Source organism: Lagopus muta, chromosome 18, assembly GCF_023343835.1.
Source record: "Lagopus muta isolate bLagMut1 chromosome 18, bLagMut1 primary, whole genome shotgun sequence".
Classification (NCBI taxonomy): domain Eukaryota; kingdom Metazoa; phylum Chordata; class Aves; order Galliformes; family Phasianidae; genus Lagopus; species Lagopus muta.
In genome coordinates this window covers 2,305,781-2,376,485 of record NC_064450.1, presented here as the reverse complement: position 1 = coordinate 2,376,485, position 70,705 = coordinate 2,305,781, and the positions used below count along the sequence as shown (strand labels likewise).

Sequence of the window (70,705 nt, the reverse complement as noted above, 5' to 3'; positions counted from 1 at the left end):
CCCGTACAGCACACATCCACCATTTCCCATGTCCCACACCACCCTGCCAGCTCAGCTGCTCGTTGCTGCCTGGGATTTCCTTACAGCTCCTGCAGCAGGTATAGCAGCCGGGTCAGTGGTCTGAGTGTTTTGGCTGATGGCAGATTCAGCAGCACAGACATTTTCCTTGCACAGACAGAGAAGAAAACCCAGAAGTGTTGCTCTGCTTGTTTACCAGGGCTGTGGGAGCTGGGGCATCTCCCTGTTCTCTGCTGTTCCACATAACCACCTGCTCTGACAGATGAGCTCCAGCTCGTTCTAATGCCTGCTGATGACCTGAGATGCACTTTTTTCCCATCCCCTAAATGCTCATTCATCAAAAATGGAAATTGTTCTAATTGGTGCCAGTTGCAGCAGGCCAGGCAGCGTTTAAGAAAAGGGCTGCTTTGATATTTTTGAGCTGTGGGATGCTTCACTTAACACAGCTTAAGCTCAGACATTTCAGGTGGTTTTACAGCAAATCACTACGCAAAAATAAAGGTTTAAATAGTTCATTTTGATGAGTTTATAGAGATGAGGTTTTTCTTAGTGTTCAAGGATTTGAATATTAAATGCCCATTTGGAAATGAAGTCCTTTGCAAACCCTTGGAAATTTTTGTAGGGAAAAAAAGCCATCTCCCACTCAACCCTGGTAGCAACAGGCAGGACTTTCAAAATGCCCATTGGAGAAATGGCTGCCCACTGCTCACAGATGGGGAAACTGCACTTTGTTCATCAATATTTGCAAAAAGCTCTGGTATCCCTAGATTCAGGCAGTTCTGGATGGGTCATGGGTAATTATTTGTACAAAAAGAACCACAGGGACAACGTTGTTTAGCCCTGAAGTCACTGAAAGATGTCAGCAAATTTGGCTGCTGTGGCGGTGCAGAATGAGTGTGAAAGCCAATTACACAGCCTGGATTCTCCATGAGCGCTTCCAGCACTCCCATTTAGCTTTCATTTGTTCTGCAGGAAGCCCAGTGGTAAATCAGAAGCAGGCAGCCTTCAAACACACCTTCAGCCAGCCAGCCAACAGAAAGCTCAGAGCTTCATTTGCATGGATGCTAACCACGACGTAATTTCTGATGTGCAATCCTTTTCTCCATGCTGTACCTCTCAAAGGGCCTTGCTTTAGTAGGATTAGTGTACAGGAGAGGTACTTCATAGCAAAAACCCCATCTGCATAAACCGGCATTGCCTCGAACACAAGAAACAACCCCCTGTGCCAGTGCTCTGCCCAGCCCTTATTCCTGCAACCAGCTCTCGGTCCGCAGGGCCCAGAGGGATTCCCATCTGTCCCAGCAGAAACTTGAGAAAAAAAGGAAGAAGCAGGTCAAGGTCTGGCCATCCTTCAGCTGCACGGCCCATTCATCATCGCTCCCTGCCTGGCTCAGCGTTCCTGCGCTCTATCTGATCGTCTTTCATGCTGCAGGAAATAAAGCAGCTTCCAGAACAAGAAAACGGTGATGGGAGCGGTTATCTGGATGGTGAACGCTGCATCCATCCATCACAAAGATGGGAACAGCTCTGACACCGTGTCACGGGGCTGCTGGCTTCTGGAAGCTGCTCAGCACAGCTGTGGCACCGAGCGCTGTGCGCTCTCAGGGTTTGCATGTGCTTTCTGTGCTCTGTCTGATCACTGATTTCTCTGTAATGCAGGAACACAGTCCTCAAACTTGCATCCTCTATTTTGCTGAGGGATTTTGAAAGCGTTTGCAAGTGCTACAAACTGTCGTGACCTTCTGTGGAGCCAATACAGATTACAAGACAGGTTTCCAAAGCACTCACTGCATGCAACCTGTGTGATCCCTCTCCAACCTGCATTTCTTCCAATTGATAGCAAAGTTCTTACCCCGATGCCCAGCACTGCCCCTGAAATGCACAGTTTGCTCAGTGTCAATGAAACAGCTCCCATGGAGTGGCAGATTGACTGGAAAATGGTCCAGGTTCAGAGAAACAACAGCCCTGAGCACTGCTGCAACAGAATAATTCATCTCAGAGACATTTTTCCTTGTCAGAGTAAATGTAATTATGTATGTGACATGAAGGGATAGCTCACTGTGTGGAGAAGCCGATCACAGCAGACCTGTGCCACCAAGGATGAGTTTTCCTGTGAAATTTCTGGTGTCTAACGAATCACTGAGTCATTAAGGTTGAAAAAGATTCAAAGATCATCAAGTCCAACCATCTGCGTACCTGCCAGTAGCCACATCCCTAACTACCACACCTACCTGTTCCTTTAACACCTCTGGGGACAGTGACCCCACCATCCTGGGCAGCCTCTACCAATGCATTTCCACTCTTTCCAAGAAGTTCTTCCTAACATCCAGCCTGAAAGCAGAGCTTCTGCTGGTTTTCTCCTAGTAAAGCCATTGCTAGTTTCTCATTCCCCTGCTTGTCTTCGTGTAACAGGAAAATCTTTCCATCTCCAGACATCCAGCTCCCTGACATACATTACAAGGGAGAATACTATTGTCAGTGGTTTCCAAAACTCTTAACAAAAGAAGAGTGCTTTCCATTTGAAAGCCTTTAGTGCTGCCATGCTCCTTGCAGCTGCTCATCACTCAAAGAGGTGGGGAGAAAAAAACCAACACAGCAACAAACAGGTGATGGTAGCAGATCAATCTGCCTGCGTTGAAGACATGGGATACAGAACTTTTGTATTTTGCTGTCTTTTTCAATCTAAGACCCAAGATTTGGCTAAGACACAAAAAAGCTGGGTGGGAAACCAAACAAAAAGGGCTTGTGTCCAACAGGGCAGTTGAGGGCTGCCCAATACTTCGGGCAAGGATCCAGATAGATTTCCAGCAAAGAAGCAAAAATCAGTCAACACAACACAAATTTTGCAGCACCAAATTCCCCAATTGGCAGCAATTCCCACGCTCACACAACGTTCCTTCTCATTGCTTTTCCCATTCTTTCTTCTACTCCCATCTCCGCAGAGGAAGAAGAGTGCCCAGGGAACTCTCACTTGAAGCTGAGAGTTCAGGAGAGAAAATTAGAATCATAGAATGATAGAATAATGGATCATAAAGGATGGAAAAGACCGCTAAGATCCCTGAGTCCAACCTCAGCCCTCCTCCACCGTGCCCACTGCCCACATCCCTCAGTGCCACATCTCCATGGTTTTGAACACCTCCAGGGACAGTGACCCCACACCTCCCTGGGCAGGCTTTGCAGAAGAGGCATTCTGCATGTCCTGATGGGCACAGGGGCGGCTCAGCCCTGCGCAAACACCGTAGGAGCTGATGTACCAGTGTCCTACCCCAATAGAGGTAAAAATAGTGAATGCAGACAGCCTCTAATGGATATTTCCTGAAATTGCTGGAACTCACAGAAAGCTGGTGAGCATTTAGACAATGGGAATTCCTCGGAAATTGACTCTTCATTCTTACACATCATTAGCTTCTGCAGATTTCGGTGGGGTGGGAATATGGAGTAAAGGATGGGGATGTGGGGTATGGGGTGGGGGTCCGAGGGGGATATAGGGTGTGGGGGGGATGTATAAGGTGGGAATATGGGGTCTGGGGGGATGTGGGGGAGGGGTGTGGGGTTTGGGGGGGGTTATGGGGTATGGGGGGGTGTAGGGTGGGAGTGTGGTGTATGGGGGAATATGAGGGGGAAAGGAAGGGGGGGTATGGGGTGGGGATGAGATTCTTCAGCCCCAGCCATTCCTAGGTCACTGCTGGAGCTGGTGTGGCAGTGCCAGCACGGCGCTCAGCTCTCTGTGCAGCAGGTACCCGTGGGGCATGTGTGCAGCTGCCTGGAGGATCAAAGCCCAAGTGAGGAGCTCTGTGTTGCTGAGGCAGCCCTGCCAGCCAATGCTCACCACATGTGTGAACCAAAATGCTTATGACAATAACCTATTGACTGTAACTTGCTTCTCCAAACTTTGAATGCTTCTCTGTTGATTCATTCTGTTCTTGTAGCCTGCCCTCACAGCCTGAGCTCAAAGCCTCTCCTCGGGCTGCATTTTCTTTCAACAAAATCCCACCTACCTCGTTTCATTGTGTTCCTCCCTCCTGCTTTCTCCTGCTTTACAAGTGTCCATTCTTTTTGGGATTAAGGGATTCAGTGGGACATGCTTGCTCAAGATGCAAACCAGGAATCATGAGAATTGCAGCTCTTCTCCTCTGTAACATTAAATTTCATCCTAAAACTTGGACGTGCTGCCTATAACTTTTTTTTTTTTTTGCAGGCAGAAATGCTCTCCTGAGGCTCCACCCAGTTTTCTGTGGTTCATGTCTAAGAAAAAACTCACCTGTTGGCCAACAGCTTCAAGAGAGACAAATTACTTCCCTGCACAATGCCACTTCCAGATGGAAGACTGGAAGTACCAACGCTGTGTGCACATTACCAAGCTACAGAAGGGCTGAGCATGTCTGCCCAACTTGACTGGTTTCTGCTTTTAGCACTAAGAGGCCACTCAGAAGGGAATAATCAGTGACACTGATGCCAACAGAAGGCATGAAGAGGTAGCACTGCCCTTCCAAAATATGTGACTTTGTGAGGGTTGTGCCTGGTGTTACAGACTCCTGGGACTGAGTTGTCCAACACCTGCAGTGACATTAAGGCTTGATGGGTTGTCTCTAAGCTTCTCCTCCACTGAGCATCACCACCTTTCAGTGGCACTTTAAGGCCTAAACACAGCCCTGCTCTTGTCAGCCACGACATCTCATCCCACCACTGAGATGCTGGAGAAGTTCAGAGCCCATGGATTTGTATCTCTTTTCACTGTTGGGTATCTACAACAGTCAAGTATCAACAAGTAATTAAAAAAAATAAATCTGGGCCCAACATTCAGTAAATTAGTACAAATGGAGCAACATCACACACATTTTATCACCTGGGGATCTTTGCAGATAACTTTAATTAGGAGGGTGGGATTTCATTAGCAGAAGTGAAAGGAATTTACCTTTAAGACTTTCTAGCTTCCAAATCCGTCAATATCCTCATGCATACATTGATTTTTAGATATAAATAAAGAGGTCCAAACTTCTCCAATCGGACATCTGATAGATGTTATTTTTCTATTAAATAATGATATCCTTTAGGGAAGGACCCACAGTACAACATTGCCATGTCCAGATCCTTTGGGCTGCAGGGGCAGAGTGAAGATTCAATTAGGGCACCCCTGCAGGTCTGGGAATACTTAACTGCTGATCTGCCACAGACCCCACTAATTGTCTTGTTTGTGCTGAAAAATGCATCTCTTCTGCTCATTAACACAACAACTGCATCTTTCAGATCCCTAAGGGAAAATGTGCAAGGAGCAAGAGCATCCAAACCAATTGCATTCACCCTGGAGCATCCGAGTTGGGCAGCTTCTCCAAGCGCCTGGTCAAAGCCCACTGAAGGAAATGAGGGCCTTCCTGGAGTCTTCAAGAGTTTCCAGAGTCCCACATTAGCCTGGTTTGGCATGAAAGGACCAAACAGAGCCCAGGATGCCTACATACACCTGAGGACCTGCAATGCAGCCTGTGTGCTTCGGAAGCACAAAGCAACAAAGCTAAACCAACATTACTCCTGCTGAGCAGCAGCCAACAGAGTGATCTGCTAAGAAAGGCAAAGTGAGCAACAATCCTTCAGGAGTGAAAGCTCTGACCTATTGCAGAGGGCAGCTAAAAAAACCCCACAAGACTATGTATATATGAACATACAGGCTCACATTTAGGGCCGAAAAAACTAGGTCTGATACATTTCGGGAGCAAGCATATTGTGTTTATTATCTCTTCTGCTCCCAGTCTTTTACGTGAGGAGGAAAAAGAAAACAAAAAAAATACTAAAACACATTCCATTCCATTAAGAACCTTTGTTTCTTAAGCACACTTTTCCATCAAAAGACTTCCAGGCACTTTACCAGTGTGTGAATCAGACAGACAACTCTCAGATCACTGCAGTAGCTTCCCCAGCACATCCAATCAGTGATGCTTCCACTTCCAAACCCCACACCTGACTCTGACATTGACAGCTGTCTTCCATGGGGAGGACTGGAAGGCAAACTCATTCCTTCATTAAAATTCAGGGATTGATCCCCTTTGGGGGAAGGTGGTGGGAGTTGTTCACATCACCATCTCCACTGCCCAGATACCCTCCTTAGCAAAAGGGTGCACGGGATGGGTTTAAAATATATTGCTTTTCCACCCTCTCACAATGCATGGAAAACCAGCGTGCACGTGGAACCTTTCTCTTTATGGCTCTAAACCTCAGGGATCTGCACTTTCTGCTTTGGTGAGCTTGCTGAAAACCCAAAGTCCACCTTCAGCCAAAATCTTGAAAGCCCCCAAGCGCATTGATTTGCATTACTGGCCTTCCAGATTTGCATAAAAACCACTTTACAAGACAGCTCAGAAAGCACCAAACACAAGAAGAGGGCCTTCCTCTCTCCTCTCTTTGCAGCCCAGCCCTGCAAGCCCCAGTTTGTCCTCCTGCCTGGCAATGGGACTCAGCAGCCGTCACATCCCATTTCTGAAAGCATCGCTTATTGCTGCCACCGTGGATTGAAACACGGAGGGAGAAGGAGGAAATTCAAGAGAGGCCAGAAAGTAGAGAATAATTCAGAACATTACGGAGATGAAAAAAATATAATCCAATTGGTTTAAACCCAGATGAACTGCAAAAGGGAAACATGAAGCGACGAAGCAGCGAGGAAGAGGGAGATGGGAGGAGGGGAAGGTGGGATGTGCTCAGTGTTGGAGGGGCTTTAATGGGGTGAGAAGGCAGGAGAAACACATCCCTGCACCGGGCCCTTTAAGAACTGGTGCAGTCGAAATGGAAGAATTAAGAGCGCAGCAGCTGAGGGCTGGAATAAGATTGATTTAAGACTAGATACAATTTAAAGGCAAGGCAGAGGTGGAAGCAGGGGCTGGAATGAAATCAATTTGCACCAAGATGCGATTTAAACTGATGAACTCGGGATGTGAGAACTGAAGCTGGGGGAGGGAAAGGAGGGTGGGGAGGCAGTGGGGGGGCCTGGGGGCTGGTCCTGGAAACTGAAAACACAGATCAGTGCAGCCTGGAAGGGCTGCCTGCCTCCATGGCCTGAATGACCGTTAGTCGAACCTTGTCCTTCTGTATCTAAGTCCCCAGGGCCCAGTGATACTGGTGATGTTTATTCTGTGCCAAAGTTTCCCCACGCCAAGGGAAGTGCCAAAAAGGACCAAACTCAACCCAAATTTAGTGGCTTTCCAGGCACACTGTATAAAACCCAGCAGTTCAACAGAAGGGTCAGTGATGCTTCACAGGTTGTTGAGGTGCATGTCCTGTGGGTACGGGGCTGCACTCCTTCTTCAAGGCTGACAGATGCTTTGGAGGAGATGTGGGGCACCCAGACCTGCCTGCACCAGCAAGTCCATCCCCAGAGGTGAGGTCTCTGAACTCCCTGGAGGGCAGATGGGCACAAAGCCTTCACACAAGGGGCAGTTATCTCAGCAAGCCTCAAGGAGAAAGGGCAACATCCAGGATCCCTAAGGGTCTTTGCACTATTTGAATTGAAACATGTTCAGAAATGGCAGCGGATTTGTGAGGGAACACGGGTTTCAGCAGGATTAAGGTCATGGTTACTCTGTGTTAAATGGCACGGCTTGAAAATTTGATTTGGCCTCAAACACCAAGTCAAGAAAGTGCATTGAAATCTGTGCTGGTGCAGAGGTGTGGAAGGAGTCTGACTGGACACAGGCACCAGGTGCAGGGCAGCAGAAGGTGCCCTGGAATGGGGTGGCTGTGTATCCAGCAAATGTGGCAAGGAGAGACCCCGAGGACCTCATTCTGCGCTTCCCCTCAGTGGAAACAAGAGCAAAAAGAACTGATCCTTGTCCTGCTTGCACAGGTGAGCATCAGGAGCAGCCTCACCTTCAGGTCAATGAAGAACAAGACTTAGAAAATAGGCTGTGCCACTGCCTTTACCAGGGTCTGTGCCAATTGGTTCTTTCTCCTCCTGCTCTCATTTAGGAGAGGTAAGGAGGGACACGTGCTTCCATCCTCATCCCCCCACCAGCGTTTTTCACTTTCATTTATTTATTTAAAAAGCACTGAAAACATTTCCTTTCTAATCACCCTTTTATTGGTGGTTTTCTTTGCTTTTCTTTTTTTTTTTTTTTCTTTGGCTCCAGGGTGGCAAAAGGGGAGCCGTGCATGACAGAATGATTGCGGCACCTTAGAAGGTCCCTTCAGTAGTGCAGGAAGCAGCGTGGGTGTGCAATGTAGAGGAGATGCCCTATAAATAAAGCCGGGGATCGCCTGGAGGAAGAACAGGGAACAACAAAGGCTGCCCAGAACAAAGCGGCTGCGGAACACAACGTGCTAAACCTGAAAATCAGCAGAGAATGGACTGGATGTGAAAAGAAAATACAGACGAGGAAAGCCTAATACCCTAGGGAGGGGAGATGTTTACACGGCAAAGTCTTTTATGGAAACAGAAAAAAATATTTTAAATGAAGGCAGGAGTAATTAGTGGTCCAACAAAATGCTCGCTGGGCAGTCTGGATTTAGTTCAGGAAGAACAGAGGATGTTGGATGTTATTCTTGTCAAGATAGAAATTTATTTCCTTTATGTGCATTTCAACAAGGAATGCTGAGTCTAAATGGATGGGCTGGTGGCAGTGAGGGGGACACAACGGCCAGGGCATGCACACTCACACAAGCACTGGATGTTATAAACATCATCCCCCAGCTTACTGGAAGTTTGTAGACCTTTGTAATAATTGTAGAGTCATAAAGGCTGGAAAAGACCTCCAAAATTAACCCATCAACCCACAGACACCATGCCACTGACCACGTCCCTCAGTGCCAGCTCTCCACAGCTCCTGAACTCCAGTGAGGTGACACCCCCCCTCCCTGGGCAGCTGTGCCAGCACATCACCACTCCTCCTGAGAAGAAATTCTTCCCAATATCCAACCTGGAAGAGACATTATTTCTTACCTCTATGTTATTCCTTGTGATTTGGGTCTGGTGAACAGCTGGACAGTTTTGGGGTGGTGGGGAGGAACTGTCTCACTGCTGATACGTCCATGGGTTGGAGACACAGCAAGGCAGCCAGGATGCTCAGGGTGAAGCTCCACCTGGACTTGGGAGCTAGCACATGAGGAAGAGATAGGCCTATCTCATCTCATACAGGAAAACCCAGGTAACAATGGGCCAGGCCAACTGCAAGGTCCCAGATGGTAAGCTAAGTAAGAAAATTCAAGGAGGAGAAGATCTGAGTGACACAGAAGAGCTACAAGCATAACATCAGATTTCCCACATCACAGTGAGATTTAAGGGATTCCTTGAGATGCCTCAATACCTAATACTGATACCTAAGGTTGTTTTCTGAGTCAACCGAAAGTCAGCTATTACCACTTCCCCTGCTGATGAACAAGAACAAAGTGGGTACATCCTGTTTGTTTGTGAGAATCAAATTGGTTCTAGTGGAGATTTGGATAGAAGTGAGACAGCATGAATGCCATTTCATAGAATCATAGAATTATTAAGGTTGGAAAAGACCACTAAGATCATCTAGTCCAACCATCAGCACATCCCCACTATTATTTCCCTGGCTTTGCAGTGCCTTGGCTGAGAAAAAGAGCCCCTCACTACCCACACCTCACCTCTCAGGTGTTTAAGGAGGAGGAAAGGTTCCTTAGGGAAGACAAGAAGACAGGCATTTTGGTGGGCTGCTGACGCTGGCCTCTCTTACCCCACTGCTGCACAGCACTGGGTGAAGGATCCCTGTAACGCTTCTCCTGGGCTCACTTCCCATCAGCTGCCAGAGGAAAGAGCATAAACTTATTTTAAGAAGATTCAGTGCCCCAGCCTCCTACAGGAAGGCATTTCAGGTCCCAGCAAGCAAAGGGGCAATGAAAGGATGACAGCATCCTCCAGAGAACTCAGCAACCATGCCTGAAACACGCTCACAGGAGCGTGGGTGTGTGGGCACATGTGCACAAATACCCCGTTTGCCATATCCCAGCTCCAGTAAATCTATCACCAACCCACGAAGTCACCGCGCCACTGAGTCTCAGAGTCTAGACTAAACAAAAAACCATGGAGGAGCTCAGCCCCACACAGTTCCCAGAGGATTAGCTGGCTCTGCAGCAGGCAGGCTGGAGCTAAGGCAGATCTACGGAGCGCAGTGCAAACAGCTGGGGTCAGCCAGCACCATGCAGTGTGCCACACAGCTCCCAGCCCACGTGGTCAGAGCACATTCCTTGGGTCAAGGCTTGCTTTGCAGGTGGTGCCATCAACACCCATCCCTACATGGGACTGTGGATTCTCATCCTGTTGCCCATGCTGGGAAGGGAAGGGAAGGGAAGGGAAGGGAAGGGAAGGGAAGGGAAGGGAAGGGAAGGGAAGGGAAGGGAAGGGAAGGGAAGGGAAGGGAAGGGAAGGGAAGGGAAGGGAAGGGAAGGGAAGGGAAGGGAAGGGAAGGGAAGGGAAGGGAAGGGAAGGGAAGGGAAGGGAAGGGAAGGGAAGGGAAGGGAAGGGAAGGGAAGGGAAGGGAAGGGAAGGGATCACCCTACTGGGTAGGAAATGAGGTTCAGCTCTCTAGCAAGAGAGACTAACAAGCTGGTACCCCTGGGGCTAAGCAACCCTAGTACCATTGGAAAGGGAGCGAGTTCCAGTGCTGGGTTGCCCCTGGCCATTTCTGGGTCTCAGGGGAGCACCTGGTGGATTTGGGTCCTTGCCATTAATCATGAGTTTAAACAGGAGTTGCTGTATTTCCTCTTTTCAGGACTTCCCTCAAACATCAACTCAGCTCTCCGTGCCTTTTAAACTCACCCTAAAATCATCACTCGTTGGGAGATCAATGACAAATCATAGGTCTGTGTCTAAAGAAACCACTTCTGCCTTCCCAGAAATCCAACACAGCTGCTTACAAATTCCCATCCCTGTGTGAGCATCAGCACTGAGCAGAGGAGTCTCTCTCCCCGGTGTCCCTTTGCTGAGCTTGTGAATGCAATGCAGTTTTCTTGTCCTTTGCCATTAGCTTGATTTTGAACAGGCTGAGAATGAAAGAAAACCAGACGTTTCCAGTACTTTTAAGCCCCATTTAAGTCTGATTAAAGAAGTCTTAAAAAAAAAAAAAAAAAGAGAGAGAGAGAGAGAGAAAAAGGAGGGGGAAAGCAATAACTTTTTAAAACTTGTCCTGAATGCAAAGGAAAATGGAGTCCACTGTATGAGTAATTCAGGATTAATTGTAGACTTACGTTAATCACGCACTGCTGGTTGGGGGAAAGAACAAGCACTCTTGAAAGAAAACCCCAGTAAAATATTACTTAGCTGATGTGTGTAGTCTCACTGGCCCTTAAGGGAATGCGTGTGGCAGAAATGGCCAATTTATAGCTCATAGTTTGTCCATAAATACGTAGTCCAGAGCTACCTCCCTCTGTAGATACGAGGAAAGGGGGATGTTTGTCTGTAGGATATTATGGCTAACCTCAGACTGTGCTTCAGCAAAGCACAGCGTGTAATTAATGCAAAGTCACTGAGATTGAGATGAGGCTTCAGATCACGTGCAGTTTCCCTGTCGCCCTGCAAATGCTTGTTTGCCTCTGTGATATGTGAATTCAAGCTTAATATTTTTTTTTAAAGGAAAATGATTTCAAGATGTCTGAAAGTCCCGTTTCCACCAGCGCGATGATGGGGCAGCTGCACCCCCACCCTGCAGGTCCCAGCTCTGAGGGAATGCACCGAGTTTTGGCCTCCCTTGTCAGCCCTCTCACAGTTGCCCTGGGCAGAAAGGTGAAGTCTGGGAGGATGAAGGGCAGCAGCCAAGCACAGCAAAACCCAAGTGTATTCCCAACTGCTGTCAATGGGTCTGCAGTCCCGGACTGAGGACTTTTGCTCCTGGAAAGCACCATGCATCCATCCTGGCATGGCTCACTGCCTCTTGTCCACAATTCTTCCCTCCTAACACTGGGATGACATCTAAAGCACTGATCCCAAAGCAATCCCATGTCAGCAGCAGTGCATTTTAGTGGAGCAGTGTGACAGCCAGAGCAGCCTGGGGACAGCCAGCAGGCACAGGACACACATGGTGGGCAGAGGATCCCATCAGACTGCAAATGAAAATCCCAGTGCAACTGACCCGTTTCTTTTCAGCCCCGACGTATCTTGACAAATTTGAGCATACTGAAAATACCTCACAGCATGGCATGGATTTCAAACGCACCCATTGGCTCCCTTGGGAATGATTTAAATACCTGCTAGAGTGCTGCCATGTGGCATGGCGGGGTGTAACTGTGTGTAATGAGATGAAATTGGGCAAAGGAAAATTAAAGCCAAGTAACAGGAGCAAATTCCTTGGGAATGAGGTCTCCCATCCCCACTGCAGAGCCAGGCAGGGGTGGCTGAGCTGCAGTGGGTGGTGTTGGGGTGCTGCTTTGTGCCCACACGCAATGGTTCCCACCTCTAAGCCAGAGATCTGGAGGGCACAGCTACTTGTCTTGAAGCAGAGCATCCCACAGAGCATCCCACGGCTAACAGGGAGGGCTGGGGGTACTGGGCAGAAGCAGCGGTCTGTCTGAATGGAGGAAGATGGAGAGAAAACAAAAGGATAAAGAGAAAACCCCAAATGATAGCAAACAAGTGACAGGCCTTCGTCCTTCTCTGCTGGTATTTTAGGAGCATCTGACCGAGGAGACACCCACACCACGCAGACCAGGTCTCCATCCACACGCATACCCTTGAGTCCAAACCTTCAGCAACTAACAGCATGGTTCAGATCCCAGATCAAAAGTTGTAAAAGCAACGTGCTGCACTCAGCCATGCATGTACACACACCATATGTGGGACACTTTAGGCTCTGTCATATAAGCCACAGGCTTCTCCTGCATCCACCCCAGCCATGGCTCCACAGCTCCTTTGCTGTTCACTTTAATCCCAAACGAAGAAAAATTTCCTCCTGGTGAGTCAGGGAATCTGATGCAGCAGTTTTGTCCTTCCCAGCTTTTCCTGCCAAAGCTTCTTTGTGCTCCATGAGGTGTACTGATTTTCATTGGAAGTTGACTCCTGGAATCCATTTCAACAAATATGGACAGTTTTAGAGGGGGTTTACGTCCTGCCAAGGTGACTGGGGGGTGTCCATGGTTGCATCTCGTCCAGCACTGCTGAGGAAACACACACAACCTGTGCAGGGATGTTTTGCAGCAGAGACCTTGCCTCCATGCCTGGATGGTGCTGGGTGCTTTCAGCACCCGTTCAGCCCCTCTCAAAGCCCAGCCATGTATTTCAGTGCACGTTCCAGTTGTGCTACAGAAAACCTTTGTAAGGCACTGGCCAGCTGCCTAGAAAATGACTGCATGAGAACACTCTGTTTTCTGGCCATGGAATAATCGGTTACCTGGCTATCTTCGGCTGCTCCACTGCATGTCATTGAAGAACAATTCCTTCATTCATTCACAGCAAACTCCATTAACCACGTATGTGAGCCAAAAGGGTTCTGTGTCTTCAAGATGCCCCATGAGTCTCTCCCTGACACTAGCTAATTATCTCCTCATTAACAACAACATTAGCATTCCATTTGATATATACAAGTTAATTTGTTAATTGCACTTTAATTACAAAGTTATTAAGAGCTCAGAGGCATTCAACAGAAGATTGCAATTAACACAAGCTGCAAAATTGCTCCCAGCAATTTGGAGATGTTATCGGAAACTGATTCTCTGCGTTCAAGTGAAGATGGAAAAGATGGAAGATTTATGGGCTGACATCACAAATTCCCTTTGCTCCCTCTGAAGATGTTCTTGTTTGCACTCTGGGGAGCAGCAGGAGCTGCCAAGTTCAGACACTGCTCATGGGACTGATGGCTCTGGCTTCTGGTGCCAAAAACTCCATCCCTTGCCACGCAGCCAGCAGAGGATGGAGGGAGGAAGTGACAAAAGAGGCATGCATGGAACTCAAGAAGTTTCATGAAACATTTGGCATCTTGCAGGTCAGGTCTGCGCATAGACACAAACCTGCAGGTGCCTTCTGCTGCTGTGGAGAGGTCATACCCCTCTCCAGTGTTGAGTTGTGCCTGCACACTGCATTATCACTGTGCTGCTGAGGGTGCTGAGCACCTCCCAGCCATCAGCTCAGCACAGCAGCTCACGTTGCCCCTGCAGTGCTGGGCAAGCCTTAGTTTTGGTTCGGATGTTTATGTCCCTGGGTGGACATCCCAGTGACGAGGCTGCACTTGGCTGTGCTCCTGCCCATCCCCATTCACACCGGCATCTCCCAGCTTCCCTCCAATTCAAAAAGTTTTAATTGACTGAGGCAGAAATGTCAGACTTTTGGAACCCTAACGATTTAAAATAAAATATACACCAGGGTGTAACCAGAGATTGTGCACTGGATTACAGCTGAGGCTCTGTTCCTTTCTAGCATGCTGGGTTTCACAACCAACACCCCAATCTGCTCCACGCCTCCTGGAGAAAACCAGGCAGCAGAGACTCTCCTGGGCTCAGCCAGATTTCCTGTTCCCTTTTTCTTTCTTTCCACTTATCTGAAGCCCCTTACTGCAGCTTCATTCCCCAGACTATAGCTGTCCGATCTGCTGGCAAAAAAGCACTGCTGAATATGGCCTTCATCCACCCAGCCAGGTGGAGCAGAGCCCTGCCACTTCTGCATAGATGGGGATGGAAAAAGGCAGGACACTGACCAGAGTGTGTTCCAAAGACAGAATTGAATGGCAAACGCAGAGGATTTACAGATGGATTTAAGATAAAATTCCACTCTTCCACTCGCCTTACTAATGGTGATTTTCTTAAATGCTTTCAGCCCGTACCTTATGAAAGGCTGTGAGTTATGAAATGCCAGTGGCACTTTATTAAAATGGCCCTGAAGAAGTTTTCTAACGTCTTTGAAAAAAAGAACTTATAGGGAATAATCACCAGCCAAAGGATTAGGGCATCCCAAAGAATGGGGAAAAGAAGAGAATTACATCCCTCCTTGAGAATTCCATAAAATAGTTCAGAAACCATGCAGATACAGAAAGGAATTTATTCCCTATAAATTATATATACGTGGGCTCATTTCTATCGGTCTGCACTGTGCACATTTCAGCTGGCCTCTGTTCCTTTCATCCCAATGTGTTTTTATTGCACTGTTACCTATGGGAATCCATCCCACTTCTGAAATATGACACACATCTCTGGAAGTACTGAGTTTTCCCTATTACCCTGGACCTGAGCTTTGCCCAAGGAGGCTGTGGATGCCCCATCCCTGCAGGCATTCAAGGCCAGGCTGGATGTGGCTCTGGGCAGCCTGGTCTGCTGGTTGGCGACCTGCACATAGCAGGGGGTTGAAAACACATGATCGTTGTGGTCCTTTTCAACCCAGGCCATTCTATGTTTCTATGATTCTATGACTCTGTGACTCCCTGTTGCCTTCAGTGCTCCTCACCCAGGCTCCCTCTGCTTCACCAGCTCGTGGGGCCAGGTTAAACCCCCCAAAATTAGCCCTGCAGCACTGAAAAAAACCTTTCTTCCAGCTTGCCACTCAGCAAGAACAGGAATATAACAAGATATAAGACAATAGACAACTCATGGTGAAACCCTGAACACGAGAAGGTCATCGTGTTACTCATAAAGCTGCACTTCTTCCAGCTTTCTGATGCTGAGGAGCTGGTGGGCAAAGAGGAGGGAAAGTGGTTCCCAGAGGGGAGGGCATGCTTGCATTTGTTTTGCATTTTGCTGCGCTAAAGGAATTTCATTCCAGCTAGTTTGTAGCTATCAAAGGTAGAAATAATAATAATTACAATTTCTCCTACATTATCACTTTGAAAAAGAGCTAATTCCAGCAGAAAAATGTCTTTGATATGCTAAGAAGTATTCTCGCACTCATCACTTATTTCAGTCCATAGCAGGGGGAATATATTCACAAAACCAAGCTGTTTCAAAGGATCATCCAGATCTCCTTGGACAAACACTCAATGATACTGATAAAAAAAATGGGGGAAAATGCAAGCAAATACAGGTCTGCATAATACCTGAACCTCTGCTTGGTGAAGATTCATGATCCTCGGGGTCCCTTCCAACCCACTCTATGACTCTATGATTGATTCTATAATTCTATGACTGGGGATACTCTGCATCCTTAAGAAAGAAAAGTCAAAAATGTGGGGGAGAAGGGGCACCTTGGGTTGAGAGGTCACCAAATTGTTGGGAGTGGGCTCCTAGGGAGGGGGAATTTGTATCTACAGGGCTGGGGCTCCTCAGCCTGCTCCACACCTGGATGTCTGCAGGGACCCAAAGGTGTTGCTCCCACATCTTCCCTGGAATTCAGCAGTGGGCAAACAGAGCTGTCAGACACCAGGACTGTCTGCACTGTGCAGCTGGAAGCAATGGCTAGCATTAAATGGGACGAAGGCTCTGAAGTTAAAACACAAATCAGCACCCAACTTGAAGCTGGCTGAATTCACCTGTTTTCAGGAGAGATTGAACCACTTGAAACACAAGCTTGGCTGCTTGAGCTTAAGTGTCATCTTCAGGGCAAAGGCATGGGATTGAGTAAGCCTGAGAGAGGTCAGCATTTCCAGTAACCACAACGTCAAAATCTGTGCCTGCTCCGCCAGCTGCAGCAAGCCAGAATCTTCAGGTCAAGGCATTCCTCCAGCAGACTCCTTTGACCCGATGGAAATACTCATCCCAGTCACATCCTATCAAAGCCCAAAGGCTTTCAGGACTTCGACAACTGAAAAATGAAATGTGTTGACCAACCAAAGGAAAAATGTCAGTGAGACCTATTTATTTTGATGAAGTGGCTAATTGTCTTCTATTTGAATTGCCAAAGAACTGCCTGAAATGCATTCTGTTGGTTGGTAAAACCGAGGAATATTCAGCCTTCGGTGTTCAGTCAAAAGCCAAATAATTTTAGGTACAATTGATCAGTATTCTTCTCCCCAGAAATTGTCTACATCCCATCTACTTTCCATCTGCTTTCATATTATTTGCAAAGCACAGGAGCCCGTGTGGTGCAGACCCTTCCTGCACACTCTGGGGCACTCCAGTAGACAAGTTATGTACAGCAAGGCTCTGTTTGTAACAGCAGGCAAGAAAAAATGGACTATTTTCAGATGAGCAGTACTGACATGCCACTGGACGTGGATTCCTGCTTTTGCTGGATGCTAAAATCTCCCTCTGCTGCTGCCTGGCTCCATTAAAATCCAATGACCAAGCAGCACATGAAACACCATCAGAATGCAAGAAATAGGGGCTAACTCTGCAAGCACACAGCTGCAGAGCTGACTGAGTGTTGGGAGACCCAAATGGAGCCCCCAGTTGCAAGCAGAGCAATGGGAGCAGACCCCGATGGGAATAACTGGGAGCTCAGCCCTGCTCCAGCACAGAGCTGTGCAGGAATGCGGTGGGGAGCCAAGGAATTGTCAGACTCGCTCCCACTGCAGGTCTGCCAGGAGGTCCATAAAAATGTCATTGTCTCTCAGCTGCTGGTGATTATATTCCCCTTTACTATGACTGCTGGTAATATGTATGTGTGTGTATATAAGGGGGAATATCATTCCTGCACAGCGCTGGCCTCCCCCTGGCCTTTTTCAAACAATAATAGACTAAATATAAAGAGACAGAAGCAGTTACTGGGCTCTTTAAGCAGTGCCAAGGAAAATGAATAATTAAGAGCATATTACTTGCAATGAATTTATATTGATGCTTTTAAGTTAGGACCCACTCAGATCCTTTATAAAATACATCATTCCCCCTTCATCTTTCATACAGAGTTCATATTCCAACCTAATACTTTATAGCAGCTACTGTTCAGAACTGAGTTAAAAGAAAGGCAGGCTCTGGGTTTCCATTACACGCCAGAAAGGAGCTCGGTGTAAAGGAATGAGGCAGTTAATCTGTTTTGTCTGTATTATACTTGCCTGCAACTTTGCATCTCATCAGGCAGAAAAGATTACTTTGGCATCCGAAAGCTGCTGCAAGCTGCTGGCAGCACGGTGCTGAAGAGAGAAAGGATGGAAGCACCCATCAGCATTACACAGTGTGGGTGCTGGTGGCAAATGTGATGGTGCTGAGGAGCAGCTGGTCCCAGAGGAGGCTATGGGCTCATTTCACATCCCCATTTATTTATTTTTTTAAATTATTCTCTACTTTTTGAAATACTTTGCTATGAATTCTGCAGGTGCAAAATGTAGTGGCTTGTTTATTTATTTAAGGAGAACATCGCTCTCTTTTTCTGGTGCCCACTCACATTATTACTGACAGTCACCCTCCCAGGGACCCACCATAAGACCAAGGTTGCACAGGATGCTGATCCAGCAGGCTGGAAAATGCATTGATGGCCAGGGAACCCCGGGATATGCTGCCTAATGCAGCCTGCTGCCTTTGGGGTCTAACTGCACTAAGTGTTTGGCCAGGTGGGGATTCAGCAGTCAGCTGCCCAGTGTGGGAAGCTCTGTGCTGTGAAACCATGACAGCAAAAGGCTCAGGATGCTCTGTTTGCTGGGCTTATTGAGGAAAAGGCTGAGAGATGACCTCCTGAGACAGCTATGACATGAACAGACAACATGACAGCAAGCTTTGGTGGCTGCTAACCAAAGTTAAACAAAACTGTCTGGGAACAAGTGCAAACTCAGCTGTCTCTGTACATGTGTTCAGTCCTGCACCAGCAGGTTCACTCAAACACTCTGTGGGATCACGGGCCTGAATCATGCAACAGGTCGGAGTGGAGCAGCATCAGGTTCTATTGTGGCCATTGGCTTTGCTAAGATAGTTCTTGCAGAGGACATCAGACAAGTCTTATTCCCAGCTTTAGAACCCAGCAGTAATGTCCTCCATTGGTGACCAAGAGTGCAAGACCAATGTTCAGGAGCCAGTGGCAACATAAAAGCACAGCATGCAGCTCTGCCCACTGGGCTCAGGTTGACCAGAGGTGTTTGCTCTGCACCTTTGGCTGCTCAGAAAGAACCTATCTCCCAGCTGGCTGCTTGCCTTCCTAAATATCTGCTGACCCAGGCCCCTGCAGTGTGAAGGAGACTGCAGCAAGCGCAAAACAGACCGAAAAGTCCTTTTCATGCAGTCAGCTGAGCAGCAGGTCCTTGCAATTGGTGCACTTCATACTCATTACAGACATCTAAGAGCCATTAATTACACATCGTTTGTGGTGTTTCTCTGGATAACTCCCCTGTGATGCTCTGAGATGTATCATCACAAGAGGAAGCCAGGAGAAGCGTTCAGTACAAACCCACTGCCTTTACCAAATCCAAGACAGCACCTTTCCACTGGATCCAAAGCCCTCCTAGAGCTTTCCTTCAGAAGCCAGAGCTAGCAGAGGGACCCTGCCCCCGGGACATGCACTTCTGAATGTGCGCTGCTTGAGCTGCTAGAACCAACAAAGGAAACCAATTACATCATCATTTCAGAAGAGCAATAAAACTCTTCCAAATTGCATTGCTCTTCATTCAAAGGAACATTTGCGGAGCATCATCTGCGGCCACCAGGAATCTCCCACTCACAGCTGCTTTCTGGCGGTGCTGCTGCAGCAGCCAGCAAAGCTTTGTGCTCAATGGGTCTGCACGTCCATCAAGTCTCATGAATCAAAAGTTTCTCATGAATCAGAGCTGAGCTAGGAAATGCACTGAGCCCCTAAATGTTTTGCCTAAAACACCTCCCTTTTGGAAGAGCTGTAGCTGAGGTTTCTTGCTTTCTGCTCTGTCCTTCCTTTCTGTTCAGCTTTGAGAAGTGGCTGAACCACAGCGACGCTCTGCAGGCTCACCCAGCTCAGCACTGTGTGCCATCACCCCAAGGAGGGGAACAGACAGGGATGCCCTGCTCATGTGGGAGAGCAGGACCTCAACTGGGTTCCATAGCACACCTTAGCTCCCCCCTGTGAGAGCTGCCAATAGAAAAAGCTTCAGCCAAGTCCTCCTGCAGCCCAACCTGCACGAATGCTCTTTGTTCTTCAGGTTCCACAAACATCTGAGGCACCTCCTGTGCCCAGCAAGGTAGTGCAGGCTGCCTCAACCTCCTAGGAAAACAGTGCTTGGTGTGGAGAATTAACACCAACAGCACCAAGATGGGGAGCTCCCAGATCCCCCCAGCACCAACAGCACAACAGGAACCACGGGGAAATTAAAGCCATTGCTGCTGATGGAGTCCCACATCCATCACAAGAAAAGCATGAGTGCAAACATCACGCTGCCCTACTCCAACAGTTGCCCTTTTTTTTTCCACTCCCCTCCAAAACAAGCTTGTAATAAATAAGGTCTTAAGCTGCAATCACTCTTTGGAGAAAGGAATTTCCACCGGGTGAGTCTGACACACAGGAGCAGTCTTTGCAGCACTTGATGGCTCTGATCCCAGAGGCGTTAACCACACCATCAGTACCCAGGCAATTTTACATTGCTGTTTGAATATTCCTACAAGTGCCACTCCTGAGTTGATTTAGCACTGCGGCTGTGGCGTCTAATAGCTCTCCAGTGATTAATAACAGTCATTTGTTCAAAGCTAACAGCCCCAGTGTGACAGTAACAGATAAATTAGCAACATTAAAAATATGCTAAAGAAAACATTTATGTACTGGATCAGTGCAGTGTGTGATAGTAATACACATCAGTTGTGCCAATAACTAGCTATTAATGATGAGTGCTATATGGTTAAGCAATTTTTGGCCTGTTCTCTTGTAATTGTTCTGACATGGCTCATATTTAATTTGATGAGATGGGCCAGTTCTTATGGACATTAATGCTGGCTTTTACGTGCTCAGACAAATATTCAGACAGATGGTGGGAGGACCAAGAAGAAGGTATGGCATTGTGTCCCCATCAGTTCCATTTGTCACAGGGGAGCCAACCTGCCAAGTAATATTTGGGCATCAATTACAAGGCTGTTTACCAAATTACATCCCTAGCATTAAACACCATGAAGAACATTTTAATAATGCAAATTAAAATGCTTCCGCTCAGCACAGCCCAAGATGCTGTGCTTGCTTATCAGAACTCATTGCACTGTGCTTGCATCACCAGGGACAGACCAGCAGCCAGGACCATGCCCAGGGCCCCAGTCCAGCCCAGAGAAAAGTTATTTTGTCTGTGTTTCAATGGAAGCCTGGTCACATCCTCAGGGCAGCAGAAGAGCAATGTGCATCTTCTGGAGCTTGGGGGATGCATTGCCACAGCCACCTGCAAAGAAACAGTCAACCCAGCTGGGTGAATCCTTGCTTTGTGCTCTCATCATCTGCTCATGGAGCACAGCAGATGCTAGAGGAAGACATTGGACTACCACGGTTTGTTCAGCTCTTTAGGCAAGAAGCTGTTCTCCTACCAAAGTTACTCACTGCAGCATTATGCCTCTGCAGCACTCTGCACATTTATGGGCATGGATTGGCTTTCATGAGTTTCCACCACTGACATCCAGATGTGTGCCGTGGGGCAGCACAATCTGCAGTTCTCCCTGTGCATGTAATTCACAGCGTGCAGTAGATGCTGCCACTTGCTTGGTTTTGATGCAAACAGGGTTATGATAAGAAACAATATTCCTGAGCAAACCCTACAAGGCAGGCATTAAACCCGAAACTTGGGACTTAGCAGCAGAAAACCTCACCAACAGGCCAAACCCATCCCCAGAGGTGCACATGCAACCATCAGCCATATGAATAACAACTGCAATCTGTAGTTTTGTGCTCTTCATCCTCCAAAGGTCCATTGCGACTGAGACGGTCGGGTAATATTTCTCTCTTCTGTCACAACACTGTGGGCCACTACGATCAGGCATGTCTAATTTCCTCCAAACAGCTTCAAAATTCTGTTTGTTTCAACCCTCCCATTTCCCTCCATGGGCCTCTGGTGGCTTTTGCATGGCAGGGGACTCAGGCTGGTGCACAGCCCCATCCATGTCACTGCTGGCTGAGCAGAGCTGCCTGCTTCCCACCACCAGAGAGATGAGGGACAGCCACCTTCTTCCCAGCAGGATCTCCAGGCCTGACAGTTCCTTGGCTCCAGTACATGGGAAAACAAGCATTTCCTCTTGCTCCACAGTTTCAAAGTCACGGCTCCCAGTCTCCTCCACCTCCAAAGGAAGTGAAGGGTATCAAGACAATTGAATGAACTGATGAACAGAAAGACAAAGTCCTTCACCTATCGCTTGCTGTTATTGATAGCAAAGCACTTCCTAACCCAAACCCCATTACTCCCACCTGCAGCCCTCTTCCTCCCGCCTGCTATCAATAACAGCTCCTCTTTTCAGCTTTGCCCTGCATAACATCTCAGTGCTGTTATCTACAGATGGGACAGCTTGTCAGTGCCCATTCCAAGGCTACCTGTGCACGGACAGGAAGACATCTCCCAAAACTCACTCCTGAGTTACACAGTAGAAAATGCATGCCATGAACCCCAGCTTACGGCCCTGGAACAGCAGAGGAATATCAATGAGTCACCTCAGGGGGAATGATTGCATCTGGTTTATAACCTCTCTCCATACGAGCAGGAGAATCAAATTTGCAAAGATCTGAGGCAAAAAAAAAAAGAAAAAAAAAAAAGCAAGGAAGTGCATTTACCTAAGGAGAGAGCATGTGAATAATGGACCAGGCAATGACAGAGTAAATGAACACTTACAAATTACTGAGCTATACAGTATTGGTCTTGAAAATATCGTTGGACCTTTGAATCTAGTGGTTCTGCAGCTTTGTTTCCCAGCGAGAGTTTCTGCCTAGACACAATCCAGCATGTCGAGACTTTCCAGCGTGCCAAAAACAAATGCCATCTGCCCAGCACAGCCTCTGCAGCTCCTCTCTGCTCCTCAGCACTGTCCTGTGATTCAGCATCTCTGTTGGCTGTCACGCCAAGCTGCCTTTTGCTCCCACATCTCACCCCACCCCAGACTGTTTGCACAGGGAGAAATGTGTCGAGCTGCTTGCTGGGAAGATACATCCTTGGCAGGGCATCCCTGCAAGTCCTGAGCTGCAGGGCACTTGCACAAAGCATCCCACAAAGCGCCTCTGATGGATTAGCATGGTGCACACGCTCTGTAGTGGCTGAGGACTGTCAGCTGTGGCAGATTCGTGGGAAGGACAGCTGTGATCCAAAGGCTTTGGAGGGGGGGGGGATAGCAGAGCCACAGAACCTTCTCCAGATTTAATGGCCGTGAGGCTCTGCACCGAAACTTGGCAGCTTGGCTTTGCTTTGAAGGCATGAGTTATGGTTTGTTCCCAAACAAGCAGGAGCAGACGTATCTCAAGATAGGGACTGTGCCAGAACTCAGCCCTAAACAGCTCCTGGCTGTTGGTGAGCACTGCTTCAGCTGACCGATGCTGTGCAAGCAAGGCAGGTACAGGCTCCAATGGCAAATGTCTCACAGCCTGGGTCCTGCTAAGCATGTATTTCATCTCTGCTATCGACCCAGCCAGAAGCTGTGGTTGGCTGTGCTGCTGTTAGGAAGAGACTTCCACATTTCATTCATTCAAGCCAAATTTCAACCTGGCTAAGAAAACACAGAGCAATCCAGATCGGGTTTATCAATCACTTGGGTTGGCTTTTACATTTCTTGCAGGCAGCGAAATCCTTAATAAATATCAACTGCTGGAGATTTCTGACATTGCTGGAGAAGTTTCCCAGCTCTCTGGTGGAGCAGAAGTTAACCAGAACGCAGTGCACATCCTGGAGCCCCAAGGCTGAGAAATGGAGAGGACCACAGGGAACTGAGCAGCAGCCAAGTGTGCACAAACCACCCAGAGACTCGTGGTGTGAGGAACAGAGGGGAACAGGAGCAGCTATAAAGGCAGGAAAAGCAGTGCAGGGAACTGTGTGGCAGCATCGGAGGACAATAAAACCCAAAATGTGCCATTCAGATTCAGGTTAACTCTTCATTGCAAAGGAAGTAAAACTTCTGCCTTCAAGAAAAGTCTGTTCTTTAACCCTGAGATCCTACACAGTGAATTTAAGTCCCTGGGAACAGCTAATGTTGATCACCCAAGCAGCAGCTCCCTGGACCCTAGCACCTATTCAAAGCACAGATCTCTGCACCTGGCCAGAGATGTTTTTATGCCAAGATAAACCAAGCTGGAGCATGCAAGCTAAAAAACAAGGGAGCTCCAGGGCACACCTGTAGCATTGCCAAAGCCCAGACATACACGTGGGCAGGAGCTGTGCCCGGAATACCAGGGCTGGAGGAGGGGCAGCCCCTTGCAACCCCGCACCCAGGCTCTCTCCTCCTCATTCACACACAGGCGTTGCAACACAGCTGATCAGCAAGTGCCCAAATATTTCCTGCAGCAGCAATAGGCAGGAAGTCTGCCTACATTAGTGGTGCAAGCTCACATTGCAGACCTTTGCCCCTTTGGTGTGAACATTGCACGTTCCATGTGAGGTGGTGCAAGACGCTTACTCTTTTCTGGCTTGTTTCAGACCAAGACTCATTTGCAAGGGCCCAACTGTCATCACATTTATTTTTCTTCCTTGTGCTTTTCTTGGCCTGGTCTGCTGGGCAGTGATGGAATGCGGGCTCGAGGGAGCCCAGATGTGCTATGAAATGACGCAGAAGCACCAATATTTTCACATTGAACGGATGGGTTTTTCTGCAGATCACCAACTCGGTGCGGTCAAGGTTGTTTAAGGGCTCAGGCGAGAAGGAAAGCACTGCTGGAAACAAAGGAGGAAAGAAATGCATGAATGCAACGGTCTGGGGGAGATTACTTGGCTTTAACAGGGCTGATTACGATACACAAGCAGAAATGGAGCTGCTGAAAACCGGCTCCCCCAACCTGAATGCTGCTAAATCTCTGCTCTGAGTGCCTCAGGCAGCACCCGGGGAGAGGAACGCAGCTTGTAGCTCCATTTTAAAGGCATTGCTTCCACAAAAGCCCTCTGAAGGCACTGCGAGGGCAGGGCCTGATCCTGCCACAACAGATTTCTGATCATGGGAATACTCCCACGGAGAGAAGGGATGGGTGCTGCCTGGTATGGAGCCAGAAACAGTATGCTAAGGCACAAAGCAGGCAGCAAGGCTCCGGGGCAGGTCTGGGGCTCAAGTACCCAATGGTGCGCAGATCATCGGCAGCAGCTTCTCAAACTTTTTAAAGGAGATAAAAATCATTCCCTCTCACAGCAGCGGTGGATTGACAGGAATGAGAGCAGGGTGAACAAGTCCCCAAAAACCCTCAGGGAAACGCCTGGTTCTGGATGGGAGCAGCCTGGCTCAGCTCAGGTGTGGGGCAGCACAGAGATGCACCCTGCTTTAGCTGGGCTGTGCCACCAGGCAGAGACAAGGTGGGAACAGGGTGCACTTACCCAAGTCATTCCCATGCCTCAGATTCTCATTTAAAAAATTAGGACAGCAACACCAATCCGTTTTAAGAGTAACTGAAAAGCACTGAATCATGTTTTTGCTGTTATTGTTAGTGCAATACTGGCATATGCTGGTTCAAACTGTAGAATGGCTGAGCTGTAATTAAGCAAAGCAAAACCTAGTGACCAAGTGCAGCTTAATCTGCAGCCTGTGTTACATGACGTTCCATTCTGGAAGAGGACCAGGTGCTCACGTTATAGCATCCTGCTATCTGCCAGGAGATCCCAGCTGTTTTTTGGGACCATAGAGCCATCCATTCCTATCTTCAGCACCCCCAGATTTTAAGCCAAGCACCCTCGATGTGATTGCTTTGGACCTGCTTATTACACAAGACATCTGTATACAAGATCATCTGGTTTTGGTAGTTCTGTGACACTGGGGAACAGAAACTGGGGCCTCCTTCTAGTGCAGTTCCAGAACACATTAACACCAAGATTGGGAAAGCATTCCTAAGTAATAACAATCATTAAATAAAAGAGAGAGAAATGCAAGCCAAAAACTGACAAAACAGAAGTTGATAAAAAAAATATAATGAATAAAGGAGAACAAACACACTGAACAGACTCAAGACACTGCAGGGCATTTTGCCTGCTTGCAGTAAGTGGGGGGTTCACAAAGTCCTACCTGCCACCAAGGAGAGGTGTGAAACCATCACAGGACACTGAAGGAAGAATTATGCCCTGAGCCAGGTGCTTACAGCAAACCCCCATACTTTCTCATTCATGATGAAACTTTACCAATCCTCCCTGCGCTGAACTTCTATAAGAACAGACCCAACTTCACAGATGATCTCTGAAAGAATCTCCCCCTTTCAGATCTTTTTGTTGGTGTTTAAGACTCAGATAAGAAATAAATTCAATGTTTTTGCTAAGAACAAAAAGGTGTTCTGGCATTCTGCGTTCCCAGCCGTACAGAGGAGATAGGCAGCCCCATGAACAGCAGAGTGATGTACTCTATTGTCCTGTGGATACGTGCCTCTCCTTTGATTTACTTTATAACTGAATCAGGGCTGAGACGGCTGTCATCTCTATCTGTGCCCATAACATTCCTCTCTCGGTCCTCCCTCACGTCCCCTCGCAGGAGATGCTGGCTGCAGCATGTCAGCCCCCGGGCTCGGCTGGGGAGTCAGCCCAAAGCAATTACAGCAGACGTGAGATGGCCAAAACCTCAGCCAACTTCCCATGCAGGTACACACATTTGTTATTTCGATATTTACCTTCCTGTCAAATTCACTTGAAATCAGCCAGTGCATTCATGCATGAGAAGGGGAATGAGGACAGGTGTGTCTTTCTGCCAGCTGGCTGCCTGGAGTCTCTTTCCTTTGTACAGGGAGAAAAATTTCAGCGAGGTAGATGCTCACACGAATAAAACACTGACAGTCATAAGGATCCCTGCTGGAATTGCAAACGGTGCTCCCCAGTGCCTTGATGTCATCAGTGTCTTCAAACTTTGGGTAAAATACAATTTATTCCTCTTTACCTGAAAACAGCATTTTGTGATGGGACCGTGTACAAGTTCCCTCATTTCCCTTACTTGAGTAAGAAGCAGCAGTTGGATTCTGCCCTCCCCTGCACGCCATCCTTGCATTACCAACCTTGCAGCTCTCCTGCTGTTGGATGTCTTTTTTTTCCCACTAAAACTCCTCCATTTGAATGCATCTGAACAGCCTCACTCCTTGCAGCCCACACCTCCGTGTCTCCTTGCTTTCTAGAGGAGGAGCTAAATTGGGTTTCTGATGGAAATGGCAGTGTGTCTCTCTGCTTATTTCTTTTGCTCTACAGAAGACCTGTTGCTTTTGGACAATTCCTATTAAATTTCCCATTTTCTAAAACAAAACACCAAAAACCAAAAAACAAACAACTGGTGGAAAGGAAGACCTGGGGAACCACAGACCAGGGAGCCTCAACTCTGTGTTTGGGAAGCTCATGGAGCAGATCCTCCTGGAAGAGATGCTGAGGGACATGAGAGATGAGGAGGTGATCTGAGACAGCCATCATGGTTTCACCAAGGGTAGATCATGCCTCACCAATCTGGTGGCCTCCTACAATGGAGTGAGGCATTGGTGGACAAAGGAAGAGCAATCGGTGCTGTCTGCCTGGACTTGTGCAAAATGCTTGATATGGTCTCACTCCACGTTCTTATCTCTAAATTGCAGAGAGATTGATTTGAAGAGTTGACTGCTCAGTGGATAAGGAATTTGTCACAGCCAAAGAGTCGCAGTCAATGGCTCTACATCCAGGTGGAGGCTGGCAATGATTGGTGTCCCTCAGGGGTTCATCTTGAGACTTCTGCTCTTTGACATCTTTATCAGTGACATAGACAGTGGTATCGAGTGGCACCTTCAGCAAGTCTGCAGATGACACCAAGCTGAGAGGTGCAGATGATACAGTAGATGGAAGGGATGCCATCCAGAGGAGCCAGAACAGGATTGATAAGTGGTCTAGCGGGTGGCAACCCTGCCCACCCTGCCCACAGCACAGAATTAGAACTAGATGACTGTCCATGTTCCTTCCAACCCAAGCCATTTTATGGTGATTCAATGATTCCCAGAGCAGAGACAGTTCCGAAGATCACCTTTTTTCTTAAACACTGAGAAGAGAGTGTGAAGGGCAGACAATAGAGATTCCCCCTCTGCATCCCTGTGTTCATCAGCACCCAGTCCCTACCGTTAGGGAAGCCAGGCAAGTACACAACCCTACCTTGATCCCTATGTAGGAAGAACCCTAGAAACTGGGTTGCTCTCCATGCTACTGAAAGAGGCAAACAGCTCCTATTTCACTCGCCAGTCAGATCAGGAAGTTGGGGGTGAGGATGGGAAGGACCTTTCCCAAAGGCAGGTTTGATGTCCAGTTATGGCAGCATCCAGACAGCACTGCCAGCTGCACTGCTCTCCCACAGTTACTCACAGTACAAGATTTTCATTACCAACAGCTTCTTTTTTCCTTCTTTCTCTGCAACATCACTTAACTCTGACTTAATGTTCTAAACCAAAGAAATATCCGTGGGGCTAGCAAAGCTTTCCCTTTGGACTGGTGGCTCGTGGCCGGTTTACCAAAAGGTTATTGAAATCTTGTAATATTCCTCATAAAACTGCAGGGAAGGAAGTGGGAAGGAACTCAAGGAACTCAGGGATACCATTCCTCAAGCATTTTGAGCCAAAATCTTCCCTAAGAATAAAAGAAACTATTGACCATTTGATGGTTCCCTTTCGTAATCAATTCAGAATGAGGCTTTGAATATTCATGTTGTTATTTCTGCTCCCCACATTTCACTTGCTTGAATGGAAATGTATAGAGAGCACTTCTGTATTTATTTGCAGTCCCTTCACAAAGTACCCTCTGAAACCCTACCATTGGGAGGTACCCCAGGACCACCAAGCTGAAATACCAGGACCAGGCTGGTCCCCCTTGTCCCAACCCGGGACTGACTTACTGTAACCCATTCCTGGCAAGAAAAACAAGGCACCCAAGGCTGGTTGTTCCCCTGCTGCTCATCCCAACAGTCCTTTCCATAGTCTCATGCTGAAACACATCCTGAGCAGCCAGTTTCCTTTTAGCATGGCAAGAAGAAACATCATTTTTTAAACCACGCAAACGAGGAACAAGATCTGTGTATAAAATAAACAGACAAGCCATTTTTCACCTATAATTGTTTCTTTGCCACATTAATAAAAACATGGTGTGTGTTATGGTTAATGAATATGTAAATGAGAGATGATTAATAACTCATTTGGAGAGAAATGAGAAGATTCATTTACCTTCTGCAATTCCTCTGTGCTTCCCATCCCGTTCGATGTCCCTTCTCTCAATGTTTAAATCAGGTCTCTGTACACAGTGAAATAGTAGAACGAATACTGCCAATATTCCACTTGAGACCATGCCCAAAGTGTTTGTTTTTCCTTCCTCTTGAGGGCATATATTCCCTGCACGGAGTAAATTTCCAGTCACCCAAAAATACTTGGGCTAAACATCCTGCTCTGGACATAAAGGCTTGGGATCCGTGTCCCAGCTGGATAAATAAAACCCCTTGCCAAGGTGTGCTCCCGTGGGGTGTAAGCGTGGGCTGGTTGGAGTCTTTTCTCTGAAAAGCTCCTTTGAGAGGTGCTTTTTTCCAGCCTTTATGAGATCCATGCCTATGGGCAATACTTTTTTTTTTTTTTTTTTTTTTAACAGTATTATGGGATTTTGCTTTTAAGCTGGAAGTTTTCTTTACAAAGCGGAGGGTGAAACATTTCCCTCTCTCTCCCTCCCCATTTTTGCACAAAGCACCTCCTGTCTGTGCTGCCTTTACTGCTCAGCCCCCTCCCAACCTTGCTCCATGCTCTGTGGCACTGCCACAGCCACATGCATCCCACCAAAACCCTGAGCCTTCGCTCTGAGAACAGGAATCTCCTGAGAGATGGAGTGACCCCCCCAAGCACTGTGTTGCATTCATGGGGGCAGCTGCAGCCTCCAAAGCACATCTGCCTCCCTTCCCTGTTCATCATCATTTCATGTAGGAGCTACCTTGGGCTGGAGCCATTCCTGGAGAGTCTCCCACATCCTCCCAGCATCACTTCTTCATCTTCTCTTTCTTAGACAAGAGACCCAGATCCACTGGCCAAAAAAAAATGAATATTTTCACCCAAACCAGTGTCTCCACCAGTGACACAGAGTGTTTCCACTCTCCTTCATTCTCTCTGCATTTCAGGAGCACAGTTGCCCTTCTCCAGCTCTTTCCCAAAGACAGGCTGCCCATCTTTGTTATGATCCAGCTGCAGACGAAGGCTAAGCATATGGGTATACTGACCCATGCTGCTGTGGGGCTCAGGAAGGTGCTGGGAGTGAGGAAAGGGTCCTGAGCTAGACTGTTCTGCTATATGCCCCTGCATGATGCTGAAGCTCTGCAGTGCCAAAGCCAAACTTGTTCCAGGAGCATGGGAAGGGAAGGCAGGACAGAGCTCTCCTCTCCTCCTCTGTTGGGGAGCTGAGGGGTTCAGAGATCTGAGCCAGACCTCAGCTGGGGGACCTCAGCTCTGCAGTGTGACCAAGCAAAGCACACAGCGCAGCCTCCAGCCCTGCGGCAATCTGCCTCTTGCAGGCGAAGTCTCTCCATTAAGTTCTCTTCCCAAATCTTTGTCCCTTGAGTTATTAAGGTTTCACTTCAACTGCTCCCTAGGTTTTCCCAGCCTGCAAAACACATAGTCAGCATGCACTGGGACCAGTGCAGTGCAGTGCACTCAGGGTTTGCATGCAACCTGGGGTAACCAGAGGAAGCAGGGATTGCTTACAACTGAGTATTTGCATCATTTAGCAGTGGATGTTATTGATACTTTTTTTTTTTTATTAAATATAATACCCCTAGTGATACTGATGCTCTCCTACAACAAATACACCAGTGCTGCTTCTGGAGTCAAAAGAATTTCCTGTTTGTTTCACTACTGTTAAACAGGTGAAACAGAACCAAAGCCAACCTTCGGCAGTGACTTTTTGCACATTATCTGACTTACTCTGCAGAGTGCTGAGAGTTGGCTGTGCTGCTCAGAGTCTTTAATTTCCCTCTATTTCCTCAGGACAAACAGAGCCTGGCTGCACAGTGTTTCTTAGTACCTTCCACTAATTCCTTTGCACTGCTTTTATGCTGGGAGCTCAACTATAAGGACAAAAGCACCCTCTCGTGGCTGCAGCTTTGCATTCAAGAAGTGACGGCTCTGCTCTTGCGGAGTGTTTGGATGGGCTGCTGAACTGGGTGGATGTTTCCTAAGGGCCAGGGATGCTTTATTGAGGTAGAATTCAGGGTTTGATTCTGAACTGGTTTAAAAATGAATCCTGCCAGTCTGTATTCATGTCTCCCCCTCTCAGTCCCAGGGCTCTGCCATACAGTGCTCTCCCATTTCTCCCATTTTACAGCGCTTGTGGTTTCATCACACCAATGCGAACCAGTGTGCTCTTCACCTTCCTTAAATGTGTTACTCCTTGAGAACCTCCGCTTTCCAGAAACACACACAACTCATTTTTAGCTCTCCTAGAAACTGGAAAACAACAACCCAAAGGACACAGCTCCACTCACACGTGAGGCTCCAAAAGACCACAAGGAACCCAGGAAGGGTCAGCTGCTGCACAGTCCTCCCCCTGTGCTCCCTGCTTCCCTGGGTCAGTGCTGAGCCCAGCAACCTGCAGCATCCCAGAGCAAACCCAGGCACTGCCCAAACTCTGGGTGAGCCCAAGCAGAGACACCCAGCAGCACCGCGTGCATCCCATCAACATTGGAATTTGGCTGGAGGCACGTCACTGGAAATGCATTTCTTTTTTTTTCCAGGGAAAAAATAAAGTCATAATTAATCATTTGTTCCAATTTTTTCACTAGAAGAAAGAATTTTCTTTAAAGTACATGTTGGTTACAGAAAAGCAGCTGCTTGTTTTGTTTTCTGTAATGAAAACCAGAAGATTTTTCCTGAAAAAAAGGTTTGAAAACCAGCTGCTCCGGTCAGTAAAGCAAAAACAAAAGGAAACTGTTGCAACTACTAAAGTAAATGTTGTTTTGTTGTTTTGCTGTGAACTTCCAAGAAAATAAAGAGGGGCCCTGATGTGATTGATTGCCACCAGGACTGAGCAGACACAACGGATTTGCTGCAGCACAAACCTCCCCAGACCTCTTGCACTCCAGGTGAGCCCAGTTTCAGCAGGAGCAATGCAGCAGGGTGGGCTAACAGCTCAGGACAACAGCTCTGGACTAGCAGAGAAATTCCTGTGCTTGGGTTCTTGTGAACCACTATTGTACTGTGCAGATGTTGGATCTGAAACCCTGCCGAGCAGCCACCCAGTGCTGAGTGCATGGGAAGTGCCTGCATTGCTGCTGGGTACAGGTGGGATCTCTGGAACCCCCAGCCCAGCTGCACTGGGGGAGATGCAATAGGAAAACACAATCTCCTTGTATTTTCTCCGTTACCCAGACCAGTTTCCATCTCGCCTCCCTTGTAAAAGGTTTTCCAAGCCTGATGAAGCTGAATGGATCGCTTCTATGAACGCACCTCTGCCTTACATGAAGAATTTCAGCCTCTAGGAAAAATAAAATCAAATAAAATGCAATAAATAAATAAATATAAGACGTCTTGCTGGATCTTAGGTTAGATATATTGATTTTTGTGTTTGACAATCAAAGCACTGTCCTCAAGCCAAACACTTCCTCATTAATGTACCTTCAGTGAATTCCCTTCTCTATCAATCAATCAAGACGTAAATAATTAAAACAACATTTCAGAATAAAATGTTCCGTTTGTAGGAAGGCCTGGGATGTGCGAATTACAAAGCAGGAATTCATGACTAGTTCTATTAATGGCCCTCGACCTTCGGCCCCACATCTAGTGGCAATGAAGTGCTCATTAATTCACCGTATTTCATGCACTGTCAACTCATCCCATTTGCATGGAGCTCAGCCCCCCCAAAAGGTCGCCCTGCAGGGACAGCAGACGCAGGTGGTGATGGCTTGACCACAGCTCTCAGCAGGGCTCAGGGTTGGCTCAGCCCTGAGGTTCCACTGGCACCAGGCAGAGCTCAGGACCTTCCCCCCTGCACAGCCCAGGGCTTTATTTAACACAAAAACAGCAAAATGGGCTTGGGATCTTCTTGCAGGTTAAGCTGCCATCATCCATCCTATTGCTTAGGCAGGGAAGTTCTGTCTGTACGTGGCATCAGAGTGGCCACCACAGGAGATCCAGAGCTTAGACTTCCAGTTCCCACACAGAAACCAGGACAGATTTTTGATAGACACTGATAGAAACAGGAGATGATGTTCCTAGACAGAAACCACAATGGAATTTCAGAGGTCACAGACGGAAATGGGCAGATGAAGCTTCAGCCCCCCGTGGCCTCTCTGCTCCCTCCGTCACGTTCTCTAAGCAGAGACCTGACGTCCCACTACTTCCTCAGTTCCTTGGCACGGTCACAGAGGAGCAGAGGCCACCCTGAGGCCAGCACAGCCCCCCAGCAGCAGGTCTCACAGCCTCCAGCCAGCACGCGGGGGTCTCACGCAGGGCCACGGCCCTCATCCAAGGGATTCTTCAAAGGAAAGGATGCAAATTCTATTATCCATCCCTCAAGGTTTCCTCTGTTAAAATCAAATCTGGACCCGGAACATGTCTGTGCTCCTGTGCTCTGAGATGAGCTTTAATTAAGAGGTAAAATTATTAAAGCTGCAAGTTATTATAGCCTCAGGACCCCGGCCCGGTGATATGAAGCAGATGGTCCAGGGGCAAGCAAGAGCCCTTTAATAAAGAAGCGTTTGCAATTCATGAGCATTAATTATGTCCACTTCTCTCATTTTAAAATGTTATGCTTGTCATCCCTGGTATTGTGTGGAAAGCAAGCATGATGAATTAGGCAAACCCCTTCTGGTTCAGGACATATTCTTTGTGTGCCGAAAATTAAAAGTATTATCTCCCAGAAGATAGAGCAGTCAGAATATTTAAGGCTCGCTCCCTCCCTCCCTCCGGGTTTCTCCACATCACCTCACAGCCCTGCCCAGGTTTTGGTGCTGTTGGGACCTGGGCACCTCCAGCAGGGCAGCAGGGAGAGGGACAGCCAGCCCCAGGATGGGGACTGAGAGCATGGGGTGCTTCAAACAGCTGCTTACTGGGAAATCACTGCCAGCTTGGGCCAGCTGCTTACCCTCTCACCTCACTGCCTGCCTGCCCCATCTATTGTTTACAAGCCCATAAAGCAAAGAATGAGGGAGAGGATGGATCCTGGCTGAACAGTCCACTCTGCCACCGTCACCAACGTGCTTCCACTTCAGATTTCCATAGGTGTGAAAAATCTCTAGGGACTCATTGCCAGGGCTGGGCACACCAAGGGGACACCGCGAGGGAGAACAGAACAGAGGTGAAGACACCAGCCTGAAACTCAGAAATCACAGCTTCAGGACCCAGCTGAGTGAGAAAACAGCCGCAGGGCTAAAGGGACTGCTGAGGGCTTTTAGTAGAAGGAAGCACCCAGGATACAAACCTAGGCACAACCCTGAGGAAAACCAAGTCTGAAGCAAATGCTTTTTCCAATGAGCACCACGTATTAAGCTTTTGTCAGTCTTTCAAATGGAGAAAATACCAGATCCAAGCTCCTCTTCCACTGCCATGAACGTGTGAATGCTGGTAAATGCAAACATGAGAACGCCCACCCCTCCACCACTCCCCTCTGGGATGCAATGGGTAGGAGAATCTTGTTAACTTGATGGGATGAGGCTGAATCGGTGCCAGGTGGGATCTGCTCATCACAGGGATGGATGGGCTGGAGGAGCTAGTTGTTTTTGATGGTAAGAGGTAGGCTTGAGAGCAGGCTGGTCTGGAAGAGATGGCCCAAGCAGGTGTGGGAAGCACAAGGAGGGTTTGGCAAAAGCAGTCGGGATGCTCAGCCAGTCTACCTTCACATGAAGCTCCAAAACATGCTACAAATAAGTGATCAACCTGATGCCTCAGTAATCCCTGAAAAGCCAAGTGACAGCATCACTTTCTTATTCTCATCCTCTTCTTTCTGTCCTCACCTCTTTTGCCCAGTCACTTGTAGCTCTCAGTAACCACTTAAGACTTAACAGAGACAACAAATCATGCCTCCTACCACACCCAGCAAATAGAATTTCCTTTCCATTATTCCAATTCACAGCTACAAATCTTCTCCTTTTATTTTCCTAGGTACAAACTCAGGATTTCCATGCAGAGGAAGTCTGGTACCATGCCTGATGTTACAAGGCTGGTGGGAAAGGGCTATTAACCTGCTGAGACAGACTGCTTGCAGCCCCACAAGGCATCAGATAACCCAGTCTGACCTTACAGCGTGAAGCTGCCCGCCCCCCTGGTAATAGCTTCACCCACTACACAGCCTTGGTTAAAGATGACACTGTTTACATTCATTGAGATTTATTGGCTCTTCCTTTTGTCTGGAATTAAGGCCCCAGTGAGGGACAATTTGGTTTTACAGGCAGAGGAGCCCAGGACTGGAGGAGGCAGGAGACATCGTGTGTGCAGTTCCCCCAGGGACAGCACCAGGTTTGGGGAGGATGCCAAACCCCACTGGAAAGGGACCTATTCCACATCCCAAAAACATTCCCACACACTGAGCTTATTGTGAAGCATCAATCCGAACGGGCTAGCATTGAATATCAGCCAAAAAGTTGATGTTTTGAAATAAAATTCGTCCTGCCTGAGCATCCTTACACATAATGAGCAAGATGTAAATAATTGGGTTCAGCTTCATTCAGCCAGCCCAGTGCAGGTGTTAACAAAAGCCTTTTGGAAAGCACTCCGAGATCACTCAAGGTGCAGGAAGCAGGTTGCACAGGATCCAGACAAACAGGAAAAAAAAAGGTGATGTTAAAACTGAAACAGGCTTGTGGCACCATGACACCAGCAAAAGCAGGGCAGGTGTCTGCATGACCCAGTGCCAAAATGTCACATTGGCCACCAGGCCCCTGCAGCCTGGCTCAAATGCCAGAAGAACCTGCTGCCCTCTGCATGCTTCCAAGGATCAGAGATTTTGTTTGTTTGCCTGTCAGCTTCGTGGCGTTTTGTTTTTTTGCTTCATGAATTAATTTGGCCATGATTTATTTACAGTCACACAAACTACGCAGTCCCTTCTGAAGTCTATGTCCACGTGAACACTTTCAAGGACCAAAATAATTGCCACAAATGCTACCGGGCAAACATAGCCCTGGAAGAAATGCTCCCAGGGCTGTGAATCATCCTCCCCATGGCTGGGAAATTCAGCCAGGCAGCACCCAACACGGCTCTTCGGTAATAACATCAAATTTCACACTTGTTTCCATTCTTGCTTTCATTAGCCACATCCTGACACTTCCGCTTGTGCTCTGTCAGAAAAAAGCTCTGCTGGTGCCAACATCAGAGCTCTTCAGAGGCCACTGACACAGCAGAAGTCATCTCAGCACAATGACACTCACCTCAATGGTGTCCCCAAGCGTTGCTCCAATCCTCTTATGGAAAAGGGATAACTGGTCCTGCTGCAGACATTTGTACATGAGTAAAGGCCAGAGGTTGGCATTCCAGGAAGCACCTAAGGCAGCCTGAACCCTGGCACTAATCTTGCCCGAAGAACCACGAGCTGGAACCTGGCAAAACTCAGGCCAGTCTTCACACCCCGCTCTGTTCTGCCAGGGACTCATCTCACACCCAGCCTTCACAGGGCACTGGAAGCACTAGGACAACCAGTATGGCCAGCAGAAACAGAGGGCTCATTTTGCTGCCCATTCAGCAACTCAGAGCCCATCTGGGTCCCAGGACACTCAGTCAGGCTAGGGAATGGCTCAGGACCCCCAGGTGAGATGTAAATTTTAGGAGAAGAACCTGAAGGCAGCCCCAGCACCAGGGCAGCGAGGCGTGCAGTGCTCCAGCTGCCCCCCAGTTACCAGGTACACAGCTACCTCCTGGCACTGGCAGGTCATTTACATATGCAACACTTTCCTTGCACATGTATGCATATAATTGCTCACACAGTTATCTCCTGTCGCCAGTATCTTCCAAGAGCTTGCATGCATATTGCAACCCTGCCCAGCCTGCTGCTTGCATGGCCTCCTGCTGCTTTCTACATACAACACTGGGCCAAAGGAGGGTTAAATCTTCCCAGCTTTCATTCTCCCCCCCACTAAAATAACACGCTTTTTGATTAGGCTAAACGCCAGCATAGCTCATCCCAGTCTGTGGGCAAGTTTGGTCTGTTCCTGGAATCCTGGGTGACCCCCAAAAAGGGGATTAATTGGAAAGCACAACCTGCAGAGCTCTGACACCTTTAGGGTTAGGAAAGTTCCTCTGCTGCTCCTGAGCTGTAAAGAGGTCGACTGGCAGCTCCATCTTCACTATCACAATGAAGTGCATTGGGTGCTGGGTTGCCCCAGGCTCAGAAAGCCTCTTACTATGAGGAAAGAAAAAAGAAGAGCAAGATGAGATGCTAAACACCAAGAAAATGAGAAGGAAAAATGATTTATCATCTCAGTTTCTTCCCAGGGCTATTAAATACTCTCCATCCCCTTGGCTGGGTGGTAGGAAGCACTGTCCTGTGAGGGCAGATGGCATTGCCTCCAGATTACCCCCAGGTGCTTCACGGTCAATTAGAGGCGAGCTGGGAGTAAGGGAGCAGGGTTAAAGATTACGCAAAGGGCCAGGCTGGTGGCACAGCAGGGAGCTGCTCTGCTCATCTGTATTATAGACACTAATTTGGTTTAATTTACTTCAAAGGCTTTCTTGTAGGATGTGGCGTGTGCAGGGTTGGGAGCTATTTTTCTCCAAAGAGGTTTGAAAGGGGCTGGGGCCTTTCTCTTGAAAGCATCCCAAGGAGAGTGCTTTGGGTTTGGGATTTTTTTTTATTTTATTTTTTATTTTTTACAAGGGCTGTCTCCAAAGGCAGATAAGAGGGAGCCCTGGGAAATGAAAGCCCCCTCAAAAAGTATATATGAAAGGAAACACGATCAACAAAGGCTGAAATGAAGCAGCTAAAGCACTTTAAAATAAAGCCTGTCTCCCCCCTGTGCCATAAAACCATCCTGCAAAGAGCTGGCCAAAGATTCCCCAGGAAAAGTCCTTTGGTGAAAGGGAAATATGTTGAATTATCCCTCAGGAAGTGAATAACCCAGGCACAACTCGGGCACTTTCATCCTTTCATCAGCCCAGGGAGAAGTGGCTTTTAATGCTGGGAGGCTTAGTGGGAATGTAAATCCAAGGAAATAGGGGCTGCAAAGGCTTTGGGCAGCCCCTGCAGGGAGCAACACTGAGGGCTGCAAAAACCTCACCAGGAGCAGCCCACAGAGCATCCCACAAGCCATATAATTTCAGCTTGGATCCTACTTGGCTGAAATCAGGATTAGGTCTGCTAACGCTTCTGGGTGCTCCCATGGCACCTCAGGCACCTCCTGGTTTCATTGCGTGGGGTTTCAGTGTCTGCATGCACAGCATCAGGGCTCAGCACCCCAAACTGTGGTGGAGGAAGTGCTCCATGTCACTGCACAAAGAAGCTGAGCTCAGGACGGCATCGATGATGACATTAAATAATTGCAGGAGGAAAAGTTGACTGAGTGAAAATAGGAAGGCTGCAGGGTCAGCACCAGAGGGCAGAGAGGGGAGGAGAGACTGGAGGGCAGCCTGGAGGGATGGCAGGTCTCTGGGGATGGGTAATGGGATGCAAGAAGTCGTGCTATGCTCTGAAAGCAAGCAGTGACTTCTCCAGCCAAGTTCTGAACGGATCCAAAGCTGCAGCCCTAACCACATCACTGCTTGAGCACCTTGGGCAAAAATCCATCCCTGTGCTGGGGGAGGGTTTGGCTGGGGAAGGCTGCGGTGGCAGCTTTTATTTGAGGCTGAACTGTCTTTGGAAGTATTGCTGCTGTTGTTGCTAAAGCATTCATTTTAATTGATCTGGTTACAAAGGAGCTACAAAATTTGCTCAAGCTGCTTGTGATCAGTCTCTTCTTGTACAGGTCCTCAGCAGGGCTGAAGGGGGCAGCTTCCGAGCCCTCCCATCCAGAACAGGCTATCAGACATCACTTGTGGCACATACAACCAGTGCAAGAAAGTAATGCCACCCTGAATGGCAGTGAGAGAATTGAAAAGGACGTGGTTCACCTCACTGTCGTGGTTTTATGTTTTTTGCTTTCAGTTTGGTTTTATACGAAATGTCTACAAGACAATTATTACCATCATTTAAAAAACCCAGCATTGCAGAGAGCCATACTAATTGTGACATTTTATCAGTATTCATTTAACCTCTAGGTTTTTAATGAAGGCAGCAAAACCAACTATTTTCTGATGATACAGAATGTCTTGTTTCTTGAAGCCTTTCTGTGGTTGACCACTTCTTCATTAGTTACCTGCAGCACAGCACCTTCCATTTTAACTACCAACACCAGTGGTGGATTGGTTCTGGTTAACTGCCAACACCAGGGATGGATTGGTTCTGTCCCTTCATGACTCAGAGTGCACTGAGCTCCGGTATCCACCAGTGCCTTATATTGCTGTGGTTCTGATGTGGAACACTGAAAACCAAAAAACATAAAACCATGACACTTGGTTAATTAGCCACTTTAGCCAAGGTAAAAAAAAATAATAATAATAATTAAAAGATGATTTGTATCAGTGCTGATCTGCAGTGCCAGGTTCACTTGCCCACACCGTTTCCTCAATGCAGATTGTGCAGGATAACTAATTGCATGTTGCTAACTAACTTGGCCACTTTACCAATTGCCTTGGGTTTGTTCTGAAGCACGTTTCTGCAAGATTCTGGCCACTTGTGGTGCCTGGCTTCTTCACTGGGAGACCACAGCCAAGAGGGTCACCAAGGACCAGAGCATCTTCAGCGGTGTTCCTCAGGGGTCTGTGCTGGGTCCGGTCTTGTTCAACATCTTCATCAATGACCTTGATGAGGGGATAATGGCCACCCTCAGCAAGTTTGCCGATGATACGAAGTTGGGAGGATTGGCTGACAGCCTGAAGGCTGTGCTGCCATTCAGCAAGACCTGGACAGGCTGGAGAGCTGGGCAGAAAAAAACCGGATGAGGTTTAACAAAAGCAAGTGTAGAGTCTTGCATCTGGGGAGGAATAATTGCATGCAGTGGTACAGGTTGGGGGATGAGCTGCTGGAGGGGAGCTCTGCAGAGAGGGACCTGGGTGTCCTGGTGGACAACAGGTCGACCATGAGCCAGCAGTGTGCCCTTGTGGCCAAGAGGGCCAATGGCATCCTGGGGTGCATTAAAAAGAGCGTGGCCAGCAGGTCAAAGGAGGTGATCCTCCCCCTCTACTCTGCCCTGGTAAGGCCTCATCTGGAGCACTGCGTCCAGTTCTGGGCTCCCCAGTACAAAAAAGACAGGGATCTCTTGGAAAGAGTCCAGTGGAGGGCCACAAAGATGGTGAAGGGCCTGGAGCATCTCTCCTATGAGGAAAGGCTGAGTGAACTGGGTCTGTTCAGCCTTGAGAAAAGGAGACTGAGAGGGGACCTGATCCAGGTCTATAAATATCTAAGGTGTGGGGGGCAGAATGGCGAGGCCGGACTCTTTTCAGTGGTGAGTGGAGACAGGACAAGGGGAAACGGCTGGAAACTGCAGCATAGGAAGTTCCACACAAACATGCGCAAGAACTTCTGTACAGTGAGGTGACGGAGCACTGGAACAGGCTGCCCAGGGAGGTGGTGGAGTCTCCTTCTGTGGAGATGTTCAAGACCTGCCTGGATGCCGACCTGTGCGACCTACTGTAGGGAACCTGCTTTGGCAGGGGGGTTGGACTCGATGATCTCTGGAGGTCCCTTCCAACCCCTACAGTTCTGTGATTCTGTGATTCTGTGATCTTCAGCCGGCTTTGAGCCCTCCCTGCTCAGGGAACCATGGCTCCGCGGTGCCACCGTCCGGCTTCATCCCTGCATTGCAAAGCAGACGGCTGCTCTTAGGCAGCGTGTATTTTTTTATTATTATTATTCCTACCATAATTTTTTCAATTTACAAGGCAGTCAATGAAAGAGGAAGATGAGATTTGCTCAGCACGTTTTTCAGAAGTATTTACTGCTGAGGGTACTAGAACAGCTATTTAAACAATTGCTTTTATGATACAACACACAATAAAGAAACTTCCCCTGTATTTTTTTCACTCCTCTTTGCCACTTCTCCCATATTGCTGCTGTTCTGTTCAGCTAGCTGTTTTATGGGCTACCTTGATTTTAATTGGGCTGTAGCCCCAGAGTGCACTGCAATTTTGGGTTCTCATTTAGCTCAAAGTGTGCACACAGCTGATGGAACAGAAATGCTGGGTCGTGCCTTAATGTCTTTCATGATCTGGGAGGGCCTCGTGGGGTGTGTGGAGAGCGTTCAGAGAAGAGATAAGAAGCTGTGAAACTGGATCACAGGTCTTACGGGGGATGGCAGAGGGAATTGGGATTGTTCAGTCTGGAGAAGAGGAGGCTCCCAGCAGAGCTCATCACCCTCTACAGCTCCCTGACAGGAGGTTGTGGTGAGGTGAGGGTGGGCCTCTGCTCCCAGGTAGCAGCGATAGGATCAGAAGGGATGAGTCAGGTTGGATCCTAAGAAAAAAAGTACTTCTCCAAAAGAGTGGTGATGCAGTGGCACAGCTGCCCAGAGAAGTGATGGAGTCTCTGTCCCTGGAGGTGTTCCAGAACCATGGAGATGCGGCACTGACATGGGCAGTGGCATGTTGGGTATGGGCTGGGGTTGGGCTTGATGATCTTAGAGCTCTTCTCCACCCTTAATGATTCTATGATTCTGACACAGGCTGGTCTGTTTATCAATAGGGATTAGTACATTAGTTTAGGAAACAATACATTAGTTTGGCGAAAGGAATCTGTGAGTGACAGTTCTAAAACGTCCCATTTCAAATTTAGTGGTTGAGTAGTCTTGTTTTCCTTAATAATCCTGCCCTGGGGACGTAATAGAATACTTTTATCTTTTGTCTCAATGATCTTGCCTCACAAGAAGCACTGCAGTCATAATAGAGCACTTTTATCTTTTGCTTCAAAAGGTGCAAGGATATTTGCCTTGGCTACATGTGGTTTTAAGAAGTTTCTCACTATGGCCTAATGAGCAGTGGAAATTTTCCACAGTGGATGAAACTGAGCCAAAGGCCTCAATGATGAAGCTGATGTTGAAAAATGGGTAAGAAGTAGATGGGCTCTCGACCACCCTAGATAATACTGAGCATGCCCAAAGGGATATTAGCATATATTTATGAGTCTTGAAAAGGAATGAATATATATTGATATACTGCATATGTACATCTTAACTGATCAGATGTAGAATGTGAACTCTGACAGGGTGTGCTTGCTTGTCAAGTCACCTGGCATCATGAGGAGTAAAGGACTGCTGTTTTCTAACACCACATTGGAGTTTTCTTCCTGGATTTCTGATGACAGTTCTATGAATGGATCATCTGAGGTGAAGGAGGTACCTCCATGTCAGGTACTGGTAGTTCCATGTCCACCATGGGGACAGACACCTGTGCTGGGGATCAGAGAGTGCTCACCAAAGCCAGGGGTGGAACAAGAAGCAGGATGTTGGGATGCTCAGGCTGGCATTCAGGCTTCTCCAGTAAGGGGGGAATATCAATACACGCTTGCATTTCTAAGTTCCAAGGCTCAGCCTGAAACACAGCCCAGCACAGTTCAGTGTGGGAGAGAGCTCTGCGGCTCCAGACAGGCAGCAGTGGCAGACCCAGACCCTGACCCAGACCCGGACCCGGACCCAGATCCAGACCCGGACCCAGACCCGGACCCAGACCCTGACCCAGACCCGGACCCTGACCCGGACCCGGACCCAGACCCGGACCCTGACCCGGACACGGACCCAGACCCTGACCCAGACCCTGACCCAGACCCGGACCCAGACCCGGACCCAGACCCTGACCCGGACCCGGACCCTGACCCGGACCCGGAACCAGACCCGGACCCTGACCCGGACCCAGACCCAGACCCAGACCCAGACCCGGACCCAGACCCAGACCCGGACCCAGACCCGGACCCTGACCCAGACCCAGACCCAGACCCGGACCTGGACCCAGACCCGGACCCAGACTCTGACCCAGACCCTGACCCAGACCCTGACCCAGACCCGGACCCAGACCCTGACCCAGACCCGGACCCTGACCCAGACCCGGACCCAGACCCTGACCCAGACCCTGACCCAGACCCAGACCCAGACCCGGACCCGGATCCGGACCTGGACCCAGATCCAGACCCTGACCCAGACCCGGACCCGGACCCGGACCTGGACCCAGATCCAGACCCTGACCCAGACCCAGACCCTGACCCGGACCCTGACCCAGACCCAGACCCGGACCCGGACCCGGACCCGGACCCAGACCCGGACCCAGATCCAGACCCGGACCCAGACCCAGACCCGGACCCAGACCCAGACCCAGACCCGGACCCAGACCCTGACCCAGACCCAGACCCAGACCCGGACCCAGACCCAGACCCAGACCCAGACCCAGACTCTGACCCACCCAGACCCAGACCCGGACCCAGACCCAGACCCGGACCCTGACCCGGACCCTGACCCAGACCCTGACCCAGACCCAGACCCAGACCCGGACCCACCCAGACCCAGACCCAGACCCGGGCCCGGACCCAGACCCAGACCCAGACCCTCGGCAGTGCCGCCTGCAGCCGCCGGGTGGCGGCCCCATCCCGCACTGTGTGCCCGCACGGAACCGACTCCATCTCTCCCCCATTCCACGCGCCCCGAAGCTCCGAGGAGGCCCGACTTGGCTGAATTAAGGCCAAAAATTTCAAAAGATCCCGCTCGAGACCAGCATTGAGTTCTGCCGCTTTCCTCCCCAACCTGAGGGGCTTTGGTGGGGGTCTTTCTGCCCTTGAACCCTCCCCGCATGAACACCACTCTGCAGCTGTCCTTTCCATAGGAGATCCAACCCGTGCACTGTTTTCCCTTCCAAAAATCATCAGCCGTGTTCCTGACTGCTCCACAGATGAGTTGGGAATGGATGTCTGTGTCCTTGCTGGAAGCACGGTGCCAGGCACGGTGTGACCTGGGACTTCCACCTGCCCAGGGCTGCATCTCAAGGGGGCCCTATGGGCAATCAAGATCTCCTGAGCATCACCAGAGCACCCCAAAATGATCACCCAGGGGAATGGCCTGTGTTGGAAGCCATGGCCAGGGGTCCCTGAGGCCAAGCTGGGCACAGGACTGCCAGGCGAAGCTGAGCAGTGAAGCTGCAGGGCACCTCTTGCTGCTCCCTGGGGACGTGGCTGGGTTTTGAGCCTCAGGACCTTGATGTCAGCAATCAGCCTCAGCACACAGCACTGCAGGAGCCATTGTGCCTGTGCCAGCACCGCTTGCTACATCAGCTCGGATATTTAATAGCCAAATGAATGAGCAAGCAGAAGCACCAATGTTCCTGCGCCAGCCAGGAAGGTTGCACACGTTGCCTACAATGTGCTGTTTCTCTAGCTCTCATCGCATCTCCAGGCTCTGGGGGTTTCAGTGCACAGGAGTGAAAGGCTTCTGCTGTTTGTGCAGGCTGGTAGAGCCGGCTAGGCCCTTCAGCAGCTGGTGCTGACCTGAGACTCCCTGCTCAGGTTCATTCTGCTGGCTTTGGTGGCCGTATCACAGGGACATCTTAGTGCAGAACCAGAAGGATGGTAGGAATCAGCACAGTGCTGGGCTCAGGCCATGGTCTCACCACCCATGCCAACGAATCGTCACTCCCCCAGCACAGCACGTCTGCCTGCCAGGCAGCCCAGCGAGCTCACAGCCCATCTCAGCAGGAGGATTGAGCCCAAAATCTGCTGCATGGCATCACAGAGCCCATTGGTGGGACAGCTGTAGAAGCAGAGCACAGCTTGACTGTAACCTGCAAAAATGTCAAAAACAGAAGCAACGGAGTTATTCTGACTTTTATTTCATTGCTTCTTAGTCCACACACAGTCGGTATAAAATCAGAAAAGCAAAGCAAAAAAAAAAAAAAAAAAGAAAGAAAGAAAGAAAAGAAAAACCCAAATGAAACAAAAACGACGACAGCAACGCAGTGTCTGGAGTCCTCAGGAGGCAGCCTGGGGTCTGCACAGGTGCCCGTTCATTGCCAGACACGTCTGACACACAGACAGAGGACAGACATCGCGCTCTGGCATTGGGCCAGCGGGGCTCCAGCCAGAGCTGCTTCTGTTCCTCTTGATCATGGGGGGAAAAGGAACCTTGGTTATAAATGCTTTATTAAAAACAATAGTAAGTCATCTAAGTACAAAAGCAGTTGTAAGCTCATTTATATTACACAGAATTATTTCTCACTTCTAGCTTTGTTGTTTACCTCAAGATTGTTAGCTGAATTTCCAGTGAATAAGGTTAAATTGCTAGCAATATAAGGAATGGTAAATAGATAGCACCATTTCATATATCTGGCATTTGATTTCATAGATATACTGGGTCTGCTTCCTGCTCATCAGTGCTCTACCTCCACACAAAGATCATGTGCATTTCATGATGGGAGTACCCAAGCTTGGGCTGCACCCAGCACACACGGGGAGGGAGCACAGCCCCTGCTTGATTGCATTCAACCTAAGTGATTTAAAAGCCCAAAATCTCAGTGGGTGTGGTGGCAAGGCAGTGGGACTTGGGCAGTAAGTCATTTAGGCACTTTTGGCAATCCCTTGCTTCAAAACCCTTCGAACCTTTTGGAAGTGCCTCCGCCAACCCTGGCACCCCAGCTGCCAAATCACAGCAGGCAGGAGGAGCAGGGACCAAACCTCCAGCTGACAGCAGCAGGCGAAACTCCAGTGGAGAAGCACTGCTTTGTGCCAGTGTAAGAGCAGCCAGAGCTGCGGGTCCCAGGGCTCGACTGAGGCTGGGATGGAGAAGGACAGATCAGATCAAAGAGGGTTCTGCATGAGAGAGAAATCACCGCGCTCTTGTTACACTGTTAGGAGTAATAATTCCTTAGGCACTTTCTTTAGGCTTTAAAACATAGCGTATGGTCAACAAAAGCGAACAATACTATGTACATATATGTAAAAAGTGTTATAAATAGGTTTTTTAAACCATAGATACTATATACATCTTCAATTAACAAGTAACCCTTTGAGTGTTTCCTTTTGGGGTCGGTTGGGTTTGGTTTGGTTTTTGGTGGGAGGGTTTAATTCCTTTTTTTTTGTTTTTTTTGTTTTTTGGGTTTTTTTTGTTTTTTTTTTTGGTTAATTTTCTTTTCCGTTTTCTCGTCTATTTTCCCCCGCCTCCATCTCCTCCATGCATGTCAGCAGTGCCCTGGCTGCACTTCCTGCAGCATCACTCCCGTTTCCGTAGGATGACATAAATGATGCCACTGGCGAGGGCCAGGGGGAAGGCCAGCCATGCCAGGATATAGGCGAAGCCATAGGAGATGTTTTCCGAGGCTTCGTGCCAGTCCGTGTGCCTCACTGTGAAGATGGCTGCACCACTCATCACGCAGAGCCCTGCGAGGAAGCACACAGGGAATGGGGTGAGTAGCAGCTCCCAGATGGGAACCCACAGCTGGACACGCTGGAGAGGATGACACCAAACACCAGCATGGAAAACGGCTTTTTGTGCTGCGTGCTTGCAAACTGGGATGTGGAAGGTGGTAAGGCTGTGGTCCCTGGCTGCAGGTGAGTGGGGATATCATTGCCAGGCTCTGAGCAGCAAGGCAGCAGCCCCTGGAGCAAGCAAGGTATGAGTATCCCCAGGGTTAACCCACCCCTTGGGCTGCTGCTCCAGACCAACCTGGACACCCTGAGTGTCCCATTGAAAACCCTAACTGTAGCCTAAGCCATCCAACCAGAGCTGCTGCAGACACAAGCCATGTTATCATTTTGGGTTAACATGCTATGCAAGTGCAAGTCCCTGCCATGGCTCTGCACAAGCAGAACATGCTCCTCTCCTCCCCCCCCTGCAGACCCTACTCTGCAACACAGAATTTGCCCCTGCCTCCCATACCCTCAGCTGGCCACAGGCCATCAGCCTCAGTGGGCAGTGTTTTAGCTTTGTTGCAAAAACAACTCATCAGCACTGAGGACTGCCCAGTGCCGACACAAAGCCACCACTATTTCTCCCCAAAAACAAGCTCTTTCAGTCCATCCCAGCAGTTCTATTATACAGTCACTGGGCTGTTGTCAGCACCACATCCCCTGCACAGATCTCAGGACCACCTACATCGAACCACAGTGATATTTGAGCAGTAATTCCACTTGACACTGCTCCTTTGTTCTGGGAAAGTGCAGAAGTGGGAATACGTTTCATTAACGCGCCACTGGGGCACTTTCCATTCTCTGAGCACGAGAGCAAACTCCCACTGCCCAGCCCATGCAAAGAGAACATAACAATTGTCTGCAAATGCTGGTGGGACTGAGAGCAGGCATGCAGCCACGCCGGTCACCTACAGACTGCAGAACATACAGTGGCAATTGTCTGCTGGAGGAATTCAGCAAAATTGGAGGTGATGGCTGCATTTGCATATCTGCAGCATCTGCATTGAGTTTGGCCTGGCGCATATGCTGAGGAAGTGAAGGCCAGCTGCAGTCAGCTGTTGCATTGATGGATGGCAAATGCAGCACCACTTTGGAGCCTGACTTTAAGAATACGCTCCAGTCTTGCCTTGACACACCAGGAGGGCAAACAATCTCTGAAACTTGTTCTGCAGGGCAGTGCTGGCTGCCCAAGTGATGCTGGGGCTGGGGAGAGGGATGGAGAAGCTGGGCCAAGCCCTGGATTTCCACTGTTGTAAGTTGCTGTAGAGGAGTACACCATGATGGATCCACTAGACAGAAGCAGCAAGAGTGGGAGAGCTGTCCAGGTGCCTCTTATGGCTGAAATCCCAGCAGGGAAAGCCCAGCCAGAGTTCTCATGGACCTAAGCAGTGTGAACAAAGTGCTGGGGATGCATCCTGCTCTGCCCAACACACACAGCTGACCTTGTGCATCTTTTCTTGCCCCTATCTACCCAGCTCTGCTCAGTTGGAGCAGCCACCAATCCTTGCCCTCTGCTCCTGCTCTTAGGGCACTGCTGGCTTGGCTTTGCCACCTGAGAGCACCCAGCAGTCCCACCCTCATCACCCACTGGTTGAAACCAAGCAGTGCTGCTAGCCAGATGCTTGGCTTTGCCAAGCTGCAATCCCCAGGAAGGAGGCTGCAGCCTCCTGGAAGGCTCCAGAAGCGGCTTTCTCATCCCTTCCCAGGCATAGGAAGTCCTCTGTGTTTTTCCAGCAAACTGTGAGAAGACCACACCAAGCTCAGCTCCTTGACCAGCTCTGTCTGCTCCACCTCCTGCAAGGTGAGCACAGCCTACAGACCTCAAATTCAGCATCACAGCAAGAATGGACACCAGTTCCCACCTCCGTGTGGTTCATCTAACCCTCTGCTTACTGCTCTCCAGTCCATGGGAAATCTGTGTGGAGATCAACTCTAACTTTTCCTGACCTGTGCACTGGACTGGAGAAAGATTTGACCCAAGGAAGGAGGCAGCAGATCTGCATCCTGATGCTGCTTCCCTTAGGACACCAAGCAGAGCACAGACAGGAGGGTAAGCTCCCAATTTCGCCTCTGCCAATGAGGATGCATCAGCAGTCACTTAGGAGAGAGCAGACTTCTGCTCCCAGTTCGGCTAGACAAGTTCCCAGGCAGATAATTGCTTTATTAATGCCCATTTCCTCTCCTCGTCTCCATGGCTGTAATGTATTTCATCACGTCTATCTTCCCAGAGATGAACTGATATGAACTCATTTTTTGCTTTATGGCCAAGCAGAAATTCTTATAATAGAATTCATGTTGTGTTTGCTAAAAGAGGCTAACTCTAAGCTGTTCCTGAATTGCAGTGGCCAGTCCCTTGGAGGATGCTCCATCTGAAGTTCAGTGGGTGAGTTTTTCCCCGATTCAGTAGCAGAACACACATACAGTGGTTTCCAGATGCACCTCTAAAGCTCTCCTAGACAGCGAGTCTCCTCACCAGACAGCTGGGTGTTAGGCTCATACCTTAGCCAGAACCTCCTTGAGCAATTTACTTTTTCTAGCCTGAACACTTGAAAATCCTCTTCACTGGTTTCATACGTGGAAACACAAACAGAGCCGGTGCTTTTGCAGCATCTATATTTGGAGAATTGCAACGTAGTACACGAAGTGTGGCTCCTTTCCAGCACTGACTTCTGAAGAGTTAAAAATAGCAGCTGACAGTTCAAAGGCAGCTGGCTCACCCTGCGTGCTCGAGCAGCTCCTCGCCGAGGGGGAAATCACCAGCCCCTTATGGCAAGTTTATAAATAAGCCTTGGGTCCTCTTTGGCCAAAACAGGATCGTCACTACATCCCCAAACACCAACAGCTGCAGTAAATTTGCAATTTGCCCAGCCCAGCGAAGGTGGAAGCCAACACTGGCACTGGCAGTGCTCATCCCAAGCCATGGAACCCCGAGTGCACATCTCTTGCCCCCCCAGCATCTCCCCAGCTGGAGCAGCAGCCATCCAGGAAGCACAGCCAGAAATTTGGGTGCACAATGTGCCCTGGCAGCTGGACACCAGTGTAGAGGTAGAAGAGCTCTATGGATCCACATTATGCATAGCCTCTTCCCATCAAGGAGCCAGCTTGACTGCCCACCTGCTTCTGTACTCAAGAAAGTGCTCGCTTTCCCTCTCCTCTGCTTGAAATCCCATCCCCAGTGCATCTCCACACCCAGACCCATTGATCAGCTCCCACTTACCAGCGAGGATTTGGAAGATCCCAGTAAGGTAAAACCGTCCACCTTTAGTGAGTGTGAAGAGCTGACAGAAGAACAGGAAGAGGGACAAGACGCTGAAGATGACGGAGAGGATCATCATTGCTTGGACAGACTGCAACCATTCTGGGGGAAAAACAGAGACATCAGTGTCAGCAAGTCCCAAGCACAGCATCATTCCTGTGTCACGGTCCTGCCACCCCACGTGGCTCCTTGGTTCCAGTGATGCTTCAGCATGGCCACACTCAGTGTGAAGTTGCCTGGGGATTTTGGACAACATCTGCTTGGATCAGCATGCTGGAAAAAGAAATGATGGGGCCACACTCTTGCTGAAATGCACTTATGATAGAAGTGTGTTTCAGCTGTACTAGGAACACCAAAGCCACGTGCAGCAATGTGGGAGACAGCGAGCCAGCCACGCTCAGAAGCAGAGTAAACAGAGCGAGTGCAAACCTCCCTGCCCTTGTGTGGCAAACCTGCTGGAAGGAGCCAGCAGCAGCTGCCAAGTGCAGCTCTGTCCCAGAGCCGACCAGTTGAACCAGCCCCTGTGTGAGTCACTGCCCAGCTATTTCCAGGCCTCGTGGGTGTGTAACTCCAGTGTAAAATATATATATATATAAATAAACAAGCAAAATGCTTCTCTACCCCATGAACTGCCACAGTCAGACAGAAAGAGGCGGTGCTGTTCACTGCCCAGATGCTGACATATATCACTGCCTTTCTTTACAAACGTTGAGCTCATAATGGATATCTGTAGCGTACCTGCACATCTTGAGTGGTCTTTAATGATATTACACCAATTCATTCAGCAGGAAAATCAGACCCATGCTCCTGCCACAGTTTGACTCCCACCCGCTACACTGCCCAGGCTGCACTCTGCCAGGAACAGCGAACTTCAGCAAAGAGCATTTCTGTAAAAAAGATGGCTGGAACATGGCAAGACTTCCAAAAACAGCTACACTTTGGCTTAGCAACCTTCAGCATTCAGTGCAGCAAATGAGGCAGTGTACACAGCAGAGGTGAGCACGCTCTCCCCCCATGTCCCCACCGGCAGCACTGGGAGCTGAATTTGCACCAGGGAGTGCAGTGCAGACTCGTGCCAGGATGGCGATGACGACGCACGCCTGAGCCCTTCCAGCAGGCTCCACCAGAGAATAGCAAATCCATGCCCGCAGGGAACATCCTGTGCAATTTAGTAATGTCTGTCTTGTTTGACTTCAGCCCATAAATCCTACCCCTTGTCTCTCCGTTTGGCCTCCTGCTGTTCGTACAATAGAACAAATGCAGTTCCTGCTCACGAAAGCAGACAGAAACCACCCAGCACAGCCCCTGCTCATGGCAGACAGCCTTTCTCCTTCCCTCCTTGCCATACTCCCCATGCCAAATTACTCTGTAGCATCAATGTGCCTTGCTGAAGAGCTGCTGCATTCCACTTGTTTCAGTGCTGCTGGGTTTACCTCCACATGCAGCAGCTGCTGCAATTCGTTAGGACAGAACTATCAATTCTATCACTTCAGGAGATGCCTGTGCACTTTTCACATGAACGTGCACACCAAACATCCTGTATATTTTATCCATCTTATGCTGGCTTGGCAGGAAAGCCCCTGCCTCATGCTTCCATGGGCACCAGAGGGGATGCTCACATCCAGTCCTAACTCACTGCTCAGATTGGGCAGCCAGCTGCTGACTGCCATCCTATTGCCATGATCCAGATGAATGGCTCCCACACAGGTTCTTCTGTCGTTTCAAGGGCCACGGGACCAGGCTAGCAGAGGAGCCCTGTCTGCTTGGAGGTGGATGTCCAACTGCAGGTTATTTTAGGCAGAGGCTGTCTAGACAGAAAGCTGAGCTGCCCTTTTAATTACATCCGCCTCCCCAGGCCTCATTTTTGGTTCTGAATGCAAATGATTTTATGGGCTTTGCAAAACCCCTTTGTCAAAGAGAGCCATGCCAGGATGCTCAGTTCATTACTCAGAGCTGCAGGTGCAAGCAGCAAGTCCAAGCCTACAGACGTCAGCAGTATTAGCACAGCTAATTGCCTTTAATTCCTTAGAAAGCACTGCTATAACTGCAGCTAGCAGTGCTGCCTCCTCACCCTCAAATACTTTCAACTCCTTCGCTATTAGCACTGTGCCCCACCTGGTGGACTGAATCGGGGCAGGTTCCCCCGGAGGTCTGGGTGCCACAGGCTGCACAAGGGGCTGTCAGCACTGGGCACTGCCAGGCTGCTATTTGTGGTTTCCCCAGGCACCACCCGCTTGTTCCTTGTTCCATTTTTCTCCTGTGTCTGTTCAGCTGCTTGTTTATATCTTTGCTCTTCAGGAGGAGGAAGAAAAGGGAGCAGAGTGGAAAGGACAGATAATGCCCTGCCCAGAGCTTCCTGAGAGCGCATCACGGGCAGCCCTACAGCCCTTCAGACAGTCAGGAATTACACAAGAAGCTTTTAAAAAGGAAAGTCTAAAATTTCCCTAAGCTCTGCAAACCCCCATGTGCTCACACCGCCACTGACAGCCTAACAGCAGGGAAAAGACTTCACCCTGAGATGCTGAAGAATGCATTTATCTATCCTGAAGGGAAAGATGAAAGAAAGAAAGGAAAGAAAGAAAGAAAGGATAGGAAGAAAGAAAGGAAGAGAGAAAGGAAGAGAGAAAGGAAGAGAGAAAGGGAGAGAGAAAGGGAGAGAGAAAGGGAGAGAGAAAGGGAGAGAGAAAGGGAGAGAGAGAGAAAGGGAGAAAGGGAGAAAGGGAGAAAGAGAGAAAGAAAGAGAGACAAAGAGACAAAGAGAGAGAGAGAGAAAGAGAGAAAGAGAGAAAGAAAGAGAAAGAGAGAAAGAAAGAGAAGAAAGAAAGAGAGAAAGAAAGAGAGAAAGAGAGAAAGAGAGAAAGAGAGAAAGAGAGAAAGAGAGAAAGAGAGAGAGAAAGAGAAAGAGAGAAAGAGAGAGAGAAAGAGAGAAAGAGAGAGAGAAAGAGAGAAAGAGAGAAAGAGAGAAAGAGAGAAAGAGAGAAAGAAAGAGAGAAAGAGAGAAAGAGAGAGAGAAAGAGAGAAAGAAGAGAGAAAGAGAGAAAGAGAGAGAGAAAGAGAGAAAGAGAGAAAGAGAGAAAGAGAGAAGAGGAGAGAGAGAGAGAGAGAAAGAGAGAGAGAGAGGAGAGAGAGAAGAGAGAAAGAGAGAAAGAGAGAAAGAGAGAAGAAGAGAGAAGAGAGAGAAGAGAGAAAGAGAGAAAGAGAGAAAGAAGAAAGAAAGAAAGAAAGAAAGAAAGAAAGAAAGAAAGAAAGAAAGAAAGAAAGAAAGAAAGAAAGAAAGAAAGAAAGAAAGAAAGAAACAAAGAAAGAAGAAAGAAAGAAAGAAAGAAAGAAAGAAAGAAAGAGGAGTAGAAATTGCAGTTGAAACCCCCAGCAGAACAGCAGCTCGCCCACACCCCATCTCAGCAAATCCCCACGCTCCTTGAAGGAAGGTTTCATACCCAATGAAGGTGCAGGATTGATGGGATGAGACAGGATGGGATGGACAGAAAGGTGCCCCTGGCTGAAAGCAGAAGGTTGTAAAGGATGGGTGTTGGCCAGAGTTGACTGTCAGAGACATGCAGTCCTCTTGGGACCCGTCCAAGGAGAAAGAATAAAGTGCACATGGAAGAGTATTAATCTGAGCAACCAGCTCATGCACTTGATGCAAGGCATGGCTAAATTTAGTGCTGTGCATTAAAACATCTGTGTGCTGAGACCTGCAGCTTGTCTTGCCTCTTACAAGCTGTACATGTGTCACACCCTTGAAATGCAGCCACTTCTGGGGAAGGAAACAACCACTAAGGAGGTCACTGTAGAGTATAATAGCTCCAAAACTAAAATGAATAATCACATGTACGAGGCAAACCTGCTCCTTCAGTGCTGGGAGCTGACGATCAGCAGGGTCAGGAACGACATGAATATCCATCAGCACGAAGATGCCAGCTGGGGCTGGCAGCAAAAACTGTGCTGTCCAAAGCAGACCCTCAGGTTTCCAGGTGTGATCAAGACCGTGAACAGACCCCACAACCTTGGCTAGGAGGAGGACAGGATACATCACAAATGATGAGGTTTGCAATGGTTTTGAGCTCCAAGGAATGGCAGCTCCCTTGGCTCCAGTCCCACCAGCACAAAGCCGAACCTCCCCAGCCATGCTGCAAGCTGCACCAGCTAGGAGAAGCAGGGTATGCACCCAACAGCCACTTCTTTCCTGTCCTCATGTGTCTGCTTCCTAGAAAGAACTGTGGTGTGATGGATTGAGGTATTCCTGGAAATTGTCCTCAAAAACAGGGACTTTATAGCTCTCCCAAGGTATTTGCAAGGGGTGCAGATGAGCAAGTGGGAATCACTGAGGCTGCAGGAAGAACTCAGCACTGCAATTGCCTCCCAACTCCTTCCAGTCCTCTTCTGCCATTCCTTCAGAAGGAGATGAAACACCCAAAGCACTCCATTCTCCTCTTGGCCTCTTTTCCTCTTGTTCACCCTTCCTTTTGGCTTAAAGCTCCATCCAAGAAGTCTCCAAGGCTCTATAGCTCTCCAGAACTGTCCATTTCAAACAGGCATTGTCTCTTTGGCACCGTATCTCCATTGCTTAGCCCCAGGAACGACCACAGCCATCCTGTCAGGCCATTGAAGCTCACATCCTGGAGGCAAAACCCAGTGCTGCCAAGGCAGCAGCAATCTGCTGGCACCATTGCATCCACCTTCCATCAGGTGCTTGACATCCACGCCCCTTGGGGTGACTCTGACCTTCTCCCAGCTTGTGCTTCAGAGCAAGTGGAGGTGGTAAACGTGTCATTTTGAGACCTCCAGAGGGTTTGTGTGCTGCTGAGTTGAAGTCCATGCCCCTGGTGTAAACAGGGATGGGCAAACCCATTGAGCAATGTGGACATCCAGAGGTCTCAAGTCCCAAAGCTGTTGGGTTAAGGGCCATCCAGCCATGCTGCAGTGGGCTCTGGTTTCACAGCCCTGGTTTCCTCCCACAGTGCCATCTTTCTTTTGCTCCTCTTCTAGGGAAGGCCAACTGACCTCATGCAGCTGAGAGCAGGGAAATCAGCACTGCTCCCCAGCCCCTCTGTACCGGATTTGCTTTGTGAGGCAACAACAGAAGCCTGGTTTTAAGCAGAGGAAATCCCTTTCATATCATAGGCAACACATTTATGGCAGAAATCAATACATTGCTGAAAGAAAAGAGCTTCCCATTGATGGGAGCATCTCTGCTCTGGGTGACTCACACATGCTTTGCTTGCAGCTGTCACATCAGCAGATGCAGGAGTGCACCACAGGCTCTCCATCACCACGTGGATTGGCAGGCTGCTCCTCTGCCAATGTTTGGGGTTTTCTTTTCCCATTGAAAAAGCCCCAAACCACCAGCCTGCATTTGACAAAGCCACAGTGCAGCAACACGAGAAACTGGGAGGAGGCAACAGGAAAATCATCCCATGATGTTACAGAAGGATGTCCCTGCTGGTCCCCATCGCTTCCCTGCATGTGACATTCCCAAAAGCAGAGAAAGAGCAGTAGAGAACAGTAAAACAATTTCACCCACGTTAAAAAAAAAAACCTTCAGATATAGGGAGAAAAGGCCACTTTGGGGAGGAAAAGGGGGGGAAGGGAAGAATACTGCTGGTGCAAATTGGGGGTGGGATCTGTTAAATAGCACTTGAGCAGCTCGCTCCCGTGCCGCATTGGGATGAAGCAACCGGGGGCTGGAGCGCAGCACAATTCTGGGATTCAGAGCTGAATTCCTGAGATAAGTCTTTTCCAGGAATGCCTGACAGTGCAAACGAAGCAAAGATTGCAACATTTTTTCCATAGTTCTTGGCCTCTTGGAAAGAAAAAAAAAAAAAGTCATTATCTAACAAAATGGACGCAGCGTGCGGGCGGTGGTGGAGCGGAGCAGTGGGCAGCAGCCCCCACCCACATTCCCACCTCCTTATTCCCATCAGGATATGCACAGAGGAGGAATTTGGGAGGTGGGGGCTCAGCGCAGTGACCCTCCCCAAACAGCCCCGTCTGTGTTGAACGCGCCGGCCCAGCCCCGCCTCATCAAACCTATTCCAGCTCTATGCTCAGACCGCTCCTTCCCCAGAAAACAGCAGAAGAAATACCGCACAGCAGCGGCCACTCTGCTGGCCGCAGGAAAAACAGCTGCGTTCACACACGGAGCGATCGCTGCCAAAGCCCCGAGCGATGGCTCCTCGCTCCTTTGGCACGCAGCGTTAACCGTTGAGCGCCGTCCTTGGCACCGGCACAGGCACCAATTCTTGGGGCTTTCTGCAGCCTGCAAGGCGCACAGCCTGCGCTTTGAGAGGCTGAGACGAGAGAGGTCTGTGGCAGCTGCTATAGGGTAGTTTATATTTTTGAAAGTAAGCAGATTCCTCGTAAAGAGAGCGCGAGGAGCGCAGTGTAACCAAGAGCTGGGGCGGAGAGCTGTAAATGAAGGCCTGAGCACGGTGCAGCTCCGTGCAAAGAGCAGCTCACAGCGGCACCTCGTCAACCAAACCCCAACTGCTCCAACCCGTTTGGCCCATCTTGCCTACAGGCTCTTTAATGATAAGAGCTTTAATGATAAGAGATCACTGGCAAGGACCCAGAAGGTCCCTGAGGGGCACGCAACACAGCCTCCCCCACCCAGGATATTTAGAGGTGGGGGACCCCATCCCAGCCCCATTTTGCAGAAACCCCTCTCACCACTGCCATCTCCCAACACACGTGATCCCACAAACACCCGGAGCAAGCAGTGGAGGTAGCTAGAGCAGAATATCTGGGGAGGTCTTTATGAACCGGGGTACAAATCTCCACCTTTTCCAAGCAGAAATTCAGCAGTTTTTGAGCAAGTGTGCCCAGCAGTGAAGCAGCCAAGTGCTGGGGAAGGCTGGGGCTCCATTGGGAGCCAGCAGGATCCAGTGGGATTGCTCCCAGCCTGGGCCTGGCTCCAGCTTTCCTTGCTGGCCCTGATACCAGCAGGCGTCAGCAGAGCCCCGCGGTGCGTTCCTCCCTCCCAGAGCATCAGCCCCCACCCCTGGGTACCAGCAGGCTGCAGGTGGGGGTGAACCATAAGCCCCCAAAGCCGCAGCCATCTCCCCTCACTGCCAAACTCTTTTGTATGCCCACACCAGGACCACGGTGCATTGGTTGGCTCCTGCACCAGAGCACCCTTTGGGCAGTGGCAGTGTGACTGCGCTCCCAGCGACACCAGTACGGTCCACGGATTGCTGCAATGGTTTCACTGAAGAATCTATTCCCAAGGAAAGTGAAACCAGGCTAACTGAAAACAAACACCACTGACACCAGCCCTGTCTCCTGTGAAAACTAAAGCACGGACTGATCTGTATCCCTGCACACAGGATGTGCCCACAAACCGCCTGCAAAGGCCAATCCCCCTCAATTTTGAGCCTGGGGGCAGTGACAACAGCAACAGCCGGGGAGGCACTCACCATTCGGGGATGATGTCAGGCACTGGAAGATGGCACCGGTCCCAGAGGTGCAGTTCTGCCACAGGTCCGCTGTCTGCCCGCCGTTCACGAGCCATTGCTGCAATGAGATGCAGCCCCGTGAGCAGGAGCCGTGTGCACCCCTTGTCCCAGCCCAACCACGGGCTTTTCTTTAGAAAAAGGTTTGCAGAGCAAATACTCATATTTGATTTTTGCTGCTTTGGCCTCAACGGCAGAAAAACAAAACAAAACAAAACAAAAAACCCAAAAACAAAAACAGAAGCTCTTTATTCCCTTTAAACACGGGCCAGGTCCCATGGGGGACGCACGCTCCCCTCCCCGCTGCGTCCCGCTGCCTGGCCGGGCAATTTGAATGTTGCCACGTGATTCCTAATGACTCGGAAGGTTTTTGTAAGTTCTTCCACTGCTGCTACTACCAAAAAAGAATTTTAAAAGGAAAGGAAAGAACGTCGTGAAGCAAATTTGCAGCTCCGCAAAACTGCTGTGTTCTAAACCAGAGTCAAAACTCTTTTTAACCTGACTGGGCTCCGTGCTGAGAAAAATGCTTGGAGACCCATGCAGCACCCAGCTCTCATTATTCTAGTGTTTGCTACGCTCATAGCTGGACATCCTGAGTAGGAGATGCTGTCCCTATGCCATGGCCCTAACAGAGCACATGTGGAGAGCAAAACTGGTGGTGTTGAGGCTATAGTACCCGAGCAGTCCCACTCTGCTCCGTTTTGCTCTGACTGGCTGTACTGGTCCCACAGGCTGCGCCCGTTAGCAGCACGGTTTCGCCCACATGGATGCGGTTTGGGTGATGTGAGCTCAAACACAGCGTGGATGCACTGAGCACCCCTGGCCGCACCCAGCTTCCACCCATGGGACAACAAGAAGAAGAGTTTTCAGTGCAACATACTCAAAATCCCACTGATAGCAAGGCAGTCATCAGGAAATAAACTTTTCCTGCAAAAAGCTGGGCTGGAAAAGGAACCGCAAATAAAACGAACAGCTTCCGTCCTTCCCGATGCCTCGGTGCCGTACTTACGCTGACGACAGTGGAGACGAAGAGGAGCACCAGCACGGTGACGTGGAGCACGATGATCCCCAGCAGCAAGAGCAGCATCCTGGCGGTGGTCTCGGGTACAACTAGACGAGGAGAGGGAGATGCTGCCGAGCATGCGGACGTCTGTGTGTGTGTATGTGTGTGTGTGTGTGTGCGGATCGCAGCCCTGAGGGCAGCAGGAGGCGCTCCGCAGGCGGCAGAGCCCGCCCGTCCCGCCGGGAGCCCCGGCCCGGGGCGGGGATGCTGGGGCACAGCTTTGGGGCTTCTCCCGAGCCCTGCGGCGGGGCGGGCACCCGAGATCCGGTGCTTCGGGGTCCTCCGGCCCTCTTCCTCTCGAGGAGTGTTCCTCGACTTCACCTCCCACAAAAACTCCCGGGGCTCCTACGAGTGCTCTCACCCGGGGCATCCATCGGCCCCCTCCCTTGAGGAGTGCCGGGAGGCTCCCCCAGCCCCCCTCCGCCGGGGGGGCTCCGATTGCTTTGCCGCAGAAGGGTGGGGGTGCTTCCCCGCTCCATCTCCCCTCCGAGCTCCCCGGGAGGGCTCTCTCCTTGCCCCTCTCCACCGGGTGGAGAGGTCCCAGCCCACCTCCACATGAGACCACCGGGCAGCCCCCACCGGCTCCGCTCCTCCGGGGAAGCACTCCCTCGCCCATCTCCCCCGCGGATCCCCGGGGCGGGGACGCGTCCATCTCCCAACAGATCTGCCTCGGACCCTTTCCCTCGGAACTGGTCTGCCCCGAATCATCTACCCCGGGTACCCTCAGTGCCCCGAGGTCCCCCCGTGTCCCCGTCCCGGGTCGTGGCCATACTCACGTCGCGGAGCCGGGAGCGGCGGAGCGGAGCGGGCAGCGCGCAGCGGAGCGGGCGCAGCGCTGTCAAGTTTCCCCTTTAACCGGGGCCACCGCCCAGCTTGCGTCTGCGGGACAGGGAGGGTCCTGCGGCCGCTCCTCCTATAAGTGCGACGGCAGCTCCCGGCAGTCGGCCGGTGTCCCGTTCTCACTGCTCCCACTCCGCCCCTGCGCGCAGACCCGGGACCCGCACACAGCCACGGCTTCAGCCGGCATCCCGCAGCGCTCCGCTAAGGGAGGGGCTGGAGATGCGGCGCTCGGAGTGGGGCTCTGCTGTGTGCCCTCACCGCAGTGGGAGCACAGGGATGCGCGGGACAGGACTTGGGGAATGTTGGAAGCTGGCTGTGCCGGAGTCGAGGGGAATTCCATCTCTGGTTGGTACAGCGGGGATGTGTTTGGCAAAGGGACACCTTTGTGACTTGCTGTGTTTTGATGGCCGTTGATTCTGGCTGTCTGGCAGGGAGCCTTGGCCCCTGGAAGCCTCCTCCTGGGAAGCTGGTTACAGGAGAGTGTAAGACCTCAGAGAGGAAGGGGTGCTTCACTCAGGTGCTGCAGATCTCCACAGACCCAGAGGGAGCACCACCACCAGCCTCCCCATCACCTCTCCCCTCTGCACACATCAGCTCCAGACTGGTCCTGCCTCGTTGCAGAGGCAGATGAGTTTGACATCCAGCTGCCAAAACTGTAAATCTTGGGAGAAAGAGGGAGAGAAGCGTGCTTGGCTCCTTCCTGCTGGCAAGCAGGCGTGTTCCCTGCAGCACAGGCTTGGCTGTGCTGTGTGTGAGGGGTCCCAACACATGCATCAGTCAGAGGGAGTTTGGAGCACTCTGGGGAGGTGCACAGGGGAGATGGGTCAGTGGCCCCAGGCTTCACACCGTGCTCCAGCCCCTGCTTTGCCACCACCTGCACAATGCCACCGAGCCGTGCTCCAGCAGTACCAGCTCACAGCTGTGCAGAGAGAGTTTAGTCTGAGATCTCCACTCCTGTGTGCCTGCAGCTTTCTGAGCATGTGAGAAATAGCTGAAACTCAGCTCTGGCTGGACCAGGCTCTGAGCACCTGCTGGACTGTGCTGGTGTCCCTGCTCATTGCAGGGAGTTGGACTAGGTGGCCTTTAGTGGTCCCTTCCAACTCAACAATTCTATGGATCAATGAAAGGAGCCACTTGAGAGAAATGAAGCCTGTTTTGGCTGTGAGTTGCAGATTAGAATCCGTGGAGGGAGCCCAAAGAGAAGTGCCCATTGATCCAGTGCCCCCTCATGCTCTTGGAAAGGTGCATGGTCCAAATGGATTGGGGCTCTGCGAAGCCATCACGAAAGATCAGAACATTTGCTATGGGATCATTTAAAAGTGCTAGGATGCTTCAGCTTCTAGAGTACGGTAATAAGATGTTGGGAAGGAAATTGTTTGCCATATAACATTAGGAGGCTCAGATGCAAGCAAGGGGCTGTGAGGCTGGGCACGGTGCAAGCCTCAGCGGGCTGCATCCATGGCATCACCAGGACCACACAACACAGGATCTGCCATCTGCCCAGCAAATATGTACACCTCATTCACTGCCTCAACCAGGTGGATGGGAATCTTTTCCAGCGACACAAAAAGGGCAGACTTTCTCTGGATGTCTTCTCTTGGGTGGAGGTCTCCAATCCCAGGACTTTGCTCCATCATCACAATTTCAGGGAGTGGCTTCCTGCTCCCTGCCCTTCTGATTAAGACCACGAGCAATGGAGGATTCGAAAGGCAAAGGGGAAAGGGCAGAAATCTGCACTGCCCTCAGCAAGCCCTGGGATGAGGAAAGGCATCCTGCTATCAAGCAACTAGATGAATAAGGAGAGCAGTAGGCACAGATGCACACTGACAGGCACACACAGGCAAGGAGAGTGCCAAGAAATGGTGGTTTTTACTTTTTCTAACAAAGCCATTTCAAGCAAGAAAAAATGTGAGGGAAGACAGGCATTTACATTTAGCAATCTTCTAAAACAGGAGATATAATACATCCTGGAGACGTTTTCTTACTCTTCCTGATGTTTGTTTTCCACCAAACCAAGAGGAATTTGTAAAATATTTCAGTCCTGCCAACTCTGCATTCGTGCCCCAAAACCAATTTTGTCCAACTCTTTTATTCAGCTCCAAGCCAGTTGTCATCACTGATAGAGGCACTGGAGAAATTCCCATTGGCCTCAACGAAACCCAAATTCACTCACTGACTCCAAAAGCAAGAAACACATCCGTGCTCCCCAGCTGGGACGTGCCTGTGTGCCAGAACATACTCAGACACTTTTAGAAGTCGTGATACGTGCTTGTCTGTTGCATGCTGACAACATGCAAAAGGAGCTAGCCCCCTTGAGCTCCTCTTGAGCCTGCAGAGGATATCACTGAATGGTTTGTGCTGGAAGGGACTCAAAGATCACGTAGTTCCAATAGAGGTCTGAACCAAGCCACCTTTTTGCCGAGGTTATTGAGCTTGACTCCTGTCCCCAGCAGTGCTGGGACTGCTGATCCCTTTTCCCAGGCTGTCCATTGCATTGACTGCCAATGCCTTGAGTGATGCTCCCTGCCCTGCAGTTCCCTGCTGGGACTGGCAGATGCCGAGAGGCTGCACGAGCCCAAGGAATGGCTGGAACGAGATCACATGAAACAAGTCCATTGGGGGCTATTGGATTCAAGGACAGCACTGGCAGCTCAGGAAGTCCTTGACACACGGGTGGCTGGAAGCTGGGAAAGTGGACTGGGAAAGTATTATGGGATGCTTCTGTGCTTCTGTCTGAGCAGTTTCTGTTGGATCTGCCAGAGGCTGAATCTGGGCTTTTGGACTTTGGTCTGAGCCAGCACAGCCATTCCTGTGCTCCTACACTTCCCAAATCTTTAAAAGTTTAGCTCAAATTTTCTTTCTTTTTCTTTCCACACAATAGGGATGAGCTGTTTTATCATAATGCTGAGGCTGTTTTGGGAATTCTTTCCCTAGAGCATTTCTTCATTTGTTGTGCAATATACTACTAACCACTTTTGGCAAGCTTTCCTCTCACCCTAATTCATCTCAGGCCATTCACTTAGTCTCATTTTCCTAGGCAGCAGAAGCACCCAAGCCTCCTTTCTGAGGATATTGACAGCCTTGGCCATTCCTGGGTCTGGGAAGGGCACGAAACTTGGCTTGCATGGAGCAAGGCTCCCTCGGTTTTGTTCCTTTATTTCCTTTGCTCCAGACAGTAGACAATTAGTTTACAAACCCATCTCTGTGGGGTTTATCAGGATGATAGGAGAGAGGGTGGGAATATGTCTGTGGGATGCAAAGGAATTTCTACAAATCAAATTCTTCAGCAACTTGGCTGATAAAAGCAAGCAATAAAAGGGTAATAAGCAGCAATAAAAGCAGGCGTGTCGCCCTGCAGATTGAAGGCATTTGCAGAAAGGAAGCATCCAATCAATGCAGAAAAGCAGCAGAGGCAGACAGGAAGGGCAGCGTTATCTAAATGTGAATTGTGGAAGCAAATCATTTGATTTTACAAATGTAAAGGCACTGAGACTTTGGATGCAGGAGGGCAGGGCAGTGATTTAACGCACTTGATGTGCACCAACTGGAGAGACTGCAGCCCCAAAAGCAACTGCTCACAAGGAGGAAAATCCATCCGTGTGTACACAGAGAATGCACAAGAATGTGACTCCATTGGAATTTCACCCCAAAAAATTCACCCTACAGACCCATTCGACAGGAGTTTTGGGGCAGAACTGGCTCCTGGCATGGGATGTGCACAGAACATGCTGGCCCTGTGCTGTGAGATGGAGCCATCTGGGAGATGTGAGATGAGAAAAAGTGTCCTCAGCTCCCAAAGGCCTCCTTGCTGAACCAGGAGATTCATGGCTGTGATTCCTGAGGCAGGAGAATGGACTTGAACTGATTTTCCTTTGGGCTTTTTGGTCCCTAATGGGCTGAACTTAGCTCTGCTTAAGTTATCCAAGAGGGATGCCAGTGACTTCCGAAATTTCAGAATAATGGCAGGCGTCTATAGGCACCATCCAGCAGAAGGACCCATGGTAAGTTAGGCAGGAAAAGACAACCTGAAAACAACTGCTCATTATCAACTTTCCAACAGATCTTAAAACAACTCCAGAATGCAAAGGTATCGTTTAGTTCTACTGGGTCCTTCATCATGATTATAGAATCATAGAGTCATTAGGGTTGGAAAGATCATTAAGATCACCCAGCTGAACCATCAGCCCTTGCCTGTGACTTCTCTAGACTACATTCCTCAACGCTACACCTTCATGTTTCTTACACACCTCCAGGGATGGTGACTCCCCCACCTCTGTAGGCAGCCTGTGCCAATTCCTCACCAGTGTCGTTGTGTAGTTACATCATATCAGGTACATCATATAACGGTTGGATTTTTGCCTTGAAAATCACTTGTAAGAGTAGGACAAAAAGTGCCAAGGAGCATCCCCGCTTCATCACCTCTGAGTCCACCTGAGCCAAATAACCAAACTGCCATGCAGAAAGCAGCACCACCTCTGAACACAAACACTCAGGTCACCTGCAAAGGGCTGAGCACATACAGACACAGCAGGTGCCCACAGACCCCAGCGATGGGCTTTGAAGCTCTCGGGTCATGGCTAGGGCAGTGAGGCAGCCCAGCACGAGCACCACCTCTGGTCTTGATTTGTGGCCACTGTTTTATTTCTACTACTTACAATAAAGCCCCAAAGCCGACAGTGCTGTGTGAGCACTGTGCCAAGGGACTTCCCTGGGGTGCTTGTGCTCCAGCGAGGCTGGAAGAAAATCCTTTCCCCTGGCCAAGCTGCCAAACGTGCCGATGAAGAAACTCTTGGCCGGCAAACTTGCTGCTGATGTTGTTTGATGATCACTCAGCACTTGGGGGAGATGTGGTTTGTTTCCTGTCCGGCTGACACCAGCTGTGCACAAACCAAAATCCTCTCTCCTGTCTGCCCAGGATGCGTTTCCTTACGGACACAGACAGCATCAGGGCTGGGACTGGAGAGAAACCTTTATTTCTACCTGATCACCTGAGTTTTTTTTGAAGGAGATGAAGAGCTGAGACCCAATGGTTTTTATGGAGTCAAAGGTGCCACGTGCAGAACTTGGAATCTTGGTGAGCCTATCAACAATCCAAAAGCAAAATCTTAAATTAGGAACCAATTTGTACTCACCAAAATGAAAACTGACACATTTCCCTCAATTAGCTGGTCATAGCTAATCATAGAATCACAGAATGGCCTGGGTTGAAAAGGACCACAGTGCTCATCCAGTTCCAACCCCCTGCTGTGTGCAGGTCACCAACCAGCAGCCCAGGCTGCCCAGAGCCACATCCAGCCTGGCCTTGAATGCCTGCAGGGATGGGGCATCCACAGCCTCCTTGGGCAACCTGTTCCAGTGCCTCACCACCCTCTGGCTGAAAAACTTCCTTCTTTTAAAATCCCAGTGCTGATATTTTAGACAACAGTTAGATATTTCCAAAAACAAGAATAAATTATCATTAGAAAACAGCACAAAGCACAACTTTTTCTGTTTATGAAGAGAATATACTGCAGTGCTTCTCAGGATGGTTTGTGCTTCTGATGCACTGTTAAAAATACTTTATGGGTGTCAACACCTGATTGACAGCATCACTTCCCCCTGTGCTTTTCCACAAACAGACTCAGAAGGAGGAAGACCTGAGTTTGTTTCTCCAAAAATCCGAGAATGAAAGGAGGGGAGAAAAATAATCCAGCGGACCACATAAGACACAAAGCAAACGTTTAATTCCTACTCAGGACATTCATCGGGAAGATTTGTCATGGATTTTTGAGTCATCCTATGAAAGATGAGAACATCTCCTCGGATGTTCTGGGGCAGCTCCCAGCCTAGACGAAGCCCACCAGCCGTGCAGTGCAGGGGAAGGTCCTGCGCATCCCCATGCACTTCTCCTGATCGATGAAGAGAGAGTTGGCTTTGACAGCCAGGTCGTGCTCCAGGACAGCCTTGGCCCGCACCAGTGTCTGCAGCGTGTCCTCAGCATCCCTCAGCCGCTGCTGCAGGCTCTGGATGGTCTCATCAAGATCATGGACCTCATTGACGAGGCTGGGAAAACAGCAAGGAACCCCGTCAAGTACAGAAGCAGAAGGATTTCCCCCTTGGTCTGGTTTAATGAGCTCCCAGTTTCTGGCAGCTGTGAATGGAAGCTGAGGGTGGGAGCTCAGTCTCTCCTTGCTGCATTGGAGCAGCTTCTGGGGACACTCTAATCCTGGCTTCTCCTCCTGCGGGTGATACTAACAAGAGGAGAGTGAAGCTGACACCAAGACATTAGGAAGCAGCTGAGGTTTCCCATTTTCTGTTGAAAAAAGGCAAGACCTCTCCATATTCACAAACCTCCCATCCAACAAATTGGCCAGTTTTGGTTTGCTGTTCCATTCACGCCTACTACAGCAGCAAGGTCACCTCCAAGAGTCAGGGAGGCAGTTCCCTTATCTGGGACACATCCCCACTGCTGCCTCTCTGGAAGCTGCTGGTTTTGCCTTTCCTTCCTGCCAAAGCACTCGGTACCATGAGAAGGCTGACGGGTGGAGGAGGAGGCTTGGATGGAAGCCCTGGCCAAGGCTCTTCTGCTGATGAGGCAGATAAGGCCTTGAAGGAATGCCAAGGAGCAGCCCAGCCAACTGCCCCAGCCTGCCAGAGGTCTCCCCTGCTCGAGGGGTTTGTGTTTCCCCGTGTCCTCAGGGCGAGTGAAGACAGCCTATCCAGCTACCTGCTGCAAGGGTGCCCTTCTTCCCTCGAAGGGAAGGAGCTCTCAGGGTGATGCTATGGGAGATCAAAGGGTTCATCCTTCCACAATGGGCACATCCAGCCACTGGGAGAGTGTCAGGCATCATTGGGCTGTGGGTGCAGAGCTTTCCCAGCACGCCGCTGGGATGCATGCTCAGTGCTTTCCAACATACCGATGCACTCAAGGAAGGGCTATCTAGCAAAAAGGGCCACCATCAGTTTTGTCACCCAGTAGTGCTCTGAGTGCCCACGCAGTGGCTGCACTCCTGCTCACCGCAGCTGGGCACTGTCCCGGCACAGCTCCACGTTGGGTCTCCGCGTGCGTTCATCCAGCCTGGTCTGAGCCACTTTCAGTGGAGGCACTTTGTCCCTGATGGCTTTACGGATGCTTTCTATGCTGATCTCAATCTGGAAGATTTCCTGCAGTGTCTGCAATAGAAGCGAGTTCGTAAATTAAAAATTATATTCATCAATAACAGCGTCATGCCCTGTTTCTTCAGCCCTGGGCAAGCTCTTCAGGGAGGCTCTCTCTTTGCTGGGAGTCATCATTCAGTTTAGCACCAAAAGGGAAGGGCTGGGGTTACCTTGGCCAGGTGTGTCTGGATCTTGCTCTTGGCGTCGGCAGTCTCAGCGATGCGGTTGGTGAAGGCGACGTTGACGGCGTTGAACTGGTTCCACATCTCATTGGCAGTCACCACCAGCAGGTTCTCGATGTCCTCCCGCAGCTTGGCTGAGGCTGCCCGCTCACTCTGGGAGCGCAGGATGTTGTCATCCGTGAACTTGGCCCACGAGTCTGGCACTGAGATGCTGCCGTAGAGAAGACAGGCAGAGATAGCCACACACTGCCATGGATCTGACCAGGTTGGCTTAAACACAGCCTTCCTGGCATCCATGCTCTTTGACCACTTGAAAGCAAAACATCTGGACACCATTTATGCAGTACAACTTATCAGATGCTGACACATCCACGGCAACAATTGCAACAATTATGAAGGCTCACACAAACAATAGATTCCCACGGAAAAATCGAGATTCTAATCAGACCTCATATTTACGTGTTAACAGCATTCAAATGCAGAGTCATTCACAGCTCTATGACAACATGCAGACTGCAGCCAATGCATTTTGCTTGTAACTTATCCCAATTTCACACAAAAGCCAACATTACATAACACTGATTCCCTGTCTGTGCGCTTAGGATGGAGTTCACCCCATGCAGCGTCCAGAACAAGGTCAACAAAAGCCTCAAATACCACATAAGCTTCACGTAAAACATGCTGATCCTCTACACATTTTGCTCCCTCTGAATTTCAGCATCAATCCGTTGCCACTCATTTGCCTGTTGAAATGTCTGAGCTTCATTTTGAAGAATGATTCAAACACAAGAAAAACTGAATCACTCCATGCCCTCTATGAACCACATGGGTCTGTGTGTGGAGCAGATTTATTCCCCGTGCCCTTTGCTGCTTGCAGCATATCTCTGCTTTCGGTCATCGTCCATTTATTGCAGAGCCAAAGCCGAATTCCTGGCACCCAAGAGCAGCTGAACTCCATCCCAGCACCATGCTCTCTTCTTTTATCTTCAAGGCCATCCGGGCTTCCTGCCAGCAGTCTGCAGGCAGGGTGAGCCCCCAGACCTTACGTCAATGTGGAGCGCTCGGGCAAGCACTGACACATCTCCCAAAATATGCATGGACCTAATGGGCTGTGTCGAGGTGCTGAGCTGAACTGTCAGGCTAATCTCTGAACCCTGATATGACATTTAATTAGGCAGAACCCACTGTATTATGCTTTTGCCCCCTTCGTTGTCCCACTGAATGTGCTGCTTGGGGTGGGACGGATGTGCCATGCCATGGCCATCAGGATGGGGACAGGCAGTGCTGTGCCACCTCTCCCCAGGCACTCACGTGGCATCCACCCGCTCCACGCCGCGGTAGTAGCTGATGCCATCGGAGGTGTTCCGCAGGTGGTGGCACTTGCCGTCGATGCGGTGGGCTGTCTGCTTGTCAGCCAGGTCCCTTTCCACCTCGTGCTGGGCTGCTCTGTTGGACCTGCAGCACGGCACGGCAGCTGTCAGTGGGACTGTTGGGGAGGCATGCCTTCCCTGGGGATGCTCCCTGGGAGCCTAGGTGATTTTCATAGCTGCAGGGTAGGCAGAGGACAGAGGTCTGCTGTGAGTTCATGTTACAAAGTGACTCATGTTGGATATTAGGAAAAATTTAGTCTCTGGAAGAGTGGTGATGCATTGGCACAGGCTGCACAGGGAGATGGGGGGAGTCACTGTCCCTGGAGGTGTTCAAGAACTGTGGAGATGTAGGAGATGTAGCACTGAGGGTTGTGTTGATGGGCAGAGTGGGGGTAGGTTGGGGCTGGACTTGATGACTTTAGAAGGACTTGATGACCATAGAGATCTTTTCCAGCCCTAATGATTTTATGATTCTATGACTTCAGCCCTATGGTGTGGGCTGGAGGATCCTTACGCAAGCTGGGCTTTGGCTCTGTCCAGGTAGCGCTGCATCCTCTCCTGGCACGATCTGATCACATCCACCTCCTGGACAGGGACAAAGCGTGACTCCATCAGTACCTCACCCATTGGTCCCAATCACACGCATCCCCTTGGGCCTCCAATCTGAGTGCAGTGACCCAGAGCAGAGACAGGACAGTCTGTGCACAGACTTGCACGGAGTGACCAAGCATTTTTTCATCTTGACACCGATGCCAAGTGATGGTTAGTGCCACTGTATGGCAGCAAGGCCAGATCCTGACCTGCTCTGAGTGGTGACTTGGATGAACCACACACCTCCACCCCCAGTTAGGTCCTGACATTTTTGTTCCCTAAATATTTTCTTCCCCAGGAGAAATCCCATACAAACAGGGTAGGAAGACAGAGACTTTGCTTCAGAGTGAATTCCCAGCCATTCCTAAGAATGAGGCTGGAGGAAGACACGTATTGACCTCAGCACACCTCCACCACGTTTGTGCAGCCCTAATTACTGTAAGCAGTGATCAGTGCTTCCAAACCACTCATGTTTACACCTTCTCTCTCCCGTAACCATCTGAAAATCATGGCCTAAACTTATCCTCACAGCACTTGCAATCCAGGCTGCCATTATGAAGATACCAACTCTGAATTTTTTTCCTTAAAATCTCATGACCTTTAAGGCAATCTGCTTTTTTAGGGCCTGACTCATAAGAAAAAATCTTCTAATTGGGCTTCACAGTCCCAGGGGCTGCCACTTCCTTCCCAGCTTCACAAGGCCCTTGCAGTGATTGCATTTTGCTGTACCCTGGGTTAGAATCCTGTCTTCTGGGCCAGCTCTCATCTTGTTTGCTTTTTATTCATAATTGCAAGCAGTCTATGTAAAGGCAGGGAGGAGGGCACGTTTTTATGATTTCTATAAAATGCACTGCCTAAGTACACAGAGTGGCAGTCCAACTGCAGTCAAGCAAAGCAAAGCTGAGGGTAGATGTAATATCTTTTCTTAAACTGACTAATGGGTTGGGAAAAGCAAACAAGATGCTGGGCACACACTGCTGCTTGAAGGGGCCAAGGGCCCTGCTATATGCCACACAGGGTCTTCAGATAAAAGGGAAAATCTTGCCCCAAAATGTGGTTGTGCTGCTGATGGAAATGCCACCTCCTAGCCTGGGGTTTGAAGCATTTTGTGCCCAAGATCCGGATATGGGACAGGGCTGGAAAACCTGCTTCGGGCAGTTTAGGCAGAAGGAGCTTTAGCCAGACTCACTGTGAAGAGCTGTTTCTCCACGTTGTCATGGACTAGGTCAATGCCCATCCTCTTCTCCCGGTGAAGCAAGCACTCCTGAGCAACCTGTTGGGGACACAGCAAACTGCGTGAGTGGGGCTCCCTCGTGGGGTGGCCCCCACCTTAAGTCATATAAGAGAAGAGAAATTACAGGCGAGGACAGAGAAGAAAAATGTGTCCAATGCAGGGCTTGGCTGGCAATGAGTGGCCAAGCTGCAACGTCAGCAATGAATCCTATGAGGGAGCACACGTGGCCCTGCGTACCCACAGCTGGATATGGGGAGCTCTGTCGAGCTGAATGCCGACCTCACCCGATTCTCATAGCAAGACATGGGCTTTCCCATCCCAATGTGAGATTTTGGATGTACAGCTTATAAAAATATTTGGGTTAGCAAATAGTGTTCTGATGCGCTCAGCATGCGCTGATAGGAGCTGTAAGCAGATGGCGAGGGGCTTGTTTATTGCTGACTTAACTAATGGTCTCTTAGTAAAAGCTTTCTAGACGTTACAGAGCTCCAATGAAACTTAATGAGACGTTTGAATGGCTGCAGATGTTCCAGCAGCTCAGGGTTCACCTGCAGAGGGGCCTCTGTCTCTGCCAAGGCTCTTTCCAGTCGCTTCTTCATGTCTGTGAGTGCGTTGGTCTCCCCGATCATCTCATCCAGCTCATGGCAGAGCTCCGACTTCCAGAACTCAATGTCATTGACACGTTCTCCCAGATTCTTGGTGCTCTCCATTTGGGTTTTCTTCGTCTGCTGGTGCTTGTCCTGGATCAGGCGGGAGGTGTCGACCCTGAGGCTCTCCGAGTTGTGCCGTGAGGTCTCCGACTCCCTATAGTTGGTCAGGTTGGAGCGGTACCAGTCGTCCGGGGTGTAACGGGTGAAGAGGGACGTTCTGTTGGACACGAATGGGAGCATCTTGCTGGGAGTCAGCCCCTGAGAGCCGCTGGAGAAAGGAGCCAACATGGGGTGGTTGGTAGCCGTCCTGTAGTAGGAGCTGGGCAGCCAGGGCAGGCTGAGTGTCTGGGGCAGGGGATAATAGGGGAAACGGTTCTTGTAGCTGGAAGTCATGGTGCTGATGGCAGGCAGGAGGTTGGTGGGGGTCGATCGCACGTGGGCACGGGCCGCCGATAAGGATGAGCCAACGAGCTCCATGGGCACCACAATTCGGGTCCTGCACAGCAAGGAGGCAGAGGAAAAGAATCTCACTTCTTGCAGCAAGATGTGCAATTTGTAATACAAACAGCCACACACACAGCACCCACACACTGCCCACACAGGCTTCGACTTCTCCAAAGCAAATCCCTTCAGACAGCGTCCCAAGCATTTGTATATACTGGGATTTGGCTTTGTTGTTAATATTGAGTGTCAGGA

The 70,705-nt window shown here is 49.6% G+C and overlaps 2 protein-coding genes across 2 annotated transcripts; both read right to left on the bottom strand.

Annotated features, from left to right (window-relative positions):
• Positions 1-44,675: 44,675 nt before the first annotated feature.
• PMP22 (peripheral myelin protein 22) lies at positions 44,676-58,889 on the bottom strand. The gene is made up of 5 exons (XM_048965165.1): positions 58,782-58,889; positions 57,952-58,052; positions 56,907-57,003; positions 49,453-49,593; positions 44,676-46,205 (listed from the first exon to the last, which is right to left on the bottom strand). The coding sequence occupies exons 2-5, from the start codon at positions 58,027-58,029 to the stop codon at positions 46,039-46,041; spliced, it is 483 nt and encodes a 160-aa protein (XP_048821122.1). The 5' UTR covers positions 58,030-58,052; positions 58,782-58,889; the 3' UTR covers positions 44,676-46,038.
• Positions 58,890-64,670: 5,781 nt separating this feature from the next.
• TEKT3 (tektin 3) lies at positions 64,671-70,486 on the bottom strand. Its single transcript, XM_048965157.1, has 7 exons — positions 69,908-70,486; positions 69,315-69,398; positions 68,049-68,119; positions 67,476-67,619; positions 66,153-66,375; positions 65,843-65,997; positions 64,671-64,887 (listed from the first exon to the last, which is right to left on the bottom strand). The coding sequence occupies exons 1-7, from the start codon at positions 70,484-70,486 to the stop codon at positions 64,671-64,673; spliced, it is 1,473 nt and encodes a 490-aa protein (XP_048821114.1).
• Between the last annotated feature and the right edge of the window lie 219 nt (positions 70,487-70,705).

Excerpts from the sequence above, each read along its gene's own strand:
- PMP22 (XM_048965165.1), bottom strand. The coding sequence starts at position 58,029 with ATGCTGCTCTTGCTGCTGGGGATCATCGTGCTCCACGTCACCGTGCTG. Across the intron at positions 57,004-57,951 it reads TCGTCTCCACTGTCGTCAGC|CAATGGCTCGTGAACGGCGG; the intron begins GTAAGTACGGCA and ends ATCTCATTGCAG. Across the intron at positions 46,206-49,452 it reads GATCTTCCAAATCCTCGCTG|GGCTCTGCGTGATGAGTGGT; the intron begins GTAAGTGGGAGC and ends GCTTCCTCGCAG.
- TEKT3 (XM_048965157.1), bottom strand. The coding sequence starts at position 70,486 with ATGGAGCTCGTTGGCTCATCCTTATCGGCGGCCCGTGCCCACGTGCGA. Across the intron at positions 66,376-67,475 it reads GTGGAGCGGGTGGATGCCAC|CATCTCAGTGCCAGACTCGT; the intron begins GTGAGTGCCTGG and ends TCTCTACGGCAG. Across the intron at positions 64,888-65,842 it reads CGGGACAGTGCCCAGCTGCG|CCTCGTCAATGAGGTCCATG; the intron begins GTGAGCAGGAGT and ends CTGTTTTCCCAG.